The following is a 72089-nucleotide window of genomic DNA, read 5'->3' on the forward strand; positions in this document are numbered from 1 at the left end:
CAAGGTCCTGAGCGAGTTCCTGAAGAGACTCGCCGCGCCTCCTGTTGCGGGTTCTGAACCTAACCCTGAAGAGCTTGTTCTTGTGCTTGGTCCCATATCGTCGCTCCAGCGCCTGTGACAGCCCGCTGTAGCTGCCCTTTGTCGCATTGTCGAGCTGAACAAGAACTTCCTGCGCCGCCCCTTTCAGGCAAGTGGCCAGCTGAACCGCGCACTCTTGGTCATCCCATTAATTCCGAGCTGCCAACAGCTCAAACTGAGCGCGGTAAGCCTCCCAGGAGACCTTGCCATCAAACTCCTGAGACTTCTTTCTGACAGGCGACCCCAGTAGACTCATGGGGCTGGCGGAACTTCTCGCGGGGGTAAACTCAGGCGTAACGGGGCTCAAACTACCCCGGACTTGCGTAGGCGAAGCATCTTGGGTACAACTAGCCCCTGCAGGCACTGGCTGTCCGTTTCCAGTCAAGCAGTCTTCAAGGGCCTTCACTCTGTCACTTACTTCTAATATTTCTTTGTGTGTCGTCTTGTTGAAGATTTGTGTGTTCTTTCTCCACTTCCATCAGGCGTTGTCCCAAGTTCGTGGTCACATCAGTCATTTCTCTTCACACTGTTTCACTTTCATCTTGTACTGCTTTTAGCTGCAACTGTAATCCTGTGAAGCGATCTTCTAGCTGTTCTTTGAGTTCCTGGAGTGTTCCTTCTTGTTGTTGTTGTGCTCTTTCTTGTTGTTGCTGTGCTCTTTCTTGTTGTTCTTTGAGTTCTTGGTGTGCTCTTTCTTGTTTCTCCCCCTGTAGTCTCAAGGCTTCCAAAAGTTCAGTCAACATGTCGTCCCTCTGGGCAGCTTGGGAACGAGTCTTCATGGCGAAAAAAACAAATCCCTACACTCCTGACGCCAATTGTCATGCCGGACGTGTTACTTAGGTTCCGTGTCGCCGTCAGGAGACTCAGTGGGAGGGAGATATGTAAACACCTTGCACAGCTTCTGTAGATTAATATTCTTCCTTAGTACAATTCACTCTGACTCTTCACTGACTACTAGCTGATTATGACTTACTATGACTGGGACTAACTCCTCTCGCCCTCTTCTCATATATATATATATATATATATATATATATATATATATATATATATATATATATATATATATATATATATATATATATATATATATATATATATATATATATATATATATATATATATATATACATACCGAACAGTACAGTCTAGAACGTTACAGTATATTCGATCATACAAGAATGAACATGTAGCAAAAAATATGGGCGAATTGGCAACAATTCCTGCCTGGCGCCTGACCGCGGGCCCCGCGGGGCGTGGGCGGGGCAAGGCCCCGCCCGCGCTTCCCTGCTCGCTCCTCCCGGAGTCTTCCAGAGGCCCATCGACCCTGGGGGAGGCTTCCAGCACAACATCATCAACGGTGGTGTCCCACAGGAATTTGTTTTATCTTTCACTCCCTTTCTATTATTCATTGATGATCTTCCTTCAAAAACAGTGTCCTGTCGCCTCGTGCGCCAATGACTCTACTCTGCATTATTCAACGCCTTGCAGCAGAAGATCCTTCCAACAGGAATTACTAAACTTTAGGCTGAAGCTGCAGAGCGCTTAACCTTTGCCTTTGCTATCAATTATGAATGAGGTAGGAAAAATTTGGGGACCTTCAATGCATAAAAAAATAAATCTTCACCTGTTAACTTGACACAATCTTTATATGTATATTATTGTATATGATAATTATTCATTTAATATTTTATTATTATTATTATTATTATTATTATTATTATTATTATTATTATTATTATTATTATTATTATTATTAATCAAGTGATGGTTCTGTCAATAGTAACATGTAAAATAGTAGTGGTACTCGTAATTCAGTACCACGGATTTCGTGTTATGAGAACAATGGAAATAGTTTCGATCGTCTATAGGGTGTTGATGGTGTGACATTTTTAAAGTGGCGACATGGCATCTTTAACCTGGTGTGTTCAGTACCGCCATCGCTCTCTTGATCGACAGCTGCCATCAAGGTCACACTTCCATACGTGCGGTAACTCTTAAACTTATTCTCATTTACTGATAAATATATTTTCAAGGACAACGCCGAGTGCAAACGGATAAAATGCCTGGTCCAGTCCTCTAGCCACGCACAGCACTTGAAACCTGTCCGGATCCCGTCTACCACTTTGCTTGGACTTCAACAAAGATATCTCCGTTTCTCCAAAACTTCCTAAGTTCCGGAATTTTAAGTTATATTCACCATTAGAAATGGCCAGTTCTACTTGTCTTACCCTGAGGAATGAGCTAGGTACCTCAATAAGTGCTAGTTAATGCCCTTATATACACGTGGATTCCCTGCATATTTTCCAAATATTTTGGTGCCTTGAGTGAGAATCCGATGTTTCCATGCACCTAGCGGGAGGGCCCTTAAGTATGACCAAGACGATCATGCAGTAGTATCATGAGCTCACTTCTCTGTTTCCGGGAAGTAACGACATAGTGAAGAACACCCGACCGGGAAATTTAACAATTAAAATAAAATACATTGTGGATAAAATCACCTCCACGTGTGGCAGTGAGGTGGCAGTTACCCTTACTGAACCCAGGCTCATTAATCGTCACCTCTCTATGCCCGTGACCCAAGCAGGTTACAAGGCTCAGTCAACCGTGCCCTCAAATGAGAGTTTAAAGTAGATTTCATCCACTTCAACTCGGAAACCTTCAGGAAAACTAACGGAGAGACGGGGTGCAGTGGATCATACAGGCAGATAGCATGCAATGAGTAAGTTCAGGAATTACACTGAAAGAAAAAGGACAAACAGGGACTGTGTTCAAGTGTTAGGGTGCCCTATGAACCTAGAATAAATTCAAACATTACTCAGCATCCTCATCATCCCCAAATTAGCTTTAATAATCGTAATTTACTCAAACATTTGTATCATCGAACTTAATTTTGTGGTGCAAAAATTATAACTACTTTAAACTAAATATTGTTATTACATCCTCTGGGTACACATTAGTTAGCTACAAAGAGATAGGGTAAGAAAGCACGCTAAAATGTCGTTCAGCGCCGTGATAGGCCAAGCGACTACCTGACCCCTCACCTATCAAATATTACGGCTTTTATTACCCCAGGCCAATACAATGACTAGTATTATTAGCTAAGCAATACTATGACTGCCAACCTGAGTTAGGTGACTCGACGTTAATTGGCTTGCGAACACATTGCGAACAACGCCACTTGAAAAATAAATTTTAAAGACTAACATCAGATAAATATCAGGATACCTCTTCGCTTTTTTGGGAATAGCGTAATCGAATCTAAAAATACATCAGAATATAAAAGGCAAAGTGTTGAGTGCCAGTTTGAGCAAAGTAAATACTTAGAGAATATGAAGAAAAAAAATACAAGTTAGCGATATGCAACCCTCAGGCAGCCTAAACTAATTCTGAGGGTATCAAACCAAAACAATAATTATCCATTTCATTAGATCTCTTTTGGGGATAAATTTGATTTTTTCATTAACCAAAAGTAACCTAACAAATGTCGAAAAATCTAACATTCCTAATGTTTTATTTTTGCAAGGGTCAGCCTATGCCTTAGCATAACTACCTTTGAAGGGGGAATAACTACGAGGCAGCCCAGCAGATATTGAAGTATATTTATGATGATATAAATCAGATAATACGAAAACTCTTATAGAAATTAGCGGATTTACCATATCTTTAATAAATATATAAACCATAACATGATTTTAGAGTAACTAAATTGCACTTTAACCCGTCTACTTCTGCTAACGTGAGGCACTGAGAGGCTGAGAAACGGCTAAACATGGACTTAATATGAGGGTAGCAACAACATGGGTGTGCATTAGCGTTTCCTCTTATACCTATGCACCCACTCGTATTTTTCTCACTCAGAAATCATTGTTACCAAGTATTTTTGGTTGTCCTGACTCTCCTTCTGTCAGCTGACCAGGGGATTGCCGCCTATTTTCACATGTCACCGCGACCGTCAATTTACTGAAATTAAGGGTCGCATGCCTTGGATAATACTGGTCGCACCGATCCAGTGACATTAAACACGTATGAACAGAAACCGAAGCGCAAGCGTTAAAGGCATACACAAGCCATCACGCGATACTATCTTGGTCTTCAGTCATTTAGTACATTGAAAATTACCCAGTTAGTTATAAGACAAACTGTATATCACAAGCTTAGCAAAAATCCATTTAAATGTCAAGAAATAAAATACGGTTTAATGGATGCCTTTAAAAATCTGCAGAGGTCTAGCTCTAAACCCTCCAGAAGGAAATTAAAAACAATACTCGAAAGGGACAAGCCATGGTGAAGAACCGAAACCAAAGGGGGTCTACACTGAAAGTCCCAGGAAAGAGAACATAGGCACAAATACTGCCTCAGAATCATTCCATGATAAACCCACTAATTCAACTAGGATAATACAAGCTGATCCTCCACAAGATCCCATAATACAGTTGCAATGCCCCCTAGCAGAAAATATTGTGCCTCTTGCCAGGAGGATCATGCCTCCTCAAATTGTGAAATAAAAAATCCGTTCCTAAATACTAGATTAACCAAGGCTTTAGATACTAATTTGTGCCTCAAAAACCGATATCCTAATTGCTCAACATCAAGCTTTTCCCTAGTGCTTTAAATCTAAGCCCACAACAGTTCAGACAGAGAGTACTAGCCAGGCTAGTTCTTCAGCCGTGCAAGCTGTTGACTTATGACTAGCGACTGAGGAAAGGCTGTGTTTGTAAAGACCATGTTTGACGGTGGGGCAAAGATGTCATATATCAGCCCTGAGGTAATCTGCCAATTGGAGCTACTGTAGTGACCCTCTAAATCTCTCCGTTTTCTCTACCTTCATCTCTTTACTCTGCCCTTTAACTCACCACGTTCTCTTTCTCTTCCGCCTTCTATTACACACACACCTATCTCATCCTCCATATTTCATCAAGTCGTGGGTCACTACATCATACACATATATCAAATCATCACGTATATTATAATAAACTCACCGACATGCATAATAACACCAAATCACCAACCGTGTACATAATAGTGTATATCAACCTATGTAAATATTATTACCAGTTATAAAAACATTGATATGCCCATAAATAAATTTCCTCTCCAATGGAGTCACCACTGGTTATTAGTTGTGTCTTTTAACCTACAAGGCGGCTTTAACGGACCCAAACGGCGTTGTACCAGCTACAACGTATGCTGCCTCGAAAACACACAAACAGAAATGTTTGGTTTTCGCTGTAGCGGCCTAGGCTGCCGCTACACTACCCATAATATCAAAAGTAAACCTAGCCATATCAGTTTTATTTTCACTGTTAAAGAGCCTCAACCATTTCATGTAGTCAGACCCCTCGTCCAAGTGAGGAGATATATACGTACATCAAATGGGACTGTTAACAACATGAATATTAACATCACTGTTAGAGGGTTAGAGAAAACTGCTTTTTTGAAGGAAAAGGTTGTGGAGTTGGCTAGGAATAATTATAAAGATGTGGATGGGCCTTACCAATTTATAATCGGCATGAATTACCCTGGGCGCCTCCTCCACAGAATTATTAGAAATATGTCGTCTCTATGTTCACTAGTGCCTGAGGAAATGTGATCACAGATCCCATGCCGAACACCTACACACCCGACAATGAGCTGATCCCTTGCCATGCACAACCTCTTTTGATTGTACATATTGGAGCAGGACCAAATGCAACTCAAATAAACGATATAGTAAAAGAACAGAACTGTCCAGTCATAAGCGTAAGAGCCGGGGGGGCTAGGTGGGTGCAGTCCCCCAGATTTGGGCGGACAAAGATTTTTCGGGAAGCGTAACAGGACTAATGAACTGGCGACTCGTAAGCCAAGCCGGCCCTTGAGTGGTTTTTCATATATATATATATATATATATATATATATATATATATATATATATATATATATATATATATATATATATATATATATATAATTTTACTTTTAATTTCCCTTAAAAGTCTATAGACCAAAACTGCCCTTTTCTGTCTTTTCTTAAATATTTCCTAGTTATTTCAATTTATGAACTAATTATCACACAGTGCTGACAGGCTGAGATGAACATCCCATACTCATTACTAACTACATACTTTAGGCTTTACGTAATAGGGTGAGTTGGGGATGATCAATACGATTTTTTTTTCCAGAAATTGTAAAAAAAAGTCATAACTGAAAACTTTTTCATGCATGACAAAATATAACCTACTGTAATAGTGTGTATAAGACACAACTCTGGGAATAATTTGCAAGTAGGTGAAATATTGGCCTTTTTTTTCAAATTGTGTGGATCGTACACAGGCGTGGATGATCAGTACGGTTACGCGCCTATATTAGAAAATTGAGATTCATATAAAATTTAAATCAAGGCAAAGTTCCTTCCTTAATAGCAACACAATTCATTAACTGGACTTTAAGTATGATTTTAAGATAATTTTCATCAATAATGATTGTGCATCAGGTAAGATTGTGAATTTCAAAGAAAAAGGAAAACAATGAAATTTGATTTACCATTATATATGCCGGGGGGTTTTCATGAATAATTGATATAACATTTAGGATTTCTTTATCCTACACACTATATTATGTCATTGGAGTGATCCTGTACCTTTCCAGGAGGGAAACATAACTGAACAGTTATTTAATGCAAAAAATGTTAGTTTGTTATAACTAAACGAAGAATTCATTTAATTTGTTGTGAAAATTTAAAGTAGAGGAGCATTATCCATCAGGAAAAGATTAATTTACCTGGTGTTGTATGTTGTAGTGAATTTGAAAATTTGATGAAGCCCTTAAACCTCGGAGTTGGTGACGACACGGGAGGCAGTAAGACCCCTACCAATTAACTTTCATGTAAATATCTGTATATAACCATCTCTTTTTATCTATTATATATATATATATATATATATATATATATATATATATATATATATATATATATATATATATATATATATATATATATATTAAACAAATGAGACAGCTCAAGGGCACAAAAAAGGAAACAATTATAAAAAAAAAAGCCCTCTACTCGCTGTTCCTAAAAAGAATCCAAATAGGTGGCCGAAAGAGGGGTCAATTTCGGGAGAAGTGTCCTGATACCCTCCTCTTGAAAAAGTTCAAGTCGTAGGCAGGAGGAAATACAGATGAAAGAAGATTGTTCCAAAGTTTACCAGCGTGAGGGATGAAAGAGTGACGATACTGGTTAATTCGTGCGTAAGGGATTTGGACAGAAAAGGGATGAGCTTGAGTAGAAAGTCGTGTGCATCGTGGCCGCGGGAGGGGGGAAGTCATACAGTTAGTAAAGTCAGAAGAACAGTCAGCGTGAAAATAACGATAGAAGATAGAAAGAGAGGCAACATGGCGGCGGAATTTAAGAGGTAGAAGACTATCAGGAAGAGGAGGAGAGCTGATGAGACGAAGAGCCTTATGCTGGGATCACACATCCGCGATTTCGCTCTGCGACGGTTGACGATTTTGAAAATTTCCGAAATCGGTATATACGCTCGACATCGTAGCGACGTCCCTGCGATTAGTCGCAATAGTCGTGCGGTAAAGTTCGCACGACTTGCGGGTGCCGGCCCGTCGCGCGAACATTTTGAAATGTTCAAAAAGTTCGCAGAAAGTCTGCGATATTGGCCAAATCGCACGATTATTCGCACGGTTAAGCGAGAGACCATCGCAGTATGCGCTCGCATACCCTCGTCAAACGCAAGGGGTCGTGGTGTATGCGAGCGTATATGCGAACGACTTTGTACATCGTGCGTATGGCAGCGACGCTACTTAGGAAAGCGAGATGGTAGCCAACGAGCGGGAGGGTGTGAAAAACCGCTGGCGAGCGACCACTCGCTCCCACTCACACTGTCCTGTCACACGCCGCTACCCTGCCCGCCTGCAAAATAATAGCCTAATATTCATGAATTTATAATAATAGCATATTATTCCTAACTGCTAAATAATAGCTTAGTGTTCATGAATGGAAAATAATAGAATAGTATTCCTAAATGCAAAATAATACCCTAGTGTTCATAAATGCAAAATAATAAGATAGTATTCCTAACTGCTAAATAATAGCCTAAGCCTAGTATTCATGAATGCAAAATAATAGAATAGTATTCCTAAATGCAAAATAATAGCCTGGTTTAACAAGATGCAAAATGATAAGCTAGTGTACACAGTAAAATTATTAGCTTGAGTACACACTAAATTATAATGTTTTTTTTCTTGACTACTTCATTAGCTTGTTAGCAAGTTATTACAGATTGTAAAACTCTTTCAACTTACAATTTATTACAGAAGTTGTAGATACGGTATAACATACAGAAAACCTTACACCATACGAATAAAGTCCAATATTCCTCAAAACAACTTACTTTGTTCCCAGGAGATCACGACCCCCAGATTAAGAACTGCTGAATTAGAAGCAAGAAACAATAAAGCAATATCAGCGACAGCAAGGGAGGGTAGCACGGGCTACTACTTACTTGAAGCACTGGGTGTTCGTTACTAACCGGCTATCAAATTTGAGTCGACACAAGCAATCGGCGTTGCCAGATGGGGATTATTTTGTCATATTGAAAACCTACAAGGTTGATCAGCCGAAATAATAACCTTAGAGTTAGAGCGTCGGGATATGCAGGGTGCCAAGATTAATTTCTGGTTATTGTGTGTGTGTGTGTGTGTGTGTGTGTGTGTGTGTGTGTGTGTGTGTTGCCCGCCTATTATGGGTCGTACAGCGACGCACCCTCGACGTTTTCTCGACCATGCGTGCAACGTCGAGCGTCGTCGAGCGGCTAGACGAGGGGCGGTCGCGCATTGTCGCCACAGACCCTGCGTTCATCGCGAACCGTCGCAACGGGTTTTATTTTAAAAATTGGGCTCCTCTGCGTACAGTCGCGCGCATTCACGCACGATTCACCTCGACGTCCCCTCGCGTGTCACCCTCGTGTGCGTATAGGCGAGCGACCCTCCCTCGCCATGTTGCTGTGAGTTGAAACAGAGGCAAACTCGCAGAGACAATGGCGATGCTCCCACGATTTCGTGCATTTTCAAAATCGCCAACCGTCGCAGAGCGAAATCGCAGATGTGTGATCCCAGCATTAGACTCCACTCTGTCCATTAGAGCTGTGTGAGTGGAGCCTCCCAACACGTGAGAGGCATACTCCATACGAAGGCGGACAAAGCCCCTGTATATGGATAGCAACTGAGCGGGGGAGAAGAACGCCCAACCTCGAGGAAGATGATTTAGTAAGAGAGGAGATGTAAAGTTTTCAGCCAAGATTTTGATTTAAATATAGACTGAGGATGTTTAGTGTTGAAGATGGTTACAGCTGAGTGTTGTCGAAGAATAGGTGATAGTTGTTTGGAAGATTGTGTCGAGTTGATAGGTGGAGAAACTGGGGTTTTGAGGCATTGAAGGACACAAGGTTCCTTTTACCCCAGTCGGAAATGATAGAAAGGTCTGAGGTTAAGCGTTCTGCAGACTCCAGCCTGGAGTTTTGTAATTCCTGTTGAGAGGGTCTTCTGTTGAAAGAAGTTGAATAATGCAGAGTGGAGCCATCAGCGTATGAGTGGATAGGACAGTTTGTTATGGAAAGAAGATCATTGATGAATAATAGGAAGAGAGTGGGTGATAGGACAGAGCCCTGTGGAACACCACTGTTGATAGGTTTAGGGGAAGAACAGTGACCGTCTACCACAGCAGAACGGCTGGAAAGTAAACTAGATATAATGGAACAGAGAGAAGGATAGAATCCGAAAGAGGGCAGTTTAGAAAGCAAAGAATTGTGCCAGACTCTATCGAAGGCTTTCGATATGTCTGGCGCAACTGAGAAAGTCTAACCAAAACGGCTATGAGAGTATGACCAAGAATCAGTTAAGAGAGCAAGAAGATCGTCAGTAGAACGCCCCTTGCGGAACCCATACTGGCGATCAGATAGAAAGTTAGAAGTAGAACGGTGCTTTTGAATCTTCCGGTTAAGGATTGATTCAAAAGCTTGAGATAGACAGGAAAGTAATGCTATAGGGCTGTACGAAGGTATACTTCCAGCAGGAAGGAAAGGTAGATATTGATAGGCAGAGACGAAAGAGTTTGACCAGGCAGGGTGTCAGCACGGAAGCACAGGTTTTAAGAACAATAGGAGGCACTCCATCAGGTCCATAAGCCTTCTGAGAGTTGAGGCCAGAGAGGGCATATAAAACATCATTATGAAGAATCTTAATAACAGGCATATAGGAGTTAGAGGGGGTATGAGTAGGAGGAATATGCCCAGAATCGTCCAAGGTGGAGTTCTTACAGAAAGTTTGAGCGAAGAGTTCAGCCTTAGAGATAGATGAGACGGCAGTGCTGCCGTCTGGGTTAAGGAGAGGAGTGAAAGTGGAAGAAGTGAAATTGGTGGAGATGTTTTTGGTTAGGTGCCAGAAGTCACGGGAAGAATTAGTAAAAGCAAGGTGTTGACATTTTCTATTGATGAAAGAGGTTTTGGTAAGTCGGAGAATAGATTTGGCACGATTCCGGACTGAAATGTAAAGTTCATGGTTAGCAGGAATGCGAAGGCTCTGAAACCTTTAGTGAGCTGCCTCTCTATCTTTAATAGCACGATTGGCATGTTTAATCAAGTTTATCAAGTTTAATCAAGCATGATTAAACGAAGGCTTATTAGTATGAGGAGTAGAGAAAGAATGTGGAATGTATGCCTCCATTCCAGAGACAATTACCTCTGTGATGCGCTGGGCACACACAGAGGGGTCTCTCTCCTGGAAGCAGTAATCATTCCACGGGAAATCGGAAAAGTACATCCTCAGGTCGTCCCACCGAGCTGAAGCAAAATGCCAGAAGCATCGCCTCTTCGGTGGGTCCAGAGGATGAACAGGAGCGATAGGACAGGATACAGAAATAAGGTTGTGATCGGAGGAGCCCAACGGAGAGAACAGTTTGACAGAGTAAGCAGAAGGATTAGAAGTAAAGAAGAGGTCTAGAATGTTGGGCCCGTGTCCAAGATGGTCGGGAATACGTGTAGGGTGCTGAACCAATTGCTCTACATCGTTGAGGAGAGCAAAGTTGTAGGCTTGTTCTCCAGGCTGGTCAGTGAAAGAGGATGAAAGCCAAAGCTGGTGGTGAACATTGAAATCTCCCAAGATGGAGATTTCAACGAGTCAAGATGTGCTCCACTTTAGAGTTCAAATAGCCAAAGAATTTTACATAGTTAGTCGAGTTAGGTGAGAGATAAACAGCACAGATGTTTTTAGTAATAGAATGACAATGAAGTCTTAGCCAGATGGTGGAAAATTCAGAAGAGTCAAGGTCGTGGGCACGAGAGCAAGTGATGTCGTTGCGCACGTAGGCGCAACATCCAGCTTTGGATTGAAATTTAGGATAGAGATAGTAGGAGGGAACAGAGTATAGATTGCTGCCAGTAGCCTCAGAAACCTGTGTTTCGGTGAGGAAGAGAAGGTGAGGTTTAGAGGAGGAGAGATGGTGTTCCACAGAATGGAAAATTAGAACTGAGATCGCGAATGTTGCAGAAATTGATAAGGAGGAGGTTCGAGGAGTTATCAGGACACCTCTCAAGTCGGCAGCCAGAAGGGGAGTCCTCTCTAATGGAATTTATGGTCCCCCCCCCCCGCCCCCCAGGCGGGGACTCCGAGGCAGTGTTATTGTGCGCCATTTTGAATTTTGAATTTTAGGAAAAGGTGTGTATGTTGTGTGAATGTAGTGTAGTGTAGAAAGAGAGAGGAACGGTCTTTAGAGAGCATGCTGAACTACTCTCTGGTGCTGATGAGACAAAAGGGAAACGGTTAGTGAGGACATGGGAAGGGTCTTTGACGCGTAACCATGAACCCGCAAGTACCACCACCTCTATTACCAAGCCTTAGGATTACCTAAGGGTCCTTAGTTTCAATGCGCGTAGCCAAAGAAACAAGTTTGATAAACTGAGATGTCTTGCTGTGACAGAAAATTTTGATGTAATTGCTATAACTGAAACATTTATCGACACCACAAATATTGATTTAAGTACAGAATACAACATAAATGGCTACAGACTCTTCAACAAAGATCGTGTAAACCGTAGAGGTGGTGGTGTCGCCCTTCTTGTCAAAAGTTATTTGCAACCCACTGACAGAACACCAGGAGACAGTAACTTTGAACATTTGTGCGTGCGAGTGGACATTGCAAAGATCAATTTAAATATATCTGTCACCTACAAGCCTCCGGGGCAATCACTTGATGCCGATCTTGAAATGTACAGCGTCTTAAGGCAGTCACTTGATGACAGCGACTCACTGATATTACGAGACTTTAACTTCCCCCATATCGACTGGGCGACACTGTCAGATACAGAAGGCGAGTCACATAGAATGATCGAATTTTTAGAAGAAAATTATCTAAGCCAAATGGTTTCTGAACCAACTCGGCAAAATAACATACTAGACCTTGTTATAACGACTCAAGATAACCTAGTCAGTAATGTCACGGTAGGAGAACACCTCGGTTCTTGCGATCATAAATTAGTGCGCGTCGACATTAGAGCTCAAACATCGGTGACTAAAAATAAAGTAAAGGTGCCCAATTTCAAAAGAGCGAACTTCGTAGAAATCCGACGAAAACTAACAGAAATGCAACTATCAGATGACGGCAATGTAGAGGACGCCTGGCTCAGCTTTAAAAATCATTTACTCACTCAGCAGAACACATTCGTCCCTTTGTGTGAGAAGCGAAGTAACACTAATAAAAGCCCACCTTGGTTTAATAGCGAAATTAAACACTCAGTTAAGGAGATAAAATTGTTTTACAGGCTAAAAAAAGAGCAAAGCACGCCCGAAAACATTAGACTTTATCATGTAGCCAGGCGGCGAAAGAAAAGATTAGTATGTCAAGCAAAGCGTAGATATGAAGAAAATATTGCAGCCGACTGTAAAAATAATCCGAAATCCTTCTTCAGTTACATAAACAACAGAAAGGCGATCAGAAGTAGAACTGGACCTTTAACAAACAGTGACGGTGCACTAGTGACTGACAGCCAACAAGTTGCAAACCCCTTAAACAATTACTTTTCCTCGGTGTTTAATACTAACAGTCATCCCACCACTACCACCAACACCCGTATTAATGTAAATCTCGAGCATGCATTGCCTAATTTTGAAATAACAGCCGATGAAGTCCTTAAAGCCCTCCAATCACTTAAAACAAATAAAAGTCCTGGACCTGACAAAGTATATCCTACACTGCTTAAAGAAACAAAGAGCGAAATACTCTCCTCCCTCACTACCGTATTCAATATGTCCTTGCGACAAGGCATCGTCCCTTCGGATTGGAAAAATGCTAACGTGACACCGATTTTTAAGAAAGGAGACAAAAAATTACCAGGTAATTACAGGCCCATTAGTCTAACTTCAGTTGTAGGTAAGCTACATGAGAGCATAATTAGAGACAAAATTGTGAGTTATTTTGAAAGCCACTCATTAATTGGGGACTCACAACATGACTTCAGTAACAAAAGATCCTGCCTATCAAACCTAGTAACCTTTTATAACGACCTCTTCTCAGTTTATGACGTAACCAAATCACTGGACGTAGTCTATCTTGATTTCCAGAAAGCGTTTGATAAAGTCCCACATCATAAATTACTTTACAAATTAAAGCAAATAGGTACTGACGGTCAAGTACACCAATGGATCGCGAATTGGTTGAGCAACAGACAACAAAGAGTGGTGATTGACGGATTTAACTCAAAGTGGACGCCGGTCACTAGTGGCGTCCCTCAGGGCTCGGTTCTTGGCACAGAGCTCTTCATTATTTACGTCAACGATGTGGATGTTGGACTCAATAATCGCATTAGTAACTTTGCAGACGACACAAAGACTGGTAACTCGATTCACATTGACGAAGATAGGCACAGCCTCCAAGAGGATTTGCACAAAATTTCAACTTGGTCGGATAGACTATTAACGTAGACAAGTGCCAGGTCCTTCAAGTTGGAACAAGGAATAAGAAGTTCGATTACGAAATGCGCGGCGTTAAACTCAAAAGCGTTCAATGCGTTAAGGACTTTGGGGTCAAAATCGCGTCAAACCTCAAATTCTCACAGCAATGCATATATGCAGCAAATAAAGCGAACAGAATGTTGGGCTTCATTAAAAAAAAACTTTTATTTAAGAATAAAGATGTAATACTTCCACTCTACAATAGTTTAGTCAGACCCCACTTGGAATATGCGGTAAAGTTTCGGTGTCCCCACCATACAAAGGACATTGCTAAATTAGGTGCTCAGCGTCGGGCAACAAAAATGATCCCATCCTTGCGCAACAAATCTTACGAAGAAAGGCTTTCCACCCTTAGCATGTTCTCTCTAGAGAAACGTCGCCTCCGAGGAAAACTGATCGAATGTTTTAAAATACTTAATGTTTTCACGAATGTAGACAGATCAACATTGTTTATGATCGATGACACTTTGCGTACGAGGAACAATGGCGTAAAACTCAAATGTAGACAAGTAAATTCAGACTGCACCAAATTTCTCCTCACCAACGTTGTAGTGCGAGAATGGAATAAGCTCCCACCTTCAATGGTCCAGTGTAAAACGATTGACTCCTTTAAAAACAAGCTCGACCGTCACTTCCTTCAACTTAATATTAACTAGAGTTGAAATGCAGCGTTTTGGAGCATTCTGGTTAATGTAGAATCACTTAGGTGGACAGACCACCTAGTCTGGACCATGGGGTCTGTGTGGTTTGATTTTCTATGTAAATCTATGTAAATTACTTAATCCTAGGTAGGCCTACCATTTGCGACCAGCCCTTGAAGGAGGACGAACAGCTGGGTGGTCCGAGCACTGTTCAGGGATGGAATATAACCCAAGGTCGCGGATTCGTAGCTTATGGGCACGTCAACCACTGAACAGCAACTCGTCCGATAACAGTGAATTAATAGATAAATACATTTAGGAGGTACTATAGAAATCTTTGTGAAACTAAATGAAAACAAAAAAGCCCACAAATCACTGCTTCTTTAACAGGATGTACAGATCAGTGGTCAAAAAGAAAGTTTAATTTCGGGAGGAGAGGTGTCTTGATACTCCTCTCTTGAAGGAGATCAAGCCGTAGGTAGGAGAATATACTGACGAAGAAAGGCTTTCCTAGATTTTACCAGTGGGAGGGATTAAAAAGGAAGATGCTGGTTAACTCTTGGATTTGAACAGCATAGGGATGAGCTAGAGTCAAAAGCCGAGTGCAGTGGGGCCGCGGGAATAGGGGACACATGCAGCTAGTAAATAAGAAGAGCGGTCAGCATAAAAATACTGGTAGAAGACAAAGAGAGATGCAAAATTCCGGCGGATTTCAAGAGACAGAAGAATAACAGTAAGAGGAAGGTAGGTGATGACACGAAGGGCCTTTGACTCTACTCTGTCCAAGAGAGTTGTGTGTGTATGGGGCCACACCACACATGGGATGCAAATTCCATACATGGGCAGGGCAGGTCCTTGTATATGGATAACATTTGGGAGGGGAAAATAATTATAATTGGTGGAAACGATACAGAACGCCTAACCTGGAGGATTTAGTAAAATAGGATATACGTATAGGGTTTCCTGTTAAGATTTTGAGTTAAGGATACGCCGAGCGTGTTTAGTGTCGAAGAAAGTGACAGCTAATTGCTATCGAAGAATAGGAGATGAGTGTGGAAAATAAGCGGGGAATCCATGTGTGTCTAAGGGCATGAATTACCTGCTTAGTTCCCTAGCAGATATAAAGGTGTACACTTAATGGTAACAGTTGATCAAGAGAATGCAGGTACTGAACTCGCCATGTCAAAGATGCCACGTCATCAAAACCCTGAGTATAGACGACAAAAACACTTAACACTACGTGTATAACTCTAAATCTATGGTATTGAATTACCACAACCATATCCCTTCTTACTGTTAAGGAGCGACCCTCCTCCTGTTACTCGTGAACGTGAACTTTTTTCGGTTCCTCAAAACGGTTTTCTTATAAAAGTTGTTGTCATCATGTAATTTGAAAACTTTGAAGGTTTGATGAAATTTGGACGAATGGTTATCGAGGGAACATTTTTTCTTTCGGAAAAAAACTATGCAACACTCCTCCTTTATTTTCGGTATTCCACCTTTACTGCTGGTCCAAAATATATTTATACTTATCGCTACAATTTGTCCGTAAGACATTATGGCTATGTATCATCATTTTCATGAAAAAAAGTCATTACTATATGATACGTTTTTTATCGCCTCGATACAGAGAAAAAAAATTATGACTGAAAAAGATATCTAAAATGTGTTACGGACAAAGAATTGTCTTTTCTTTAGCTTCCATATAATACCATCACTATTACACAGTGTAGACTCTAAGGGAGGAGTGTTGCTTAAAGTACAAAAAAACTTACGTTTTGAAAACGGCCGTTTTCTCAGACACTATCCTAGGTGGGAGGAGCACACAAGCTAAGCGCTCTCGTCAAGGGGCGATGCCATATCAGGAGCAGTTATTTATTTTTACAGAAACATCACAGAAATGAAGGAAACAAAAGTCTATAGAGTGTGAAATGATATAAGCAATGCTGGAAAATAGAAAACTAGGGTATGCAGAGGGAGGTCTACTCAAAGATACCCATGATAACTTTTTTTCTTTCCTTTTTTTTGCCAGGGAAAATTTCGTCGTAGTCACCTGAAACTTTCAAAGAGTATGGAAGAATAATAGGGGAGTCCTCGGTAATTCTTTCTCAAAAAGTGATTATTTCGAATCTTTCGGATTTTGTAGGCGGAGGGTCCCCGTAATTGAACCATCACCAGATTATTACAATTGTATACAATAATTACAAATTGAATCTTTTTTTAGACTCCAGACTGACATAGACCTCAGAGCAAATAATCTCTGAGGCCTTTTCGCCCCCTCGTTTGTACCACATGACGCATGCGTGGGTTGATCCACTAGCTCTTCGAACACTTCCTGGGAGATAAGGTTATTGAGCAATCTAAAGCACCTTTGACCCCTAAAACACCTGTCACACCTACCCGAATAAGGTCGGGGAACGCGCAAAGACCTGATTCGTGGCTGTCATTCGGCTTGTTCGGCGGGTAAATTCTCCGACGCCTAGCTGAGTCTAGACGCATGCACTATAAATTCGTGACGCGGCCCGACTCGGTCAAGAATCACCTCACACACCGCACACAGTCGTCAACGACGGCGTGCAGTCGGCGGGCACTCGGTGGCGAGTCGGCGTGTGTTCGGGCGTATCGGCATGCATTAACCCGACAAAATAACTTTAAAATTCCTCGTCGTCCTGGTGAAATATGAATATGATATTAAACAATAGACGAAAACTTGACTTAATTATATATATATATATATATATATATATATATATATATATATATATATATATATATATATATATATATATATATATATATATATATATATATATAGTGGAGTAGGTAGGAAGACACCTACCGAACAGGCGTAAGCTACTCCCGGTGAGGATTATGGGAAGCGAGGAGGGCGGTCGGGGTGGAGGGAGGAGGCTGGGAGCGGTTTTTTGATCGGATATCACGTACTGTGTCGTTGAGGAGCCTTCCGAATCTGGCTGCCCTGATGAGGGACAGGTGTATTCCGTCCCTGTGGAAGAGTTTATTCTGGCCGTAGAAATTGTCCCAGGCGTTAAAGAACTCAACGTCAAGCTCTCTGCAAAGAGTCTGTAAGCGGTTGTTGAGGCTGAAGGCCATGCTGAAGAAGTCGCTCTCATCCCACGTCCGTGGTAGAATTCCTGAAATCAGAATGTTAGGGGATTTAGACTTATACTGCTGGATGAGCCTACGGTACTTGTCCAGCAGTTCCTCAGACCGGGTCGTGGTGACGTCGTTCGTTGAAGCTATAATGTGGGTCAATGGCCAAATATTGAGAAATGAGAGTTGACGTAACATGAAGCTGAGCGTATGCTCCAAATTCTACCTTTTACTGTCCAGACCGCACAAAAATAACAATAAAATCAAAACCATCATTGAAACACGCACAAAAGCGTCTTTCGGCTACATGGAGGCCCCTGGCAAACAAGGGTTCTAGAGGCCCCAAAACGCCGCGTCTCGTATCATCTTTATTGTTCACGAACAGCTTCTTTTGCAAGGTAATAGTCGCCAGTGCTCTTCATAGGTTTCCTTTATCTATTCCACGCAGTCAAATATAGTCTACGCTTTACGTGTCCGCATGCTTTTTTCGTTTACTTCACCTCTACCGATTTTTCACACCATTAATTTTTGTCCTCTTTTTTTTCTGTGTGGCCAAACCACCCCGTCACACTTCCCTACATTTGTTTTTGTGACTCATGCTTTCCACACCTTTCCCGCATGTGCTCATTAATTCCTCACCCGGCATTGGTGCGTGTTTCCATTCCTCAAACGCCTGATCATTCTCAGACGTGCCAAAAAATATTTTGCTTCCGTACAGACTTATCTGCACCAAAATACGGAATTTCTTTCTCAGTACTCTACCAAGACATCATGTTACTTAGAAATGCACATCTTCAGAATATCGTTCCACCTTACATATTAGACTTACAGATTCCTAAACTACTGTATCTCTCCTACGATTTCCCAGTTTATGTCAACATACTGAATATATCTCTGTCCTTTACCATCACCTTCTCCATTCATGTTACTATAAAAATTACAACATACTCTTGATGTCTCTCTTTCGATTTTACAGAAGCATGCGGCAAATCATCGGCTTGGTTAGAGTTTTACAGATGAGGGGCCCATGTTAGCCGTCGAGGATCACTGTTCCCATATAGAAGTATCAAATTTGCCTAATCATATAACATTGTCCGCTTGGGTTCCAATCTCCAGCTGGGAATTCGGCGCGCAGCCCACCCAGCTGTTCATTTTCCCTTTCGGACAGCTCGTTAAGTGGGTTACTAGGGAAACCTGGGGAAGGTAAACTGTGATAACCTTAATATCTACTTGGCCCTGCATTCCGGGGTACTGAAATCTTACCCGTCACAGGTTCAAGGTTCTATGAGATAGAGAAGAACATCGGGACTACAAGTAGCTAAAGGGCATGCCCCAGCTTTACTTTCCACAAATTTCAGCCGACCCTCATCGGCTTTGGTTATTGGCGTTCATGTTAAACTCCAACTGTTCAAAATACTAATTTATTTTTTCTCTATACCTGACCAGAGCGATCAAGGAAAACAGACATAGTGCATCAGCGCAGACGTCTCAAACGACAGAATCCTGCCTTGCTGAGTGGCTGCTGTCTGGCTGGTTAGCCAACGCATCAGGAGAGCTTACGAGGTCTCTCTGAACTCTACGTGGAGCTGCGTGCACGGCGGCGACTTTCTGCTTTCTAGGGAGACGAAGACACGATCCCCGAAATGAGCAAAGACGTAGTGAAGCACAGAGGTGGCAATGGAAAAGGATACGGTGTGATGAAGTGGCAGATCGGCGACGGAGGCGCCATGAAGATGGATATGCGACAGACTCATATAAACGATCACAATGTAAAACAAAGAGTTCATGTGGAAATGAAATACGATCCCGCAAAAGGAGAGATACGTCAACGTATACATGAGTCCGAAGAGAAGAAGAGTAAGAACAGGGAGATGAAGCGAGGTGTCGTGAAGGAATATAAAACAGACAAGGACGGGAATAACGTACGCAAAACCCAACAATACAAGATTCAAAAAGATGTCGGCAACAACAACGCAAGAATGCTCAAGTATTAGAAGCAGACAATTATTGTATGCAAAGAAAAAGGAGTGACTCGAAGGCGGAGCAGACTAAATTTCATGTAAATATGCAAATGTCTATTTCAGACTTACTATTGCTGTAATAGTCAAAAGGTCTTATACCGTATGCCGTATGGATAAGGTTGGCCAAATCTGGAAAAAAATGCTGTAGTATACTGTAAAACATCCGAAAAGAACAAAAAATAATCTTCTTCTTGGAAAAGCAATAATAAAAGGCAATTCCATTTTTCAAGTGCGAAAGCACCTTTATTTAATTTTATCAATAGAAACAGCATGAATAGGTAAGTTTAGGGGAGGCGGTGGCTGAGTCGTCAAAGTAACGGCCTCGTGTTCAGGAGGACGCGAGTTCAATCCCCGCCCGGTGCCACCAAGCTGGGATTTTTCAGCCGCCGCCGAGTGGCTTAAAACTACCCACATGCTGTCCAGAATACCACCTATCAACCCGGACTCTAGATTCTAGGATCAAAGATGAGCTCTGGGAGGGCAGCATGAGCCAATGCAAGATGGCGCCACTATAAACACTCGCCTGCGCCAGAACGGGCTGGGCCGACCATCAGGACCTACCGGAAAGAAGCCTTGGACCGACCATCAGGATCCACCGGGAAGAGGCCTACCGGCGCAATAGGCTGCAATGTAAAAAAAAAAAAAAAAAAAAAAAAAAAAAAAAAGTTTATTATACTGTGGAAAATTCTCTCCTCAAGGCGTGTGAGCAGAGTTGGGTTGGCCTTGCTAAACTTCGGTAATAGTAATAGACTTTCAGGGTGTATAAAGTAATAGTAACATAAAATAAAAGTCCACTGTAATGATAATGGTAAAAATAAATAAACCAATGAAAAATACCACATTATTTTCCTATTAGAGACTTTTGAGTTACTTGGCAACTATTTTTCCTACTACCAGTGAATTGCATATTACTTTATTATTATTATTATTATTATTATTATTATTATTATTATTATTATTATTATTATTATTATTATTATTTATTATTATTATTATTTTTATTATTATTATTATTATTATTATTATTATTATTATTGTTATTATTATTATTATATTTGTACTTTGATACAAATAAGGTTTTGTATTCAATCCCGACGTATGCATGCTTGAGGCGGAGAAACAAATAGAGCTAAAGAGGCATAGACACAGACAGCGAGCTAACGCGAGAGAGAGAGAGAGAGAGAGAGAGAGAGAGAGAGAGAGAGAGAGAGAGAGAGAGAGAGAGAGAGAGAGAGAGAGAGGGGGGGGGGGGGTGCGCCATCCAGAGACGGGCACTGCGACTGGTGGATGCGGCAGACCCCCCAACCGGGCAGGAGACTCTCAGCTCCGTCGACTACTTGGAGCACCGCAGGGACGTAGCTGCTCATGTGGTGTTTCACAAGACACAAGTGCAGGGAGTGCCACATCTGGCGGGCCTACGCCAACCTCCGAGAGTTACCACGCGGGACACGAGAACGGTGCTATCCCGTGGTGACGCTGTGGATGTGCCGCGCTCCCGTACCAGCCAGCACCAACGCACCTTTTGGGGAAAAGTCTGCCGGATGTGGAACATGTTCACGGCCTGTGTACCAAACATCCGGGAGATGAACACCCAAAAAATAAAACTGTCGGCCCACCTCTGGAGGGGCTCACTCCCCACTCCACTGACACTCGCGGTGGAGCAGTGACAGGAGTGCAGTGCGTACACAAATATATTATGTGTTGTATGTTATTTTTGTATATATATTTTTTTATAGTTTATGTAGTTATTTTTATATAGATCTTATTGTGCCCTTTGAATAGGCAGCACACGACAGTGCACCTTTGGGTTTTGTAAATAGTATATATGTATCTATGTTTAAAAGAGAGAGAGAGAGAGAGAGAGAGAGAGAGAGAGAGAGAGAGAGAGAGAGAGAGAGAGAGAGAGAGAGAGAGAGAGAGAGAGAGAGAAACGGTGCTGTGGAAGTCACATGTTAATTATATACATAATAAATGTTCTAAGTCTATAGGAATAATTTATAAAATAAGAGATAACTGGAGAGGCTTGCATGATTATATATTATAGTTTAGTATGTCCTTATCTACAATACTGTAAACTTGCTTTGGGCTCTGCGATGAAAACCATTATTCAACCATTGGTGTTATTACAAAAAAAAAAAGTTGTTAGATTAATTTCATGGGCAGGATATAGGGATCATCCAGACCCTTTACTTTCGGAACTACTGATACTTAAATTGTTTGAAATTCATAAATTAGAGCTACTAAAATTTCTGTTGTACATAATCAACTACAGACTCCCATTGTTATTACATTTGATCTAGTTTCCATAATCAGAATCTAAGAAATCAAAACCTACCAAGACTTCCACAACCTCGGTCAGAAACTAAAAGATTTGTCACATACGCAGGATGTAGAGCATGGAACAGTTTGCCAGAAAACATAATATCTATTGAGAACAATGTAACATTTAAATTCAAATTAAAGAAATATGTACTTAACATTCATAGAGAATAACATTTTGAAGGTTATGTAGCTATATGAAAAATCTAATTTCGTATATTTTGTTGCATTTTTGTACTGAATATGTTGGCGGTCATGGTTGCAAACAATGCTTCGTATCATCAAACAAGCAAGCTCAACTTTAAACGCCGTACTGAAAGGAATAACAATACAAAAGTGCAAAGTGCAGAAAAGCGAACCCTCATGACAGAAGAAGAGATCCATGATGTACCAGATGCATGCAAACGCACAAGATTTAATTCAAGATCATCCAGTACTCTGATGGCCCAAAAAGCACAGTGTTTCTTCTGCAGACAACCTACAGGAACCGATGGTCTTCACTGTATATATATATATATATATATATATATATATATATATATATATATATATATATATATATATATATATATATATATATATATATTTTTTTTTTTTTTTTTTTTTACAGCTACGGAGACAGTTCTAGGGCGTAATGAAAAAAAAAAATTAAAAAGGCCCGCTACTTACTGCTCCAGAACAGAGGTTAAAGTAGTGTTCAAAATCAGAGGTCATTTTCGGGAGGAGAGGTGTCCTGATACCCTCCTCTTGAAAGAGTTCAAGTCATAGACAGGAGGAAATACAGATGAAGGAAGATTGTTCCAGAGTTTACCAGCGTGAGGGATGAAAGAGTGAAGATGCTGGTTAACTCTTGCATAAGGGGTTTGGACAGTATAGGGATGAGCATGAGTAGAAAGTCTTGTGCAGCGGGGCCGCGGGAGGAGGGGAGGCATGCAGTTTGCAAGTTCAGAAGAGCAGTCAGCGTGGAAATATCGATAGAAGATAGAAAGAGAGGCAGCATGGCGGCGGAATTTGAGAGGTAGAAGACTATCAGTATGAGGAGGAGAGCTGATGAGACGAAGAACCTTTGATTCCACTCTGTCAAGGAGAGCTGTTTGAATGGACCCCCCAACCCCCCCACACATGAGATGCATACTCCATACGAGGGCGGATAAGGCCCCTGTAAATGGACAGCAACTGTGCGGGGGAGAAGAACTGGCGGAGACGGTACAGAACGCCCAGCCTCGAGGAAGCTGATTTAGTAAGAGATGAGATATGAAGTTTCCAGTTGAGATTTTGAGTTAAGGATAGACCGAGGATGTTTAGTGTTGAAGAAGGTGATAGCTGGGTGTTGTCAAAGAATAGGGGATAGTTGTTTGGAAGATTGTGTCGAGTGGATAGGTGGAGAAACTGTGTTTTTGAGGCGTTGAAGGACACCAAGTTCCTCTTGCCCCAATCGGAAATAATAGTAAGGTCTGAGGCTAAGCGTTCTGCAGTCTCCAGCCTTGAGTCGTTAAGTTCCTGTAGGGTGGGTCTTCTAATAAAAGAAGTTGAGTAATGCAGAGTGGAATCATCGGCGCAGGAATGGATAGGACAGTTCGTTTTGGAAAGAAGATCATCAATGAACAACAGAAAGAGAGTGGGAGATAGGACAGAACCCTGTGGGACACCACTGTTAATAGGTTCAGGGGAAGAACAGTGACCGTCTACCACAGCAGAAATAGAACGGTCAGAAAGGAAACTGGAGATAAAGGTACAGAGCGAAGGATAGAAACCGTAGCAGAATAGTTTGGAAAGCAAAGATTTGTGCCAGACCCTATCAAAAGCTTTTGATATGTCCAGCGCAATAGCAAAGGTTTCACCGAAACGGCTAAGAGAGGATGACCAAGAGTCAGTTAAGAAGGCTAGGAGATCACCAGAGGCACGGAGGCACAGTTTTTAAGGACAATAGGAGGCACTCCATCAGGTCCATAAGCCTTCTAAGGATTGAGGCCAGAGAGGGACACACACACACACACACACACACACACACACACACACACACACATACATACATACATACATGCATATATACACACACGTGGGTGTGGATGTGGGCGGATGTAGATAGATAGATTGTTATTGGTAATAATATCAACATCATCTTATTAAGCGATTACGAAAACATCATACCTATTAAAATGTTCTCTCTCTCTCTCTCTCTCTCTCTCTCTCTCTCTCTCTCTCTCTCTCTCTCTCTCTCTCTCTCTCTCTCTCTCTCTCTGAAAAATAAACAAAACACAATAAAAAATCATAAAAAAAGATGGGCACGGCTGCCGCGCCCAAAACAATCGTCCTGCGTTTTTTTTATCTCAGACTCGACAAACGTGCTGTTTTTTGCCTTTACGGTGTTTACGATTAATTTAATATTCCCGTCTGGAGTTGTTCTGTAATTGTCTGGAGTACCGGCCCTCCTTGCCTCGGCGTAGCTGGGGAGCGGCAGCGAGCCCAAGCTCTCGCTGTCGAGCGTCGCAGGACTCAGGTTCCCGGCAGGGCGTCCCGTCTCTCTCGAGGCGCCCATGGCGGTGCCGTAGATCCCGTAGGTCCACGGGGCAAGGTGGGGGGGGGTGCATTTGGTGCTGCATGTGTGGAATGGTTGAGTCTTTTCAGGGGTGAAGGAGATTTATTTGTACCGGCAAGCAGCACCAAGGACAGGTGATTAAAGAACAGCTCCAGGAGAGGGAAATTAAATATATGAAAGAAACACAAGGAAAAGAAAGATTGAATAACAACACCTAGGGATAATGAAGCCGCTTTTTGGTGACGTCTCTTGGTGTGGACCAGTCTCTCCACTGTGGCAAACGACACCATTTGCAGGTCAGGAGACAGCCAGGTACACGTAACACACCACACCACGAAACGGAAACGTAGCTACCTAGAGTGAAATAACAACGCAGAAAGGACAAAACAGTAAAAAAGGGTTAACAGAAAGGAAGATTAGATTAAAAGACATCATCATGAAAAGGAAAACAAGGACAGAAAAGCAACAATTTGTAGTAATAATTTTAACCGTTTTTCGGTGACCTCTGTTGGTACGGGCCAGTCCCTTCAGGGGTGAGGGGGACTTGTTCGTTGTGACGGACGGCACCATTTTCAGCTCAGGCGACGGCCAAGTATACGTACCACACCACACCACAAAACAGAAACACTCGTAGATTAAATTAACAACTTAGAAAGGATGATGCAGTAAAAAAGGATTACCGGAAAGAATAATCAATCAATCAAGAAAGAAAGATAAGAGTAAAATGCATCATCATGAAAAGGAAAACAAGGACAGAAAAACAACAACTTGTAATAATTAAGCCGTTTTTTGGTGACCTCTGTTGGTATGGGCCAGTCTCTTCAGGGGTGAGGGGGACTTGTTCGTTGTGACAGACAGCACTATTTTCAGCTCAGGCGACGGCTAGGTATACGTACCACACCACACCACACCACACCACGAAACGGAAACACACGTAGACTAAACTAACAACTTAGAAAGGATGATGCAGTAAAAAGGATTACCGTAAAGAAAGATTAGAGTAAAAAACATCCTCATGACAAGGAAAACAATTACAGAAAACAACAACTTGTGGTAATTAAGCTGTTTTTTGGTGACCTTTGTTGGTATGGGCCAGTCTCCTCAGGGGTGAGGGGGACTTGTTCGTTGTGACGGACGGCACCATTTGCAGCTCAGGCGACGGCTAGGTATATGTACCACACCACACCACGAAACGGAAAGATACGTAGAGTATAATAAAAACGGAGAGAGGATAATACCCAGACCAAAGGACATAAAAAGTATGATAAAAATCAGACCATCAAGAAAGTCATACATTAATAGAGAGGAAAGAGAAGAAAAGAAATCATTAAAGGAGAAAAGAAAGAAAAGGAATGAAGCAAGTAAAAGAAAGGAAAGAATAAAATAAAATAAACTATCTAACTAACAAACTAACCAATTAACTATTTAAATAACTATATAATCATACAACTAGCTATTGAACCATCTCCTTAACTGATTTACTATTTGCCTAACTCAAGAGAAGCTGTTAGAAGAAGTCCTGCGTTTAGACTACAATAAAAGTGTGTTTGAAATATTCCTTCCATTGCAATATTTACCAACAGGAGCTAGATTTTTTTTACATCAAGGAACACGGCTCAAGGGCAACAAAAAGAGTACAAAACAAAAGCCCGCTACTCGCCGATCCCATAATAGATAACAGTAATGAGTAGCCAAAAGAGAGATCAATTTCGGGAGGAGAGGTGTCTTGATACACTTATTGAAAAGGTCAAGTCATAGGCAAGAGGAAATACAGATGAAGGAAGGCTGTTCCAGAGTTTACCAGTGAAGGGCAGTGGCGGATCCAGCTTCAGGTAAAGGGGGGGGGCGGACTGATATACAAGATGGGCGCCATACCATACCATACCATACCATATTATATATATATATATATATATATATATATATATATATATATATATATATATATATATATATATATATATATATATTTTCTTTTTTTTTTTTTTTACAACAAAGGAGGCAGCTCAAGGGCACAAAAAAATAATAATATAAAAAAGCCCGCTAATCGCTGCTCCCATAAAAGAATCAGAAGAGGTGGCCGAAAGCAAGGTCAAATTCGGGAGGAGAGGTGTCCTGATACCCTCCTTTTGAAAGAGTTCAAGTCGTAGGCAGGAGGAAATACAGATGAAGGAAGATTGTTCCAGAGTTTACCAGCGTGAGGGATGAAAGAGTGAAGATGCTGGTTAACTCTTGCATAAGGGGTTTCGACAGTATAGGGATGAGCATGAGTAGAAAGTCGTGTGCAGCGGGGCCGCGGAAGGGGGGGAGGCATGCAGTTAGCAAGTTCAGAAGAGCAGTCAGCGTGGAAATATCGATAGAAGATAGAAAGAGTCATCATCGCGGCGGAATTTAAGAGGTAGAAGACTATCACTAGGAGGAGGAGAGCTGATGAGGCGAAGAGCCTTAGCCTCCGCTCTGTCCAGAAAAGCTGTGCGGGTGGAGCCCCCCCACACGTGAGATGCATACTCCATACGAGGGCGGACAAGGCCCCTGTATATGGATAGCAACTGCGCGGGGGAGAAGAACTGGAGGAGACGATACAGAACGCCCAACCTCGAGAAAGCTGATTTAGCGAGAGAGGAGATATGAAGTTTCCAGTTGAGATTTTGAGTTAAGGATAGACCGAGGATGTTTAGTGTTGAAGAAGGTGACAGCTGAGTGTTGTCGAAGAATAGGGGATATGTGTTTGGAAGATTGTGTCGAGATGATAGGTGGAGAAATTGAGTTTTTGAGGCATTGAAGGACACAAGGTTCCCTCTGCCCCAATCGGAAATGATAGGAAGGTCTGAGGTTAAGCGTTCTGCAGCCTCCAGTCTGGAGTTGTGTACTTCCTGTTTTGATGGTCTTCTATTGAAAGAAGTTGAATAATGCAGAGTGGAGTCGTCGGCGTACGAGTGGACAGGACAGTTTGTTGTGGAAAGAAGATCATTGATGAATAACAGGAAGAGAGTGGGTGATAGGACAGAGCCCTGTGGAACGCCACTCTTGATAGGTTTAGGGGAAGAGCAGTGACCGTCTACCACCGCAGAGATAGAACGGCCGGAAAAGAAACTGGAGATAAAGGAACAGAGAGAGGGATAGAATCCGAAAGAGGGCAGTTTAGAAAGCAAAGACTGGTGCCAGACTCTATCGAAGGCTTTCGATATGTCTAGCGCAACAGAGAAAGTTTCACCGAAACTGCTAAGAGAGGATGACCAAGAGTCACTTAAGAGAGCAAGAAGATCGCCAGTAGAACGCCCCTTGCGGAATCCATACTGGCGATCAGATAGAAGATTAGAAGTGGAAAGGTGCTTTTGAACCTTCCGGTTAAGGATTGATTCAAAAGCTTTAGATAGACATGAAAGTAAAGCTATTGGGCGGTAGTTTGAGGGATTGGAGCGGTCACCCTTCTTAGGCACAGGCTATACAAAGGCATACTTCCAGCAGGAAGGAAAGATAAATGCTGATAGGCAGAGACGAAAGAGTTTGACCAGGCAGGGTGTCAGCACAGAAGCACAGTTTTTAAGGACAATAGGAGGCACTCCATCAGGTCCATAAGCCTTCTGAGAGTTGGAAGAAGTGAAATTGGAGGAGATATTTTTGGCTAGATGCCAGAAGTCACGGGAAGAATTAGAAGAAGCAAGGTGTTGATATTTTCTATTTATAAAAGAAGTTTTGGTAATTCGGAGAATAGATTTGGCACGATTCCGGGCTGAATTGTAAAGGTCATAGTTAGCAGGAGTTCGAAGGCTCTGGAACCTTTTGTGAGCTGCTTCTCTATCTTTCATAGCACGAGAACAAGCGTGATTAAAGGAAGGCTTTTTAGCATGAAGAGTAGAGAAAGTACGTGGAATGTATGCCTCCATTCCAGAGACAATCATCTCTGTGATGCGCAGAGCACACACAGAGGGGTCTCTCTCCTGGAAGCAGTAATCATTCCACGGGAAATCGGAAAAGTACATCCTCAGGTCGTCCCACCGAGCTGAAGCAAAATGCCAGAAGCATCGCCTCCTCGGTAGGTCCAGAGGATGTACAGGAGCGATAGGACAGAATACAGAAATAAGGTTATGATCGGAGGAGCCCAACGGAGAGAACAGTTTGACAGATTAAGCAGAAGGATTAGAGGTAAGGAAGAGATCTAGAATGTTGGGACTGTCTCCAAGACGGTCGGGAATACGAGTAGGGTGCTGAACCAACTGCTCTAGGTCGTTGAGGAGAGCAAAGTTGTAGGCTTGTTCACCAGGCTGGTCAGTGAAAGAGGATGAAAGCCAAAGCTGGTGGTGAACATTGAAATCTCCCAAGATGGAGATTTCGGCGAAGGGAGAGGGGGTCAAGATGCGCTCCACTTTAGAGTTCAAATAGTCAAAGAGTTTTACATAGTTAGTAGAGTTAGGTGAGAGATAAACAGCAATAGTAATAGAATGACAATGAAGTCTTAGCCAGATGGTGGAAAATTCAGAAGAGTCAAGGTCGTGGGCACGAGAGCAAGTGATGTCGTTGCGCACGTAGGCGCAACATCCAGCTTTGGATTGAAATTTAGGATAGAGATAGTAGGAGGGAACAGAGTAGAGGTCGCTGTCAGTAGCATATATATATATATATATATATATATATATATATATATATATATATATATATATATATATATATATATATAAATATATATATATATATATATATATATATATATATATTCTCTTTTAAGCATACGAGGTTGAATGAAACTGCTGTTTCTGCATTATTCAGCTTCTGCTGCGTTTTTTCTATTAGTCTTATCAACTCTCTTTTTATGGTGTCTAAGGCCCGAAGGAGCTGTCCAAAAGTTGGGTTGTTGGTTGCAACGTTTCGTTCCTGCCTTGGGAACATCTTCAGGCTGAATGGAGCTGGGTCGTCTGGGTTGCTCCTTTAATATGCGCGTTCTGGCTTGTGATTGGCCGGTGTGGCGTGTACAAGTAGCGCGGTAAATGCTGCGCGGCGTCCCTCGCTGCGCAGGTGCCTAGGTGTTGTTTTTTCTGCTACTTCTCTTCTGCGTTGGTAAGATTTGCAGATCTTGGGCTTGAGTGTTCATCGTTGGCCCTAGATCTTCAATGTAGAGGGCTTCCAGGAACAACAGTCGGCGTGGGTCAGTTTCCTTGTCAAGTATTTTCGTTGAATCTTCTAGGTGGCTGCGTGCTAAGGTTTCCTTGTGCTTGACTGTGTAATGGTTCTTGATAGCACCATTTTGTAGGTGGCATGTTAAGCGCCTAGTCAGTTTTGTCCGTGTCATCCCGATGTATGTATGAGGCCCACAGTCCTCAATAGCGCAGATGTGTTCGTAGATGACATGGTCTTCCTGAAGAGGTGCCGGTGGTGGTGTTTGGCGGTTCTTGATTAGTAGGTTGGCTGTTTTGGAGGTCTTGTAGTAGATGATGAGTGATATGGTTTGGTCTGCGTTTGTTGGTTTCACATTCTTGTGGATTTCACATTCTTGTTTTTAAAGATATCATCCACAAGAATGTGAAACCAACAAACGCAGACCAAACCATATCACTCATCATCTACTACAAGACCTCCAAAACAGCCAACCTACTAATCAAGAACCGCCATAAATAAATAATCTAGTGTTTTAATGTTGATGATCTAAGTATGAAATCTCTTCCCCGAAGATATTTCATACCCCGGAACGGGCCCTTGTCCGAAATGGCCCGTTAAGAGGGTAAAAATACTCCCTCCCTGCGCGGGGGAGCACGGGCTTAACCTATTCGATAGAGTCTGGCACAAGTCTTTGCTTTCTAAACTGCCCTCTTTCGGATTCTATCCTTCTCTCAGTTCCTTTATCTCAAGTTTCCTTTCCGGCCGCTCTATCTCTGCTGTGGTAGACGGTCACTGTTCTTCCCCTAAACCTATCAACAGTTGTGTTTCACAGGGCTCTGTCCTATCACCCACTCTCTTTCTGTTATTCATCAATGATCTTCTTTCCATAACAAACTGTCCTATTCACTCATACGCTGATGACTCCACTCTGCATTATTCAACTTCTTTCAACAGAAGACCCTCTCAACAGGAAATACATGACTCAAGGCTGGAGGCTGCAGAACGCTTAATCTCAGACCTTACTATCATTTCCGATTGGGGTAAAAGGAAAAAGTTAGAAAGTTTGGTTTAGTCGGCGCAACATCTGTGGTCATATGCCGGAGAGAGACAGAAGGGGAAGGAATTATAGGAGAAGGGAACAGATCCCAAGAGACGGGACACAACCCCCGATTAATACCTGGTACCCATTCACTGCTGGGTGGACAGGGGCGTAGGGTATCGGAAAAGCCGCCCAAATTTTTCCACTCCGCCCGGGAATCGAGCTCGGGCTCTCTCGGTTGTGAGCCGAGTGTGTTAACCACTGCACCAAAAAGTCCCCTGGGGCAAAAGAAATCTTTTGTCCTTCAATGCCTCAGAAACCCAATTTCTCTACCTATCAACTCGACACTATCTTCCAAACACCCATCCCCTATTCTTCACAAAGGAAGAACAAACAACAGCAGACCTGCTGGTCCTTACGAGGTTGTTTGTGACAAGCTACACTAACTATCTAATCAAAGGTGGAAGATGAAGGACAGCAAAGGCGAAGGCTCCTCCCCACCCCCCATCCTTCCAGCCAAAGCTGGCAGGAAAGGAAAAAGAACCATGCAGCATGGAAAAACTGCATGGAATTTATGTAGGATTTTATGTAGGACAACACTCGACAACACTCAGCTGTCACCATCTTCAACACTAAACATCCTCGGTCTATCCTTAGCTTGAAATCTTAACTGGAAACTTCACATCTCTTCTCACTAAAGCAGCTTCCTCGAGGCTGGTTGTTCTGTATCGTCTCCGCCAGTTCTTCTCCCCCGCACAGTTGCTATCCATATACAGGGGGCTTGTCCGCCCTCGTATGGAGTATGCATCTCATGTGTGTGGGGGCTCCACTCACACAGCTCTCTTGGACAGAGTGGAGTCTAAGGCTTTTCGTCTCATCAGCTCTCTTCCTTTTACTGATAGTCTTCTACCTCTTAATTTCTGCTGCCATGTTGTCTCTCTTTCTATCTTCTATTGATATTTTCATGCTGACTGCTCTTCTGAACTTGCTAACTGCATGCCTACACCCCTCCCGCCGCCCTGCTGCACGCAACTTTCTACTCATGCTCATCCCTATACTGTCCAAACCCTTTATGCAAGAGTTAACCAGCATCTTCACTCTTTCATCCTTCACGCTGGTAAACTCTGGAACAATCTTCCTTCATCTGTATTTCCTCCTGCCTACGACTTGAACTCTTTCAGAAGGAGGATATCTGAACACCTCTCCTCCCGAAGTTGACCTCTCTTTCGGCCACCTCTTTGGATTCTGTTTGGGAGTGGTGAGTGGCGGGCTTTTTTTGTTATTGTTTCCTTTTTGTGTGCCCTTGAGCGGTCTCCTTTGTTGTAAAAAAAAAAAACTCAAATGCCCCCAAACTCATATAACTTAGAATTCCAACACTTTTTTTTGAGAAAAATTTGCCCCAGGACTTGAATTTTTCTAGGAACTCGAACGCAGCTAACGGCACGAGTTTCTTATCATTAAAATTTATGTAAAAATAACATTTCCATTGCACTTGTAACATTATTAAAATACCATTTATTTAGACACTTGAGTGTTGCACTACTGTTCAAATTCAAAGAACCCTGAACATGTTCACATGATATCTGTTCGGGAACGCAGTGTGCGTCGCTTTGCTTACTATTCAGTTTATTTTGTGCTCCCATTCATGAGCCATCCCCATGTGACTTACTGTGTTCTTGCTATTGTTTTTGTTGTTTATGTTTCAGTAACATCCCTGCATTTATCATAGGCTAATAAGCCTAAGATTTCCTTATTGCATTAATATCTGCTTGTTTTTACGTTTACCTATTGGTATTATTTTTTGTTGTTTTATGCAGTAATTACATTTACTTATTTTCTTGGCTTAGATAATCAGTTTTGGGGAAATGACATGGGTATATTTGGGTTTGTGGGAAAGGATTAATTCACTTTCCATTATTTCCTATGATCAAAAATGGCATAATATTGGATTTCTCTACATTCACCAACCCTCTAAACACTTGTACTGGGTATATTTCCCCTAATTGACAGTGGGAACGGTTGAAAATCTTTGTGAGATCACTTTTTAGGCAGGACTGAGTGGTACACATGTAAAAAGGGGTAAAGTAAAAATAATTTAAATAATGATAACAATAACTGTATAACATTTTATTCTTGTACCTTGAAGCATGAGTATACTCATGGGCAAAGGTACTAAATTTCATTCATGGTCAGAAAGTAGCTTTAAGGCACAGTCAACACAAGCTAGTTTCTCTTTTGAGTTTTCTGCTGAAATTTTCTCCCGTGAATTTATTCTCGTTTGGTCACATGGAGGACTGTTGCATTCTGGGAAATGTCAGCTGAAAAGAAGCAAAACAATGGATCAAGATGTTGTAGCTATTCCTTTGTGGGGTTTGCTAAAGAAAAGAAAGAAATGAAAAGAGAAAAGCCCATGAACTTGTGAATGGTTGGCTCGTAGGCAAAGGGAGAGTGTTACAGGTTGCTACGAGAGCTTAGCAATGAGGACCCAGACACGATGAGGCAGTGGGTGTGCTTAGACAAGCCTCAGTTCCAAGAACTACTCAACCTGGTTACTCCATATATACAGAAGCAGAGCACACAAATGGGATTGTCTATGACACTCTTCTTCTTGTGACCACAACTTGCTGACCTTGGGGGGAAAAAAAAAAAAAAAAAAAGGACTTGCTGGTGGCCAAGATTTTGACTAAAATTTTGCCAACTTTGAATCTCGGCAGAAAACCCCAGAGAAACTAGCTTGTGTGACCATGCCTTTAGCTACACAGAGACCTTCAAAATACAATGTGATGATGTTTCAAGTTGAAAATGAAATTATACTTAGAATTTCTTTGGCAAACTTTTAATGCATTTTTCTAGGAGCTTGCTTCCTGTCACGTTTTTTCCTCCTCACACGCGGTGCTTCATTTCCTTCACCACTGTGTGTAAGGGTGTGTCTGTTGAGTGCACACTCCTCAGTAAATCTTTTGCCACAAATCTCACATTTATGAATTATTTCATCAGTGTGTGTAAGAATGTGCATGTTGAGGTGACTCTCCTGACTTAATTGTTTCCCACAAATTTCACATTCATAAATTCTTCCATACTTTCTTTCCCTAGTGTGAGTAATGCTATGTCTGGTGAGACTTCCCTTCTCAAGAAATCTTTTCCCACAAACTTCACATTCATGATTTTTTTCACCAGTGTGTGTAAGGGTGTGCTGCTTCAGGTTATTCTTGCGACTGAATCTTTTCAAACAAACTTCACATTCATAATTTTTTTCACCGTTGTGTGTGACACTGTGTCTGTTGAGGGTGTCTTTCTTAGTAAAGCTTTTTCCACAAATTTCACATTCATAATTTCTTTCATCAGTGTGTGTACGGGTGTGTCTGTTGAGGTTATTCTTTTTACTGAATTGTTTTCCACAAACTGCACATTCATGATTTCCTTCATCAGTGTGCGTAAGGGTGTGTTTCTTGAGATGACCCTCCCCGTTGAATTTTTTTCCACAAACTTCACATTCATGATTATTTTCACCAGTGTGAATAAGCATGTGCTTGTTAAGATGAGCCTTCTCAATAAATGTTTTAGCACAAATTTCACATTTGTACTTTCTTTCACCAGTGTGTGTAAGGGTGTGTCTGTTGAGGTGAACCTTTAACGTAAATTTTTTTCCACAAAGTTTACATTCATGATTTTTTTCACCGGTGTGAATAAGAACATGTCTGTTGAGGGAGCTTTTATCAACAAATCTTTCTCCACAAACTTCACATTCATGATTTTTTTCACCTTTGTGAAGAAGGATGTGTCTGTTGAGGGAAGCCTTCAGCCTGAATCTTTGGCAGCAAATTTCACATTCATGATTTTTTTCACCAGTGTGTATAAGTGTGTGTTTGTTAAGGTTACTTTTCTCATTAAATTTTTTTCCACAAAATCCACATTCATGAATTTTGGGCTTCCTTATACCAGTGTGAATAAAGATGTGTCTGTTGAGAGAACTACTGTCAAGATATCTTTTACCACAAGTTTCACATTCGTAATTTCTTTCACCAGTGTGTGTAAGGGTGTGTCTGTTGAGGTGAACCTTCATCCTAAATCTTTTCCCACAAAGTTCACATTCATGATTTTTTTCACCAGTGTGAATAGAAATATGTCTGGTGAGGGTGCCTTTCTCAATGAAGCTTTTTCCACAAACTTCACATTCATGATTTCTTTCACCAGTGTGTGTAAGGGTGTGTCTGTTGAGGGTATCCTTCATAGTAAAACGTTTTCCACAAACTTCACACTCATGATTTCTTTCTCCGGAGTGTGTAATAATGTGCTTATTGAGATTACTTTTATTACTAAACTTTTTGCCACACTCATAACATTCATGACTCATTTCATCAGAAAGTGTGGGTGAATTTGTTGAGGTCATCCTTCCCAGAGTGTCTTTTCCCCCACTCTCAGCACTCATGATTTCTTTCACCAAGGTGTGCAAGGCTGTGTCAAGTGACATTGCTCTCAGTCTCAAATCTTCTGACACTCTAACTTTCTCTTTCCTTTATGGCCGCAGATGACAGTAACAACGTGGTGATAGAGGTGGTGCTTCTGATCACCCTTGAGCTCCACACCAGTAACAGTCTGCTCCTGGTGGTCTTGGCCACTCAGGATGCTGACTGGCCTTCCAGGAACCTCAGGGAAGCTGGGGTGATCAGCAAGGTTCCCCTAATGCCACCTTCAAAGAACAAGCGAGCAGGCGAGGTGAGGGATGCATCAAAGAGTCCTAGAGTCAATGGCAGCAAGGCTGGAGCGAGCGCTCAGTACAGCATCCACATCAGACCCTCATTTTAGAGCCAGCATTGGTGGTGGTTGTCCCAATTATTCTGGTGCTGTGGTCTTCAGTGTGGCTGACTTCACTTTCTGGTAGGGAAGAAATAAGGAGTTAATGAGATGTTTCTGCATTCTCTGCCTAAATCCTTAGAAGACTCATGGTCCTGATGGAGTTTCTACTTTTGCCTCCAAACCTATGCTTCTGTGCTGACACCCTGCCTGGTCAAACTCTTTCACATCTGCCTTTCACCATCTATCTTTCCTTACTGCTGACAGCAAACTTACAACTAACCTGTGGCAAAGGGTATCTGTGTTAACTGGGGTTGGCATTAACATCTCCATGCTTTGTTGTTATCCTGATTTTCCGTTGGGCGCCAACATGACCCGGCCACCATTTGCATATTGTTTTGTATAACTAAGGAGCACTGTTGCCAATTCAAGCAGTACAAGCTACATAAAAAATCATATTGGAAAAAAAATATCCATGTGTTCATTATAAATTATTAATATTAGTGAGAATAATGGGGTAAATATGATATCAGAAACTGTACATCATGAGTCTTTTACAAGGAGTTATTTCGCGCAACACCAGCCCGGCCGCCATTTCCATTGTTTGAAAACCACACAACCACACTCATACAACAAACAGCTGCATGCCGCATGTCACCAGAACCGGGTGAATTGTGTCTTGCCTAGTTGTCTGTCATAACCTACAAGTGATGGTGGGAATAATATGCTAATTATGATATCAGAAGCTGTGCATCATCAGTATGTATGGGGATGTATTTTTCACACCAGCCCAGCCGCCATTTTCATTGCTTTACTCAAGGACACTTGTCAATTCAAGCAGTACAGGTTACACCAAAAATTTATAAACTTCAGGAAACTGTACATTGTCAGTGTTCTTTAACAGTACATATTTCTGAGCATTTTAAGAACTATTTTTTTTTCAAAATTTTTGTCTTAAAGTTTGGGGTGCGCGTTATATGCCGGTGCGTGTTGTACACCGTGAAATATGGTATATGATATTAAAATACTAAAACCAATTAAAATCTCTAAAAGAACCCGGATGGTTTTCTTTTAACCCGGTAGGAGCGACGGGCCAATGCCAAAATGCAGAGAGCGTTAGTAACCTTGCTAACCAATTATCAACATTTTTAAGTGCAATAGCAATGTTTTCGGCATTCAGAGACCCAAACGGTGATGTCACGACATTGCTAAAATACATAACAACTGCCTCGGGGCATATCAACATAAAACTTTGGTATGACATACGCAAACACGAGTAAATAACAAGAGTTGGGGCAGTTTAATTAATTAATTTCTTGCCTTCTGGCAGTCATGCCAAGGAAGGAGGCAGCGGCAGCCCAACATTGCCAGATTGTCATACTCAGCCTCCTATGTTTGCCAATTTCCAACCCAAAAACGGCCTCCTCGACCCCATTAACTGCCTTCATATATAGTTATCGTTAACATGGTTAATTATTGGTGCATTTTTGGTAATAGTTATAGACATGGCTCATAAACTGGTAAATACGAGGCTCTTGAGTACAGGTAACTCTCAATTTATGCAAATTTGTATTACGCGTTTTTTAAATAACGAGGGGTCCAAAATCCAAAGAAATGTTTAATTTACACGTTTTTTTCACTTATATGCGATATTTAATGGAGTGGCCACCAGATGTCTCACGCAACTGGACTCACACAGCACCACGGCCACACAGCTGAGCTCAGTTCTTCCCGTGCGCCACTTGAACAACAATACAGTACCCACGCTGCCATGCTACTTAAGGTAGATAAAGTGACATATGATTCTGCAAGTGTCTATACATAGGGAATTTTAATGTTGCATGTATATAAATAACATGGGTAGCCTAATATTCGAAATAGCCTAGCATCACACTCAACAGTTGTCATTTATTATTTCATGGGGTTGTTTTCCATTATTAATCGTTATTTACATGCAGTAAATCATTAAGATACCCTTTATTTGCACTTACAGAGCCAGATGTCTGAACTGAAATGAAAGAATTTGAAAAAACATAGATCATTCGAGAATGTGAGCCATGAAGGTTCCCACCTGGCTGGTTTCTCTGAGCTTTGAAGGCGCGTGCTGTTGTTGTAAACAAGACAAACATATTCACTGCAACTATAATATACGACTTTCCAATTAGAGAAAATATTTTCTTGGGTTGTTATAACTCAACCACAACTATTTGCCATGCCAAATTTGGAAAATAAACATAATTTTCCTCTGAGGTAAAAGGGAAGATGCAGGGTAGACCTTGCCTTCCCTTCGTCTCTCCCGCAAACCTTCGTTCCTTGAATGCTAGTGACTCTAGGTACGCATCGTCCTTCCCTTTGATCTTCGTCGCTAAACTTTCACGACACTTGGTACGAGCCAGTTTCTCCACTATTAACTCGACACAATCTTCCAAACACCTATCCCCTATTCTTCGACAACACCCAGCTGTTAACTTCTTCAACACTAAATATCCTCAGTTTTTCCTTAGCTCAAAATCTCAACTAGAAACTTCACATCTCCTCTATTACTAAATAAGCTTCCTCAGGGTTGGGCGTTCTGTATCATCTCCGCCAGTTCTTCTCCCCCACACAGATGCTTTCCATATATAGGGGCCTTGTCCGCCTCCCGTGTGTGTGGGGTGGGGGGCTCCACTCACACTGCTCTTCTGGACAGAGTGGATTCTAAGGCTCTTCATCTCATCAGCTCTCCTCCACTTACTGACAGCCTTCTACCTCTTAAATTCCACTGCCATGTTGCTTCTCTTTCTATCTTCCATCGATATTTTCATGCTGACTGCTCTTCTGAACTTGCTAACTGCATGCCTCCCCCCACCCCGCGGCCCCGCTGCACATGACTTTCTACTCATGCTCATCCCTATACTGTCCAAACCCCTGTTGCAAGAGTTAACCAGTATCTCCATTCTATCATCCCCTTCGCCAGTAAACTCTGGAACAGTCTTCCTTCGTCTGTATTTCCTCCTTGACCTGGCTTGACTTCTTTCAAGAAAAGTGTATCAAGGCACCTCGAAATTGACCTCTCTTTTGTCTACTCTTTACTTTTTACTTTTGTGGGAGCGGCGAGTAGCGGGCCTTTTTTTTTTTTTTTTTTGTACTACTCTTTTTGTTGCCCTTGAGCCGCATCCTTTGATGTATAATAAAATAAAAAATAAAAAAGGGTCAGTTGACAGTGGGAGCATCAGTGCTGGATGACAGCTGTCACAAATCGTTTTTATTTTGTACCCCAAAGTACTCAGTAACAATGATCTAGCATGAACTTACCAGAAGTGGATGGGTTAACCGGAAGTATTGTACAGGTAACTCTCGATTTACGTGAGTATTGTGTCCTTGAAGAGGTCGCGTAAATCAAAAACAATGTAAATCAAACAAGAGGTAGTTTTCTATCGAAAAATAAATATTCACTTCATTCAGTGGAGAGAGAGAGAGAGTATCCATATCACTAAGATATCCACTCAGGCACTCAGCCTCACTCGTGTGAGGAAGAAATGAGGGACACCATGAGCGACTGGCTGGTATTGGTACCGGTACCGAGCAGTCTGGTACTGGTACCGTACCGTATAGCTGGTACCGTTACTACCGGTACTGGTACTGGCACCTGCCCACCCCTATTGTTGAGTAGCGGGGCAGTGTGGGTACTGTATTGTTGTTCATGTGGCGCACGGGAAGAACTGAGCTCAGCTGTGTGGCCACAGCGCCATGTGAGTCCAGTTGCGTGAGACATCTGGTGGCCACTCCATAAAATATCACGTATAAGTGAAAAAACGTGTTAATTAAACATTTATTTGGATTCTGGACCCCGAGTTATTTAAAAAACGCGTAAACCAAACTCGCATAAATCGAGTTACCTGTACCATATGCAATTATGAAACTTGACATTTCCCTAAAGTTGCTCTACTTCTAGGGTCTTTTTCCCTGGGAGGTTAAAATGCAGGGGGGAAGGGTCAAAGGGGGCATAGCCCCCCTAAGTTAGGAGGAGGCTGAGGGGGGCGAAGCCCCCTCGTTAGAGGTTAGGTTACGTAAAGTTTGGTTGGGGTAGTTTAACCCCTAAAGGGCGGGTGACAGGTTTTTAGTCTGCCTTTTTCTGCTGTAATTTTGAGGTTTGCATGGGAATTTATGGGTCAGCATGACTCCTAGGCTGCCACACAACTCCTCTGTGCCATTCTCTGTATTTCTGTGACAAGCAATGGCAGGAGGAGAGTTTTTAGTATCTTCCTTGACTGATTTCACGCACGGTGTCCCCAGCCAGCGACCTCGACTCTCATAAGCCTCCTCTAGCTACACCGCACCAGCCACAACCTGTGCAGCGCTGTGAGCACAGGATTGCTGAGAACTTAAAGTTACTACACTTCATCACATCACCATGGAAACACATGACATAAAGATTACGGGTTTGAGGCAGATTGAAGAGGAAGGATGAATAAAGCGAATGCTCACAAATTTGAAGCTACTGGCTTAGGGAGAGCCGTGAAATCAATAATGAAAACTAAGCAATTTGGGGGAAAACATAAGAACATTGTTGTACAGGGAGAACTGTTTTCACAATACACCCCTGCCCTTTAGGGGTTAAACATATTCAACATGAGGTGTGGGCTGTCGAAAATTACGCAGCGCGAGACGGATTTGTGCAGCGGTGGTGGGGAGGTTCCACTACACTGACTGTCCAATGACAAGCCCAACACTTGTCAGCAGACCGGCTGCAGTGGCTGTTATGTTATGTTATAATAGATTACAAGAGTATACATTAGGGAGTTTCCTTACTTTCAAAGCTATGGAATTTTCCCTATTTTAAGGAAATTTTGGAAGCCCATTTTTAAGCGATTTTGCCTTCCCCCCCAAAGAAAAGTTCCCCACAGGTCCCCAGGCTTGTGTTGGGGGGTAGGGGGGGGGTTGGAGTGGTGGAGGGGAAGTAGTTGTTCTGTAGTTTTACCGGGGTTAGTATGGGCAAACACCTGAATGATACCGCAATAAACCAAGTCAACACTTACTAACAGGGTACCAAAACAATCCAGGAACAACCAGCCTGAACTCAGAACAGACCAAAACAAATCCCAAAAACAAGAAAAGGTTAAGATTAGTTTTAGTACCATGCCAGTATCTCATTACCTACCTTATGAAACATCAGTAGCTCTTCATATATCTTTTCTACAAACCTGCAACAGTCATGGAAACACTTTCAAAATCCAATTCAAGGACTTATTTTTACTCTTGAAACCAGGGGATAATGTTTACGAAAGCGCGTCGCCTCCTCTGGTGCTGGCTGCGGTGACGGTGATGCCGCCGCAGCCGCAAAATAGCTCGCAGAGGGTTTTGTTAGATTAGGTAAAGTTAGGTTAGGTTATATTCATGCTCAATGATAAAAAATTGCGGTATTTGCATAAAAATAACAGGTTTGCTCTGGCGACGGCCGCGGCGGCGATGCAGCTGTTGTTGCAAGAAATACCTCCTCGCAGAAATAAGTTGCATATACATGTGGTGGGGGGCCCAGGGGGTGGGCTCCCTGGTTAGATGGGGGCGTTGAGGGGGGTGAAGCCCCCCCCGTTAGCAGGTTGTAAAGTTCGGTTGGAGTAGTTTAAATATGCTCCCCCACCCTAAACCCTCTGTGAGCTATTTTGCGGCTGCGGCGGCACCATCGCCGTGGCCGCTGCCAGAGGAGGCGACGCGGTTTCATTAACATTATCCCCTAGTTTTAAAGAGTAAAAAAAAAAGTCCTTGAATTAGATTTTGAAAGCGTTTCCATGACTGTTGAAGGTTTGGGTAATACTTTATAAAAAGTCCACCTCCCCCTTCGCCACTCCAGCCCCCCCTACCCCCCAAGAAAAGCCTGGGGAACTGTGGGGAACCGGGGCTTGGGGGGGAAGCCAAAATCACTGAAAAATGGGCTTCCAAAAATTTCCCTAGAAAAATCCCTAAATGAAGGAAAATTCCCAAGTCTCGAAAGTAAGGAAAGTACTAACTTTATAACCTAACAGCCCCCCTACTAACCAAGGGATGCGCCCCCCTCTGGATCCCCCCACATGTATGATGCGCCAGTAAATTTTTTTTTTTTTTTTTTTTTGGTGATGAGCATATTTAAATTACTCCAACCGAACTTTACGACCTGCTAACAAGGGGGCTTCGCCCCCCTTGACCCCCTTCCTAGTCAAGGGGGGCTGCGCTCCCCCTGGACCCCCCCCGCTTCCAAAATTTCCCTGGAAAAATCCCTAAATTAAGGTAAATTCCCTACTTGGGGGGGCCAGGGGGGGGCACAGCCCCCCTTGGTTAGGAGGGGGGTCGAGAGGGGCAAAGCCCCCTCGTTAGCAGGTCATAAAGTTCGGTTGGAGTATAAATATGCTCCCCACCAAAAAAAAAAAAAGATTTACCGGCGCATCATACATGTGGGGGGAGTCCAGAGGGGGGCGCAGCCCCCCTTGGTTAGCAGGGGGGCGAGGGGAGCTGTTAGGTTATAAAGTTAGTACTTTCCTTACTTTCGAGACTAAGGAATTTTCCTTCATTTAGGGATTTTTCTAAGGAAATTTTGGAAGCCCATTTTTCAGTGATTTTGGCTTCCCCCCCAAACCCCGGTTCCCCAGGCTTCTCTTGGGGGTAGGGGGGGCTGGAGTGGCGAAGGGGGAGGCGGACTTCTTGTAAAGTATTACCAAGGTTTGTAGAAAAGATATATGATGAGACAGTGATGTTTCAGAGTAGATATTGAGATACTGGCACGGTACTAAATCGAATCTTTACCCAAGAAAAGCTACTAAAACACAGCAACACACCCAGGAACCTACAACTAGACCAAAAAGACAAAGACTAACACTAATAAAATACAAATAAGAAACCGGGATATACCACCTAGTACTCGGTGGACAGCAGCGCGGAAGAAGCACACAGGAACACACGTCTGACGCCTGCCAACAGCCAACCATTGGAGCTTTACCAAAATGGCCTGCCTTGAAAACACCACGCCAACTTCTGTTTACCAATGACACTAATCGAGTGAGGAAAGGCATGGCTGAGGAGGCAGGATTGGAGACTGATGCCAGACGAGAACTCATCCATCATGGTCTTGCCCTAATACCCTGCCTCCCGAGTATGTAGTTTCCCCGACCCGTGACTTACCCCGTGCACGAGGGTCCACTGAGCAGGCGTTGAGGAGCAGGAGAGACTGGACAGACGGTGTGTCAGGCCTTGATGATAGCGGAGGGAGAACGGAAGAGGTGATGCTGGCTCGTGCTCACCCTTGCCAGATTATCGTACCCAGGAGCACAGTATTTACCGGTTTCTGAGGTATAACTATTGGCAAGAAACATCAGGAATTAACTATATTAACGATAACTATGAATGAATCTCGTTATTGGGGCCCAGGAGACAATTTTGGGGTCAGAAATCGGTGAAAATAAGGGGCTGAGTACGACAATATGGTAGCGTTGCGAGTCGTGCTCTCCTTCCCAGCTGGTGCATGCAGTGTTGCCAGATAGCCCTAAGGAGAACCTTCTTCTTTTGACCTGTGACGCTTTGTATCGCTTCTTAGGTCATCCTCCTTTCGTTCCTTTTTTCTTCTTTTTCACTTATTCACACTTTTCTTTTCTGTATTACATCACTTTCTTAAGCCCTTCATTCTGAACTTAAGTTTTCTGTCCTTTTCTTTCCCTGGTTTGCTTGACTATGTGCCTTGCTATTTTCCACTATTACACTTTTCACTCCACTTTCACTGCATCTTTTTTCCCAGCAACATGTTAAGATTTTTTTTGTGTGAGGTATTAATTTCACTGCTTCCTCCTTACTGCCATATAGTCCTAACATGGTACTTATTCCTCCGTCTTTCTCCTCCACTCTGCTATGCCACTCGATCCTCTTCCCCAATAATTTCCACCACAGATGCCAATAGCCTTTGGCTCTCCTCTTCATACCTGTCACAGGCCACTATCAGGTGCTCTATTGTTTCCTTTTCCCCTATAGAGGTTTTGCAGTGACGTCACGAAATAGCGTCGTCTGCACCTTGTGCGTTGTCTGCAAACCCGTTGGTGGTCACCTCCCCGGCAGAGTGAGCAGACGCACCACGTGTGCCCCATCCCTAAGTCACTACCCGCGGGCAAATGGCAGGACCTTCAGCATCATTTGTGTTAAGTGATTACGCGAGACCGCTTGAGAATGCTGCGAAGCTAAATACGTTGAAAAAAAACAGTGCTTTTGGAGGAGGAGACTGGTGGGTTGACTAGTTGCCAGGTGGGTTGATTGGCTGGATGATTGGTAAAGTGACTGTCTGTCTAACTGACCGACTGGATGGCTGGCTGGTTGACTGGGTGGTTGGCTGACTGTCTGGCTGGTCGGTTGACTGGCTGTCCCTCTGCCTGGCCGATCTGTTGCTGACCAGTGATGCCCAGGTAGGCCCAGGTAGGCAAACAGGTGAGGGCAAGTGATGACAGGTGAGGGCAGGTGACGGCAAGTCACCTTACACTACGCACTCTTGGCCACTTCCCTGCGTACATTTATATACTCCACCCAGCACTGAGCTCTGTCCCTCTGTGCACTTTGCCTCCACTGAATTTCCTTTCCTATTTTCCTCCCCTGCTTGAGCGCCGCCATACGTGTTTACCTCCGCCAGCTCATGTAAATCCCGTTCCGGAGTAATCCCCCGCCACAAAATAAGCAAGGGGACCCGGGGCAATGGAGAGCCGGTATGATTCGGACACTTTTTAGAAAAATATTTTTAGAAAAAGAAGTTTAAGAAGTAGTGTAATTATGTTGATCTCAAAATGTTCCTCCATCATTTGGCTCTTTAGGCTGCTAATATGACACTCGTAGCTATTTCCAGTTTTCAGATGTAGGTGATGAAAGACAAGTTTCTAAATCGTCCGAACCATCCCCACCCGTGGTGATGGTTCGGCCAGGGAGGAGGGATGATACGGACACTCATAATACTCGCCATAATATTAATATAACTTAGGTTTGATTGGCTAACAAACAAGATTATATATACTACAAGACATTTGTTTAAGGACAAAAGTATCCTCTCAATATTTAGAGGGGAAAAAATAAAAGAAGAACTACAAGAAATAATTCAAAAATTTTGGTATTATGGCTTCCTTCTCTTCTCACAAGCATATAATATCTGAATATAAATCAACCAAATTAACCTTTTTATAACCGTTGCAACACCTATAATGTTTAAATTGATATAAATTTAATAAAAATCATGAAAAAATCAACCGTCCGAATCATCACGACTCTACAAAAAGCAAATGTGTGGTCACACTCCTTTACCAGCACGAGAGCTGGGTGATCGTGTTACACGGCAATACCTTCGCCGTGCATCGTTGCGTCACCGAAATAATTTACATCTCGCTAATTGGCACGTTTTTGAAGTGAGAGCTTACGATACACCCTGAAAATATTACATACGAGATGTAAAAAAAACATATAATAGGACTTGCATCGAAAATAACAGCTCTGAGGGCGTGGTTGTCCCTTTGTGGGCCAAGGCAACAAAGTTTTGCACATTCACACAAAATCTCGAGGCACTCAGTCCCATACACTTTACAATAAGTCCAATGGCCGGACCATCCCACTGTCCGAATCATCACCGCTCTCCCCTACCTTAATGAATGTTACCTCATATAATAATCTGGATCAGTCTTGCCTGTAATATTTACCTCTGACAAAATGAGCACTGCAGAGTCGAGATGAAGCAGACGGCCGCCAGTTTTCCCTCCTCACAGCTGCTATCCACTTCCCCCGCTCTTCTGGATTTGCTGGAAATCTATAAAATGACACAGCATCTCTCCCGTGTCAGTTAGAACATCCAACCGCACAGCATACGTATCCCATGACGAACACACAGAGCACTTGTTTAGCCGCCACCAAGGTTTGCTTTGATAAGTGACTACCACCACTGACCACCTAGATGGCCGTGCAGGCCCGCGCTGCCCCCGCACCCCCACTGATGACGTCAGCTGCAAAACCTCTATACACAAGCTGCAGTTTTGGTCCTGCTCGTCTCTGCTTCTCCCCTTTACTTCTAGAGTTCCAGACCTTGCCTTGAACAGCAGCTTACTCCCCCAGTCTCCCCGGTACCAATTTTCTCTTTCAGGCTTTTGTTTTCTCTTGTATCATTTTAACGTCGACTTTTCTGCTGCTCCTGCTTGCCATTTTTTCAGGCCATTGTTGGCAATGTATTTCTTGATGTCCATTTTAACCAATTCAGTGTGTGCGGCACCGCGTTTTTCCATGAGGATGTTGTTCTGTCCTCTGTTTCACCTCTTTTACCCATCTTTCCTCAATTAGTCCTTCAATTTTCTTCATGAATCCCATCTTGCCCTTTATAATTCTCTCCGTAAATGTACTCCATCCCATTTCTCCCCTTAAGGCCTCTACAGCGCTGTGCATCTAGGAGCCCCCAGTCCCCATCTGCCCATGGTGCTCTGCACCTTTTCTAGTCTTGCCAGGTCTCCTTCCCTGTACTCTATTATATCTGACCCGTACAGGCAGTATGGCACCGCTATCCCCTTCCACATAGCTACTCCTGCCTACCTCGTATTTATTAATAGTCCTGCTGCCTGCGTTCATGATCATGCCCACCATCCTCCTGGCTTTTCCTTCGTTTATTTTCCTTTGTTTCTCTCCTCCTGCTCCTTCTTTGCTGACCTCCAATCCCAAGTATGTGTACTTCTCCACGTCCTCTATTATGATGTTTCCTAAGACCCACTGGCTATTGGCATTGTTGTTAAATTCTATGGCCTTACATTTCCTGGCACTGAATTTCATTTTCCACTCCCTCCCATACTCGTTGGTAATCCTCAGTAGCTCCTCCATATCTGCCTTGTCTTCTGCCATGAGTACAATGTCATCTGTGTAAGCTAAGCACCCAAGTTTTCTGTCTCCTATTCCTACTCCTTTTTCTGATTTTCTGATTTTCACTAGGAGTTCTTCTAAGTAAAAGTTAAACAATGTTGGTGACATCACACATCCCTGTCTCACTCCTACATTGTTCTCCATCCAGTCCGTGGTGGTGTCTCCCAATGAGAATTTTACCATATTTTCATTATACATCTCCTTTATCACCTCTGCCACTTTACTATCTATTCCAATGTGTTTTAACAATTTCATTAGCTTGCTTCTGTCCACTGTGTCATATGCCTTTTCAATGTCTATAAATATCATGTACAGCTCTTTTCCTTGATTCTTATTTGTTTATTAATTCCTTAAGAATCAACACATTTTCCAGCCTTCCTCTTCCTTCTCTGAATCCACTTTGTTCTTCTCCCCACGCTTTGGATTCCTCTGCCCACATTTTCAGCTTTTCATTCAAGATTTTTCCAAATATCTTTGCCATGATGTTCATGACTGAAACGGGCCTATAGTTTTCTATTTCCTCCTTAGGTTTCCCTCCTCCTTTGTGAATCAGTGTTACTCTACTTCTTTTCCAGTCTTGCGGGATCTCACCCTCCTCAAGTATTATTTGGAACATTTCATGCAGGATATGTTTGAGTCTTTCTCCTCCATATTTTATAAATTCACCGAGTACTCCATCCGCTCCACCTGCTTTTCCATTCCTTATACCTTTTAGTGCTTTTTCCACATCCTTCAGTTCTATTGTAACACCTCCCATTTCTTTTTTGTCACTGTATATTGTTGGATCTCCCGCTTGGTCTTCTTCAGTGTTGGTCTGCACTATGCTCCTCCAGGCTACTAGTAGCGCTAAAACTGGCTAGAAATCGGGTAAGCTTCCATGTAAATGGCTAAGAAAACGGCTATTTTTTTCGCGGATCCATATATATATATATATATATATATATATATATATATATATATATATATATATATATATATATATATATATATATATATATATATATATTCTAAATGATTGTTTCGGAAAGAGAAGATCTTATTCAGTAAAATTTATACGATGTACTGTTTTCTTACATTTTAGTTACATATCTTGAAAGATGACGTTGAGCACTTCTGTATTGCCTTCAGCTCTGTGTTTAATATATTACTATCAAGTGTAGCTTCATAGTTGTTATGGTTGTTAGGGTGACGCAACACAAGGTTAAATTATGAGGTTTATTCACATTATGTTGGTATATAATGGTAGCGAGCTTACTGAAGTTAAGCAACAATATTATTTACAATTCATTATTCTGTTGGTAATGGTAGCGAACTGACTGAAGTTAATTAACTGTTAGTTACAATTCATTATTTAGTTGGTCATGGTAGCGAGCTTACTGAAGTTAAGTATCAATCCTAATTAATAGTTATCAATCATCACTCCTATTCACCTTTAAGGGCTCACTCATCTCTTCAGACTATTACAACTACATGAAGGATGTGGTACACTGGCCATAGCCTAAACACTTAACCGTTGCTAAATAACAGCTACCCTAATCAGGGTTCAATGATACATGATTATTACTGAAAAATGTTTCCTACCACCGATATGTGTTCACAGGGATGATCATGGAAGCAAGGTAGTCATGGGGGTTCAGGACACCAAGGAGGTGGTCATGAGTCCCCACAAGCATTGGATTAAACAAATGACACTAACAAGAAAAATTATCCTTTTCTATTACTGAGTTAATCATTGGATGAGGCATTCGTGCTCCTAGGATACCAGAGGGTGGGCATGGAAGCCCAACAATAGGGAATTTTACATACTGTTGTGCTGGAAGCTTCCCCCGGTGTCCATGGACCTCTAGAAGGCTCCGGGAGGAGCGAGCAGTGGGGCGGGGAACAAGGCGAGCCGTCCGCGCCCCGCGGAGCGCGGCCAGACGCCAGGCGGGAAGTGTTGCCAACTCGCATATATTTTTGCTACATGTTCTTGTATGATCTTAAATATACTGTAAGTAGTAACAAATGTACGGAAGTGGGGAAGGGGTTGGGGGTTGGAAGGGGGGTCAGGGGGGGGGGGAGGGTTATCTGGAGAACCCCCCCCCCCCCCCCCCCACACCATCTCTTTTTTTCCCCCCTCACCCCCCTCCACCCCTCTCACCCTAGACGACGGAAGAGAGGAGAGTGGGGAGGGGGGCAGTGCAAGGGGGGGAGGGGGGGGTGAGGGGAGAAGGGGGGAAGAAGGGTTAAGATAGATCTTTTGACCTCGAATGACCACCAGATTATAATCACGGAAAAGGTTCCAGGCTGAAATATGAATTTACTCTCTAATGCAAGTCCGAAAATAAAATAAAAATCGCCATTGAACGTAAGACTCGATAAATTATTTAAGTTTTGCTGGATGTATTGTATCATTATCTTCTTATTTCTCATTTCTCAACTTGTTTCTTCTTATTTCTTTCCTCAACTTATATATATCTGATTTTGCATTAATTAATGTCTTATATCTCATTTCTCAACTTGCATTTCTTTATATTTTCTGCCTGCTCTTCGATGTCATATGACCTTAGCCAGGAATTTACCTTTCCCGTGAAAAGGGATCATGTGTGTGTGTGTGTGTGTGTGTGTGTGTGTGTGTGTGTGTGTGTGTTCATTCCCCTCGATTCTTGAGAAATCTGGATTATATGCTCCGCGGAATTTTAGCGGAATTCTTATGGTATCTATATCTCATTTCTTAACTTATTTCTTCTTATTTCTTTCTCAACTTGCATTTCTTTATATTTATCTTTCGTGAAAATCGTGTGTGTGTGTGTGTGTGTGTGTGTGTGTGTGTGTGTTCCATTCCCTCTGATTCTTGAGAAATCTGTGCTTGCTCAAAATTTTGTGGGCCAACTTTTTATATGTTCAGAAGCGGAATTTAGTGGGGGTTCTTATGGTATCTTCAAATTCCTCATACGTCGCTCCTCATCTACGTCTTAGAAAAGATTGCCATATGTTACTACTTAATTTTTAATAATTTTTTATTTACTTTTATGGCGGGTTCAGCTAATGTAAGTTCGTTCTATATTCAAAACAGTGTGAGTTCAGCTAATGTAAGTTCGTTCTATATGCAAAACAGTGTGAGTTCAGCTAATGTAAGGCCGTTCTATATATACAAAACAGTGTGAGTTCAGCTAATGTAAGTTCGTTCTATATACAAAACAGTGTGAGTTCAGCTAATGTAAGTTCGTTCTATATACAAAACAGTGTGAGTTCAGCTAATGTAAGTTCGTTCTATATACAAAACGGTGTGAGTTCAGCTAATATAAGTTCGTTCTATATACAAAACAGTGTGAGTTCAGCTAGTTTCAGCTAATGTAAGTACTGTTTCTCCGTTTCTATTCACTATAATGTAAGCAGTGATGTCTCTTTACACCCATTTGAAGAGAATGCTAAATAAGATGGCTCATATGTTTAGCATGATTAATAAATTAATCTTAGTCTTGTGATCATCATTGGGTGCTCAGCAAGCGTTGTCCTGTTCTCACAGGCACACAAATTTCCATGCAGTTTTTCCATGCTGCATGGTTCTTAAGAATATATTTTGGATTTGTTGTTAACTAATAGGACATAATATATAACATTGAGGTTGGGGTTTAATCATTAGGTAACAATCAAGGAAAGGAAATTAAAATTATTAAATGGGAGGATAGAGTCAGCAGAAACAACAACATAATACCGACTTCAGAGGAGACGACTGATGGTTTAAAAAAAAAGTAGGAGAGCTTAAACCATAGGGGCTCTCCAACAATGTTTGAGCGAAACTGTAGGATTTCTTGACTTATTTAACCTCTCGCGCGCGATGACATTTCATGTCATCAAGGGTAAAAGGTTCTGGCGGACGATGACGAAACGCATTAAAATTAAGAAAGTGCGTCAATCAAATTTTCAGTGGGATGATTTAATAATATAATATAACATATCTTTCTTCTTAAACGTAGATGATGAGGGCTGTGTTTGTGATTTTTATTGATGGGATACTTGACGAAGAGATAACATTCAGTTTTTCTCGTGTAACTCCGGGAACTAATAGACGTTCGCTCTCCTTCCCTCCACTGACTCACTGTATATTCTGGGTTGCCTTCAATGAGATATAAGACATTAATTAATGCAAAAAAAAGAAAAAAAAAAAAAGTGCGTCAAATTTGCAGTTGTTGATAAGTTTAAAGTTTCTTAATAGTAACACAATCTTTCTAGAATGTAGAGATGAGGCTTTGAGTGATTTTTATTTGTTAGGCTACTCTTTAAATTCCGCTTCGGAACATATGAGCAAGCAGCAAGAATCAGAGGGAAATGGAACACACACACACACACACACACACACACACACAAATTTTTTTTTTTTATTTGTACTCTGCTACTCTGAAAAAAAAAATCAGTTTTTGTGGTGTAACAGGAACTAATAGACGTATGAGGAACTGTAACATTCTAGACTGTACTGTTCTGGATATATATTGGAGAAGAGGGCGAGAGAGTGCCAGTCCCAGTCATAGTAAGCTAGTGGTAAGTGAAGAGTCAGAGTGAAGTGTACTACTAAGGAAGAACATTAAACTACAGAAGCTGTGCAAAGTGTTTACATATCTCCCTCCCACGGAGTCTCCTGACGGCGACACGGAACCCAAGTAACACGTCCGGCATAACATTGGCGTCAGGAGTGTAGCCATTTGTTTTTCGCCATGGAGACTCGTTCCCAAGCTGCCCAGAGGGACGACGTGTTGACTGAATTTTTGGAAGCCTTGAGACTACAGGGGGAGAAACAAGAAAGAGCACACCAAGAACTCAAAGAACAACAAGAAAAAGCACGCCAAGAACTCAAAGAACAACAAGAAAGAGCACAGCATCAACAAGAAGGAACACTCCAAGAACTCAAAGAACAACAAGAAAAAGCACACCAAGAACTCAAAGAACAACAAGAAAGAGCACAGCATCAACAAGAAGGAACACTCCAAGAACTCAAAGAACAACAAGAAACAGCACAGCATCAACAAGAAGGAACACTCCAAGAACTCAAAGAACAACAAGAAAGAGCACAGCAACAACAAGAAAGAACACTCCAAGAACTCAAAGAACAACAAGAAAGAGCACAGCAACAACAAGAAGGAACACTCCAAGAACTCAAAGAACAGCTAGAAGATCGCTTCACAGGATTACAGCTACAGCTAAAAGCAGTACAAGATGGAAGTGAATCAGTGCGAAGAGAAATGACTGATGTGACCACGAACTTGGGACAACGCCTGATAGAAGTGGAGAAAGAACACACAAATCTTCAACAAGAGATGGAGGTGGTACGGGAGACGACACACAAAGAAATATTAGAAGTAAGTGACAAAGTGAAGGCCTTTGAAGACTGCTTGGCTGGAAACGGACAGCCAGTGCCTGCAGGGGCTAGTTGTACCCAAGATGCTTCTCCTACGCAAGTCCGGGGTAGTTTGAGCCCTGTTTCGCCTGAGTTTATCCCCGCAAGAAGTTCCGCCAGCCCCATGAGTCTGCTGGGTTCGCCTGTTAGAAAGAAGCCTCAGGAGTTTGATGGCAAGGTCTCCTGGGAGGCTTACCGCTCGCAGTTTAAGCTGTTGGCAGCTCGGAACGGATGGGATGACCAAGAGTGCGCGGTACAGCTGGCCACTAGCCTGAAAGGGGCGGCGCTGGATTTCCTAGCTCAGCCCGAAGAAATGCTGTCTGTTCCAAAAGGAGGTCCAATACTTGGGACACATCGTGAGCGAGGCTGGAGTACGCACTGATCCTGAGAAGGTGGCTGCGGTAAGGGACTGGCTGACACCCACCAACGTGAAGGAGCTGCGGAGCTTCCTCGGGTTGTGCTCATACTACCGCAGGTTTGTGAAAGGCTTCGCTACGATTGTTGCACCACTGCACCTCCTGACGAAGAAGGGGCGCAAGTTTGAGTGGACAGCGGAAACTCAGGTTGCCTTTGAGAAACTCAAGGAGGCCCTCATCAGCTCGCCCGTACTCACCTACCCAGACCCCTCTAAGCCTTTTATACTGGATTGTGATGCCAGTGATGAGGGGATTGGTGGAGTGCTGTCCCAGGCATGTGCCGACATGGAACGGGTTGTGGCCTACTTCAGCAAGAAGCTCACCCCAGCCGAGAAAAACTATTGCGTGACCCGGAAAGAACTCCTGGCAGTAGTCAAGAGCCTTGACTTTTTCCATGCTTACCTGTACGGTGCAACTTTCACCATCCGCACGGATCACGCCGCATTGCGGTGTTTGAAGTCACTTAAAAACCCTGAGGGCCAGCTTGCTCGCTGGATAGGTAAACTAGAGCAGCATCACTACACTATTGTGCACCGATCTGGGCTAACGGAGACAGCTTGAGCCGGCGCCCCTGCCTACCTGAGTGTCAACATTGCCTCCAGAGGGAAAGCGTCCAGAATATGTGCCGCCGCACTACAGTGGAACAGACAGCGGAGGTGCCATGGGAAGACTTGGGAAAACTGCAGCGGGAGGACCGAGATCTGCAACCAGTTATGGAGTGGCTGAGTCAGTCGTCAACGCGACCTGGGTGGGAAGTAATCTCGAGAGAAAGCCCTACCACCAAGAATTACTGGACTCAGTGGGACACTCTTCGGATGGACGACGGGGTGTTGCAGCGACGCTGGGTCTCTCATGATGGTCTTGACCACTACTGGTCCACGGTGCTACCTGTGAAGTCCCGGGAAGGCGTCTTGAAAGAAATGCACGACAGCATCACCAGCGGACACCTTGGGGTAAAGAAGACACTGAGTCGCCTGCGCCAAAGGTTCTACTGGGTTGGCATGAGGAAGGACGTGGAAGAATGGTGTCACGCGTGTGAGGTGTGCTGTGCAAAGAAGGGCCCCAAGAAGCGTCACCGTGCCCCATTGCAGCTATACCAGGTTGGAGCCCCCATGCAACGGGTGGCAGTGGATATAGCAGGACTCTTGCCTCTGACGACGAACGGAAATAGGTACATCTGCGTTATAATGGATTACTTCACCAAGTGGCCGGAAGCCTACGCCATCCCTGACCAGGAAACCACTACCATCGCTAAGGTATTGGTGGAGGAGTTCTGTCGCTTCGGTGTGCCTAACGAGCTCCATTCCGACCAGGGAAGTAATTTTGAGTCAACAGTCCTTGCTGAGTGCTGCAAGCTCCTGGGTATCAAGAAGACCCGGACCACCCCTCTGCACCCACAGTCAGATGGAATGGTGGAGAGGTTTAATTGGACGTTGGGCCAGGAGTTGGCCACGCAGTGCAACAATGATCAGTCTTCATGGGATCAGAAGCTGCCTGCGTTTCTCATGGCCTACAGGTCTGCCTCCCACGAGACTACGGGGTATTCACCGGCAAAGCTGATGTTTGGACGTGAGCTGCGATTGCCGGTGGACCTACTGACAGGAAGGCCTCCTGGGGAAAGCCTTCCAAGGGACGCCTCCAGTTTTGCTCGTCAGCTAGAGGAACGGCTGGAAGAGGTGCACCATCAAGTCCGAGGTGCCTTGAAGTTCTCCGGGGAGGCCATGAATCGCGGTTACAATATGAGGGCAAGCCACGTTGACTTCAAGGAAGGGGACCAAATCTGGCCTTACAACCCGCAGAGGAAGAAAGGACAGTCTCCGAAGTTACAGAGCCCCTGGGAAGGCCCTTATACTGTGCTAGAACGCCTCTCCGACGTGACTTACCGAATCCGGAGAACGGAAAGTACCAAGCCGAAAGTTGTCCACGTCAACCGCCTATGGAGGTACCACGGTCCGGGAAACTACACCTGGAACAACTACAGACAACCAGCAGCCGACGAAAACGCAAGGGACGTCCAAGACCGAGAGGAGATCGACGACGATATAGGTCTTCTGGACCTTTCAGCCGAGGGAGATAACCTCCCGGCTTCGGCAGATGTTCCAGGGACACCCCAAGAAGCGGACGACGACGAGGCGCACCAGGAGACAGACGCGCAAGAGGCACCGAGCAGAAGACAGAGACAACGCAGACGTCCACAGCGATACGACGATTATTATGTTTTTGATTAATTCTCTTATGTTTGTACATAGTTAAGTGTGTGATCGGGACGATCACAATTAAGAGGGGGGGATAATGTTGTGCTGGAAGCTTCCCCCGGCGACCATAGGCCTCTAGAAGGCTCCGGGAGAAGCGAGCAGGGGGGCGGGGAGCAAGGCGAGCCGTTCGCGCCCCGTGGGGCCCGGCCAGACGCCAGGCGGGAAGTGTTGCCAACTCGCACATATTTTTGCTACATGTTCTCGTATGATCTAAAATATACTGTAACATTCTAGACTGTACTGTTCTGGATATATATAGGAGAAGAGGGCGAGAGAGTCCAGCCCCAGTCATAGTAAGCTAGTGGTAAGTGAAGAGTCAGAGTGAAGTGTACTACTAAGGAAGAATATTAAACTACAGAAGCTGTGCAAAATGTTTACATATCTCCCTCCCACGGAGTCTCCTGACGGCGACACGGAACCCAAGTAACACGTCCGGCATAACAATACGCTCATCTGCCTCTGGTCCATTGTCATAGTGGAGGTGCTGGGATTTCCAACTTTTGAAGAGACTGTGGATCCTTAATTGGGACGGTGTGCAGCTCGGAGCCCCGAATGCCAAAATGTCCTACATTCATCCTCGTCTTCCCCTCCCCTTGTCTAAAGTGCCATATTACCTATGTTGTCCTGGCACATTTACATACGTCATAAACATGACAATACATTACACTACCTGTCATGGTATGGAAAACGGTGGTATGATTTTTTTGAGTGAGGGGGTGAAATGGCCAATTAAGGGGGAGGAAATATATCCTAGCTAGCTGTGTCTGTAATTAATTCCCCCCAGGGAAAAGCAGCCCAGACCAATTTTCCCGGGGCGGGGGGGAAATTTAACCTAGGCTACTTTTCCCGAGGGGAACTACAGTCAAGGGGGATTTTTTTTTTCTTGCTACACCGGAGCAACATTTTTTCAAGAAATGTTGACCGGAAGTTGACCGCCAAAACGGTTTGAAGCAACACGGGAGCAACTTGTGACGTATTCGTGATGTCACTTCAACAAATGTTGACGGCGAAAACGCGGCTCAATAGAACTGCAACAGCCGTACCAGGAAGCAGAAGAGGAAGTAATTGGAAAATTTATATTGGAAGACGTAAGACTGAAGAAGAAAAAAGAGATACTACATCAGATGTGGAAGGCAAGAGAGAAAAGATTAGAAGAATTGCAAGACCAAGACGAATAGAAAACAGGAGGTGCCGTTGTAAAGGCAACACCTCCGACACCACATCACATCACTATCAGCTGAAATGTTATGCTAAGTAGGTGGGTGAAAGATAGGCAGAATGTGTTTGAATGGAGAATAACAAACATAAATGGAAAGGGGTTTGAATGGGATGTAAGAAAGTGGAAGAATATGATAGATATGGCAGTTAAAGATGAGGGATTGAGCAAGTGGAAGAATGAGATGGAAAGAAAGGAAACCCTAGACTGATACGGAGAAAGAGGCCCCAAAGTGTGAGGTGTGGTATGAGGGAAACCTGGGAGGTGATCTTTTCCGTGCTAGAGCGCAGTGTCTGGATGTAAATGCAAGGAACTATAGATGGTCTGAGTCCCGCAGCAAAGTGTGCCAGATGTGTGACAGGGGTGTGGACGAGACTGTGCAGCATGTAGTGCTGGAATGTAAGAAGTATGACAGGGAGAGAACGAAGATGATACATGTGTTCCTGAGTGAGATCGGACGTGGAGTGAATGGGAGGACTGGAAGGGAGTGGATGGTGAGCTTTCCAGTCACTCCGGCCCCTAGTAACTCCGACCCTGGTCACTCCGGCCTCCAACCTTGGTCACTCCGGCCCCCACCTTGGTCACTCCGGCCTTGAAACGGATACCATAATGTGAACGAATCCTTGGTGTTTTAATCTGAGGCAAGGTTTTTTTTTTTTTTTTTTTTTTTTTTACAGCTAAGGAGACAGTTCAAGGTCGTAAAGAAAAAAGTAAAAAAAAAAAAAAAAAAAAAAACAGCTACTCACTGCTCCCGAGCAGAGGTCAAAGGAGTGTCCAAAAAGAGAGGTCAATTTCGGGAGGAGAGGTGTCCTGATACCCTCCTCTTGAAAGAGTTCAAGTCGTAGGCAGGAGGAAATACAGATGAAGGAAGATTGTTCCAGAGTTTACCAGCGTGAGGGATGAAAGAGTGAAGGTGCTGGTTGACTCTTGTATAAGGGATTTGGACAGTATAGGGATGAGCATGAGTAGAAAGTCGTGTGCAGCGGGTTCAGAAGAGCAGTTAGCATGAAAATATCGATAGAAGATAGAAAGAGAGGCAACCTGGCGGTGGAATTTGAGAGGTAGAAGACTATCAGTATGAGGAGGAGGCCTGATGAGACGAAGAGCCTTGACTCCACTCTATCAAGGAGAGCTGTGTGAGTGGAGCCCCCCCACACATGAGATGCATACTCCATACGAGGGCGGACAAGGCCCCTGTATATGGACAGCAACTGTGCAGGGGAGAAGTACTGGCGGAGACGGTACAGAACGCCCAGCCTATAGAGGAAGCTGATTTAGTAAGAGATGAGATATGAAGTTTCCAGTTGAGATTTTGAGTTAAGGATAGACCGAGGATGTTTAGTGTTGAGGAAGGTGATAGCTGAGTGTTGTCAAAGAATAGGGGATAGTTGTTTGGAAGATTGTGTCGAGTGGATAGGTGGAGAAACTGTGTTTTTGAGGCGTTGAAGGACACCAGGTTTCTCTTGCCCCAATCGGAAATAATAGTAAGGTCTGAGGCTAAGCGTTCTGTTGCCTCCAGCCTTGAATCGGTAAGTTCCTGTAGGGTGGGTCTTTTATTAAAAGAAGTTGAGTAATGCAGAGTGGAGTCATCGGCGTAAGAATGGATAGGGCAGCTCGTTTTGGAAAGAAAATCATCAATGAGCAACAGAAAGAGAGTGGGAGATAGGACAGAACCCTGTAGGACACCACTGTTAATAGGTTTAGGGGAAGAACAGTGACCGTCTACCACAGCAAAAACAGAACGGTCAGAAAGGAAACTGGAGATAAAGGTACAGAGAGAAGGATAGAAACCGTAGGAGGGTAGTTTGGAAAGCAAAGATTTGTTCCAGACCCTATCAAAAGCTTTTGATATGTCCAGCGCAATAGCAAAGGTTTCACCCAAAACGGCTAAGAGAGGATGACCAAGAGTCAGTTAGGAAGGCAAGGAGATCACCAGTAGAACGCCCCTTGCGGAACCCATACTGGCGATCAGATAGAAGGTCAGAAGTGGAAAGGTGCTTTTGAATCTTCCGGTTAAGGATTGATTCAAAAGCTTTAGATAGACAAGAAAGTAAAGCTATAGGACGGTATTTTGAGGGATTGGAGCGGTCAGTGTTTATCCATCACTTCTTATTGAATCAAGAGTTGAACTTAAGGTGGTCGAACCAATATTTAAAATCAGTGAGTTTGGTGCCGAAACTATGCCCGCGCCCAAAATGAGATCGTATGAGTAGAGCTTTGGTGATTCACAGTTACTGTTTAAAGGTAGGGTGACCAGATTTCTGAGACAAAATCCGGGGACATTTTCGGTTCAGAGGCGTAAAAACCTCCAAAACATGAAGTGTTTTTGTCATTGAAAAACTAAAACGGGGACACTGCCCTTACCATTCATAAAGCAGCATTCAAAAGTTTCTCTCACCCTATTTATCCTAAAATGCAAAGAAATTGAATAAAAATTCAATTGATTAACAATTTGTATGTTCTTGGAAGGCAGTCTCGCAAATTATGCCGTGTAAAGCTGTTTATCATTTCCTTAGTTATATACACTGTACAGTGTGAGTAGTACGGTGCGCAGCTATACGTATAGTTTGGTCAACATTTTCTTTTTTCTTTTTTCATTTTTTCCTTTATTCAAATTTCGGATCTTTCAATCACAGTGAAAACCGGGGACATTTCCGGGGACAGCAGTAGCCGGGACAGGTCACTGAAAACGGGGACTGTCCCCGGAAAGCGGGGACGTCTGGTCACCCTAGTTAAAGGTTATTTCCTGCTTGGTACATTTCATAATGGCATACATTAATACTGTACCGGGAAGTGTTCATAAATACCACTAAAATATTGATGGTAATGGACAACAGACGGATTTTTCTTTGTTTGTACACAGATATTAATTATGTTCGTATTCCCTGCTGTGGCTTGAGAATAAAGTACCATCAATAGAAACAGTTCAGTATGTAAAACCGTGTGGTATTCCGACGCGAAGAAATACACGGCCATCACAATCACCATTACTGCCATAAAATCTCTTGCTGTACTATCCAATCACTGACACTCGAGCTCCTAACCCAAGATTCCCTCCCTCCCTCCACAATCACGGCTCCCACAATCATCACCATTACTGCCATAACCACAATTCCTTGCTATATACAACCACCGCCATCCCTAACCCAAGATTCCCTCCCTTCCTCCTACGCAATGTCCACCGTCACGTCGCCACCCCACACACACACACATATCTGTCATCATTAAACGTGAATCTTCCCAAAATGACCACGATCTTTCCTTTGGCAGTTAGCACAGTACTATAGAGCCTTACAGACAGCATGCACGTTTAAACACATCAATGAAAAAGCTCTTATGTCCATACCTTCTGCGCGTGCACCTCGATCCATGGAGTCCGCCGAGGAAGTGAGGCTGTGAGGGTTGCCCGGTTTCGCACGATTCATGAGGAGATTCGACTCTTTGGCTGCAGGGGGGTTGCCACACACTGATTTTGGAGATACCACTCGGAGATCGACTTAAGTGTAGCTTGAACTTTAATGTATATCTAGTTAACAGTCGTAGTTATGAATGAAGCTTGAATTGTAATGTGGACGATAGACATGATGACACACAGATTTGGGCGCAGTAAAAAAAAGAAAAAGTTCGAGATCGGGGTATATCAGTCATCCTGCTTCCACAGTAATAGGCCTAAGCACTTGTCAATGCGCCTATACAGGTCTGCATTATCAAACTCTTCGAAGGCTCATTCCATCCATTTCGAAAGGCTCTCGGAAAAGTTGTCGGGGTTTCCATGGGTGGGTTGTTTCCTGAGCCCGGTGGTAGTTTTATAAGGCCTCTGCGCTGTGAACGGGAAACCCACTCATGATAATCCAACGTAGCTCCATATTAATAACCCTTCGAAGGCTTAGTAGATCAATTTCGAAATGCTCGCAGTAGCCGGGGTTTCCATGTGTGGTTTCCTGAGCCCGGTGGTAGTTTTGTAAGGCCTCCGCGCTACATGTGAATGGAAAACACACTCGATCGTGACAACTCGACGGAGCTCCTCTCTGACCTTAAAAAAATAGTCGTAACAAGAACCTGAAGCGTTTGATAATACGATTCTCAGTCATTTTGCTACCACGCTAATACGGGAATACCTCTAAGCACTCGTCAACGCGCTCATATAAACCTGAGAACAATGACCTTGATGAGAACAAAATCTACGAACAGACGGTATTTTGCAATGCACATATGTGATTCAAGTTATTTTTTTCTATGACAGATGTCAAGGTATATGGCACTACTTAAACTTCGCTTTCCACGCTGTGACGCATGAAAACTTTGTTCACTAGGGCAAAATATTCTGTTTTCCATGCCTCGCTGAATCCGATATGTTCTGAGCGAAGCAGCGGCCAAAGCAGGGAATAGACAGGCGAACTTGTAGCGCTCCTGGAAAGGTTAACTTCTGTTTTGTTGATTTGGTTGTTAGTTAAAATAAACTTGTGAAGATAAACATTGATAACCCGCACGTCACACTGGCCCTGTGTCCCGGGGTAATGGTTCTTCCCCGCTGCAGGCGCTGAGGCCAGCGAGATCGTGATGAGCGCGGCTATAACGCGTCCCCATTGTACCTTTATCTTACAAGGCTGAGGGTGAGGGAGTGTCGACTAATTACCAAACACTCATTTGTAAAGGTTGACTCTGTGGACAATATATAAAGATTCTTCTTGGTGATCTGTAACACCTTCATTCCCGAAGAAATCTAACTCTACAACTAAATCATTACCTTTTATTGATATATTTTGAGGAAAGATAGCGATACGATGAGGCAAGAATTAGATAGGTAACGATGGATAATTAGGATGGAGGATAGATAAAGAAAATCAAACAAATAAACAAACAGCAGTATGTAGCCTATATAGGGAGATTCAAGGGGGGGGGGGGGGGAGTGCCCATACAATATTACCCATTTTGCTTTAGATAAATAGACTGAGTTAATTGCTATCCCTCAGAACGTGATATAAATAGGCAAATCTCTTCTTTAATTAAGGTGGCCTGGCCGGGCTCCTCATAGTTGCAACATTGAACAAAAATGGCAGCCTGTGTGTTTACCTGTGTGTGACCTAGACGTCCTGTTATCGTCGAGAGGATATCCTGTTCCATGGTCAACACGTAGGCTCCCTTCACACACAAAGATTCAGTCGCCATGGTGCAGACCGGTGTGCTTGTTGCTGCCTTGCTCGCTCTGGGTGCTGGGGGCGCCCTCAACCCCGCCTCGGCCCTGCAGTTCTGTGGCGCCCCTGATAAAGAAGTCGGATACTCAGAAGACGAAGTGATGTTTTCCAATGCAGAAAAAAGCAATCTGTGGGCCGAAGGGTACGTGCAGCCGGGGAGATATTTTGCAGGGATCAGCGTCAAAGTAAATCAAGGGAATGTTCAACACGTAGCTTGGTTCCCTGCTGCCCCTTGCTTCCCTGACACAGGAGAGAAGTGGGATTGGGTGAAGGTGAAGGTAACAAAGGACCTACAGGGAACGCCTCCGACTCCAAATAATCATTGCTACATTCGCTTTGATCTTGTTACCACTTATTGCAAAAAGAACTGTAATCGTCATGGTATTATCTCATGTCGGTCCCTTGGAGGTCTGAGTGTTGTGGCTCGTGGGCCCTCAAACTGGAAAAGTGACCATCCAGAAATAAATTGTCTTGTAAAAATGGAGTCGAGGCCACCGCCCCCTCCTGTGTACATCTGCAGGAACCCTCCATTCAGGCCACCTCCAAACACTACGGAAACGACATCAACAACCACAGCCACAGATCTCTCCCCGTCTTCTGCGTCATCTGCGTCCTCGTCTCCGTCGGTGGTGCTGCTGATAGTGGTGCCGGTGGTGGCGGTGGTGATATTCCTGGTGATAGTGGTGGTGGTGGTGGTGGTGGTGGTCTGCCGCAGGCGACGAAGACGCAGATCAGCGGCATCACGTTAGTATTGTGTCTTTTCCTTGTTGTGATTTTACGTAAGGTCACAGGTCGGTATTCCCAGACGCTTCCGCCGCTCACATCAACTATTTCCAAGGCCGAAAAAGGACATCAATCGGGTTATAGTGAGTGTTTTTTAGGTTTATGGTATAGAAGAAGGGTCAAACTACCAGAAGGGTCATAAACTACCCCTGCAAGTCCCCGAGGCTTCTTACGAAAACCTTGTCAAATGTGTGTGCTTGGGTTCGGCGTCCAAACACACGTAATTGACAAAGCTTTCGTATACAGTGTTTAGGGCATTTCCACGAGTAGTTTTACGGGCTGGCGGTAGCGTGACCCTTCTTCTGTACCATGAAACTAAAGAGAACCATACAAACCCGAGTGATCTCCTTTTCGACCATTGGAAATATAGCTGACGCGAGAGGCGAAAACGTCTGAGAAAACCAACCCTTTTACCAAGCACACGTATTTGACAAGGGTTTCGAGGGAGTTTTGGGCATTTCCAGGGGAAGTTATATGACTCAGGTTGTAGTATGACCTTTCTTCTGTGCCATGAACCTAAAAAAGAACGCATTAGAACCCCTGCTGACCTCCTTTATGGCCTTTGGAAATAGTTGATATGGGAACCGGGAGCGTCTGAGAACAAAGACCGTAGCACAGCCGGAAATGCGCTGCTCTCGTGGGGCTTCGAGTCTCAGCTGTCATATGTAGCTTTGTAGTTATTTATTTATTTTTATTTGACGATCTCTTTGCCGAGGCTGTTTGACCTTTCAAAGCTTCGATGTGGAAAACTGTATTCCATCCTTCGTCTGCCTTTCTCAAACCTTTCCATGTCCCTTTGTTAATCTCTCTCTCTCTCTCTCTCTCTCTCTCTCTCTCTCTCTCTCTCTCTCTCTCTCTCTCTCTCTCTCTCTCTCTCTCTCTCTCTCTCTCTCTCTCTCTCTCTCTCTCTCTCTCTCTCTCTCTCTCTCTCTCTCTCTCTCTCTCTCTCTCTCTCTCTCTCTCTCTCTCTCTCTCTCTTTCTCTCTCTCTCTCAGAATAGCAGCCACATCCTTTTCCTATGTAACTAACTACTTGTATTCTCTCCATCTTCATTACACTTCTCGTTCTTCTGCTTTGTATATTCAAGTCTAAGGCGCAAAAGAGCCATCATGTTTTTTCTTTCCTCTCTTCGCAAAAATTCACTCAAGTCTGTCTACAGCTTAAAGGCCTCGCGGATGACCTGGTTATTGTGTCTTATGGGTGACAGATCAGGCTGAATCACCCCCCCCCCCCCCACACCCATTCAGCTCCCACACTCCCCTCTCGTTCTTGTAATCCGTCAGTTTCCCAATGAATATTTCAGTGAGGTGTCTTACCACTGTCGGCCAATAATTTGCTTTTATTGCCCGGAATTTCGTTTCCCAAGACTGGTTCCATTCGTGAGTCCCGTCTGGATCATCCCGGAGTATTTTGAAGTCCTTCTCAGTTTCCACTTTCCTCATGGTCTTCATTTGTCCACCATATAATTTACGTAAGCCAGGAACATAATATGTGCATCAGTGTGTGTGTGTGTGTGTGTGTGTGTGTGTGTGTGTGTGTGTAATTCACCACGGCCTGATCACGAGTTGGACTCGCTTTCGCCAGCGGTACCCTCCCGACACGAGCAAGTGCTCATTATCGTCGATCTCTGGGTACTGCCAGGACCTCACACACCACACACCCCATCCCCCTTGCTCAAGGGGGGACAGTAACCACTCCTAGTCATCGGAAAGAATCCGGCCAGAGCGGGGCTCGAACCGCCGCCTGTTTGGCCGTGTAGCCTTGCAGCACGGCGCTCTAACCATTGAGCTACCGGAGCGGTATAAGCTAGCGGAGCGGATGTGTGTGTGTGTGTGTGTGTGTGATACTAGAAATGACAATACGTATATAGAATTATTAAAAACTGATTATACTACTACTACCACTACTACTAATACTCGTTTGTCCCTTACTACTACTACTGCTATCACTACTACTACTGCTGCTACTACTACTACTACTACTACTGCTACTACTACTACTACTACTGCTACTACTACTACTACTACTACTACTACTACTACTACTAGTACTATTACTTTTACTTATTAATATTATAACAACTGATCAACAGGCATGGGGGTCCAGTATCATCACCAGCCTGACCCACCCACACCCACACAAGACTATGTCATCGAGAACAACCTGTATGAACCACTCGGAGGCCTCGCAAACCCCACCAGAGCCAGGGATGACCAGCAACAAGTATACGTCGTGGAGAACAACCTGTATGAACCTCTCCCTGGGCCTGTAAACCCCACCAGAGCCAGGGATGACCAGCAACAAGTATACGTCGTGGAGAACAACCTGTATGAACCTCTCCCTGGACCTGTAAACCCCACCAGAGCCAGGGATGACCAGCAACAAGTATACGTCGTGGAGAACAACCTGTATGATCCTCTCCCTGGGCCTGTAAACCCCACCAGTGCCAGGGATGACCAGCAACAAGTATACGTCGTGGAGAACAACCTGTATGAACCTCTCCCTGGACCTGCCAACCCTGCTGCTACATGTGAACGGCAAGGGACGGTAGTAGTGGAGAACGATCTCTATGAACCACTCGGTGTCCCTCGTACCAGCACCACCAGAGGACACACCCATAGATGAAGACACTGACTTGTATAATAAGGATTCCTATAATATAACGACAAGGGACAGCAGTCGTGGAAAATGGTCTCTATGAACCACTCAGTGTCTCTCGTACCAGCACCACCAGAGGACATACTTTAATAAAAAAAAAGTAATGTGTATGATAAAGATTCCTATAATTTAACTCGACCATGCTGATTATGAAGCTTAGATACTGTCATGAACCAACTGAATGCGCGTCCTGTTATTAAGTAAGGCTTAAGTAAGTTTAAGTAAGGTTCCTGAATTCCTGTACTTTTTATAGGAGGGGACAGTGCCGATAAGAAAACTACCACTAGGAGTCTTTTGGTTTGCCGCATAATCTGTTTCTTGTCCAAAGGCACACAGACGGTCACAAACAGCATCATTACAGCTGATAACACTTGGACAGCAGCACAAACTCTTTCCTGGACGCTGGGCAACAAGCACACACCGTTCCTTGCCCCACTGCCTTAGGGTCATGTTCGTAAACTTTCAGCGCCAAGCACACACATTTAACAAGGCTTTCAGGGGATTTGTGGGCATTTCCAGTGGTAGTAGTTTTATGACCCTGGTGGTAGTCTGGCAAAGTTCCTGCACCATGAAGGTAAAGAAACACTCAAGATGACGCGTTTAACCTCTTCCTTGGCCTTTAGAAATGACTGAGGTAAGAGAAGGATGTGTTTGAGAATAGTGACCTTAGAGCACCGGACTGTTACTTAGCCTTGTGTTACAGCGTGTTGCCTGTGTTAAGTTAAGTCACGGTGTGTTGGTGGCCGTGTTTCTGATTAAGGCAATATATAAAGATTCTAATTGATGGCAACATAAAACTGTCATTCATGAGCGCTGTAATTACAAACCACTATCTTTTATTAACATATTTTAAGGAAGGATTGTATTTCAACCCAATAGATAAGGAAAACACGAAACACAAACAGGAGCTATACAGTCTGTATGTGGGGTACGCGCTGAGGGTTAGGGGAAGTAACTCGTGAGGGAACCCGTAGTGCCCACACATTAGGTGTTATCCGTTTTGCTTTACATAGAGTGAGTTATTATTTGGAACAATGTGGTATAAGTTGGAAAATCTTTAATTAAGGTGGCCTGAGCTCCTCATAGTTGCAACAGTGAACAAAGATGACAGCGTGTGTGTGCGAGACGTCGCCGAGAGGATATCCTGTCCCATGGTCAACACGTAGGCTCGCTTATCCACACACAGAGATACACTCGCCATGGTGCAGACCGGTGTGCTTGTCGCTGCCTTGCTCGCTCTGAGTGCTGGGGGCGCCCTCAACCCCGCCTCGGCCTGGCAGTGGTGTTGCGGCCCTGATAAAAAAAGTCGGATACTCGGAAGAAAACGAAGTGATGTCTTTCAATGCAGTAGGAAACAATCTGTGGGCCGAGGGGTTCGTGCAGCCGGGGAGAGATTTTGCAGGGATCAGCGTCAAAGTAAATCATCGGAATGCTCAACACGTTGCTTGGTTCCCTGCTGCCCCTTGCTTCCCTGACACAGGAGAGAAGTGGACGAGGATGAAAGTGAATGTAACAAAGCACGAAGGCGGGGATCGTGGTATAAAATATTGCTTCATTTTCTTTGATCTGGTTACTGATTATTGCCGAGGGAAATGCACTCGTCATGAGCGTGGCGAATGTCGGTCCCTTGGAGGTCTGAGTGTTGTGGCTCGTGGGTCCTCAAACTGGAAAAGTGGCCATCCAGGAACATATTGTCTTGTAAATGTGGGGTCGAGTCCATCGCTCCCTCCTGAGTACATCTGTGAGAACCCTCCATTCAGGCCACCTTCACGCACTATCCCACCTACAACCATCACCACAACCACAAATACGACAACCACAACCACGACTACAACAACCACAACTACAACCACCCAAACAACTACATCTGCGTCTTCGTCTCCGTCGGTGGTGCTGCTGATAGTGGTGCCGGTGGTGGCGGTGGTGGCGGTGGTGATATTCCTGGTGATAGTGGTGGTGGTGGTGGTGGTGGTGGTGGTCTGCCGCAGGCGACGAAGACGCAGATCAGCGGCATCACGTTAGTATTGTGTCTTTTCCTTGTTGTGATTTTACGTAAGGTCACAGGTCGGTATTCCCAGACGCTTCCGCCGCTCACATCAACTATTGCCAAGGCCGAAAAAGGACATCAATCGGGTTATAGTGAGTGTTTTTTAGGTTCATGCTACAGAAGAAGACTGACTACCAGAAGGGTCATAAACTACCCCTGGAAGTGCCCGAAGCTCCTACGAAAGCCTTGTCAAATGTTTAAAAATATGACCTCGATAAACCATATTAATTTCGGCGCCCAAGCACTTGATAAAGCTTTCGATGGAGTTTCGGGCAATTCCAGGGGAAGTTTTATGATTCAGGTTGTAGTTTGACCTTTCTTCTGTGCCGTAAACCTAAAAAAGAACGCATTAGAACCCCTGCTGACCTCCTTTATGGCCTTTGGAAATAGTTGATATGGGAGCCGGGACCGTCTGAGAACAAAGACCGTAGCACAGCCGGAAATGCGCTGCTCGTGGGGCTTCGAGTCTCAGCTGTCATATGTAGCTTTGTGGTTATTTATTTATTTATATTTGACGATCTCTTTGCCGAGGCTGTTTGACCTTTCAAAGCTTCGATGTGGAAAACTGTATTCCATCCTTCGTCTGCCTTTCTCAATCCTTTCCATGTTCCTCTGTTAAGCTATCCCACCCATTCTCTCTCTCTCTCTCTCTCTCTCTCCCCCCAGCATGACGGTCGTCGTCGTCGTCGTAATGGCCACACTCTTCCCGCAGTGCCCTGCGTGCCGACGCGGCGCGGACTGGCCGCCTCCTGGCGCGTCGGCGGCGAGGTACAGGTCGACGACAACCATGTGGACGTGGCGCCGCCCACGGGCCCCACCGTGCTCCCGCGCGTGGCGCCGCGGCAGCAGGAGCCCGACTACCTGTACTTCGGCGACGACGAGGAGCACATCTACGACGAGTTCCCGGAGCCTCCAATCTACGAGGAGATCCCCGAGCCTCCAACTTACGAAAATGTCGCCGAGCATTCACAATGCCACGTAGACGAAGATTCAGACTCCGATGACGGAAATTACCTGACCCCGAGGCGCGCCCCTCCGGGCACGCCCTCAGGGGTCACAGAGGGGTGAGGCGAGGCTGCATGACCCTGCTCCCGACGCACGGGGCCCGGCTGCTGCCACACCCAGGCTAGCACACCACGCAGGGGTGAGCACTGCAGGATGAGGGCAACCTGCAGGGGGCAGCACCGTGCCCGCCAGACAAGCAGGGGGCAGCACCGTGCCCGCCAGACAAGCAGGGGGCAGCACCGTGCCCTCCAGACAAGCAGGGGCAGCACCGTGCCCTCCAGACAAGCAGGGGCAGCAGCGTGCCCTCCAGACCAGCAGGGGGCAGCACAGGTCCCTCCAGCCCAGCAGGGGGCATCACCGTGCCCGCCAGACAAGCAGGGGGCAACACCGTGCCCGCCAGACAAGCAGGGGGCAGCACCGTGCCTTCCAGACAAGCAGGGGGCAGCACCGTGCCCTCCAGACAAGCAGGGGGCAGCACCGTGCCCTCCAGACAAGCAGGGGGCAGCACCGTGCCCGCCAGACAAGCAGGGGGCAGCACCGTGCCCGCCAGACAAGCAGGGGGCAGCACCGTGCCCGCCAGACAAGCAGGGGGCAGCACCGTGCCCGCCAGACAAGCAGGGGGCAGCACCGTGCCCTCCAGACAAGCAGGGGGCAGCACCGTGCCCGCCAGACAAGCAGGGGGCAGCACCGTGCCCACCAGACAAGCAGGGGGCAGCACCGTGCCCTCCAGACAAGCAGGGGCAGCACCGTGCCCTCCAGACAAGCAGGGGGCAACACCGTGCCCGCCAGACAAGAAGGGGCCGCACCGGGCCCTCCAGACAAGCAGGGGCAGCACCGTGCCCTCCAGACATGCATGGTGCATCACCGTGCCCTCCAGACAAGCAGGGGGCAGCACCGTGCCCTCCAGACAAGCAGGGGCAGCCCCGGGCCCTCCAGCCAAGCAGGGGGCCGCCCCGTGCCCTCCAGACACGCCGGGGCAGCACCGTGCCCTCCAGACAAGCAGGGGGCAGCACCGTGCCCGCCAGACAAGCAGGGGGCAGCACCGTGCCCGCCAGACAAGCAGGGGGCAGCACCGTGCCCTCCAGACAAGCAGGGGGCAGCACCGTGCCCTCCAGACAAGCAGGGGCAGCACCGTGCCCTCCAGACAAGCAGAGGCAGCACCGTGCCTCCAGACAAGCAGGGCAGCACCGTGCCCTCCAGACAAGCAGGGGCAGCACCGTGCCTCCAGACAAGCAGGGCAGCACCGTGCCCTCCAGACAAGCAGGGCAGCACCGGCCCGTCCAGACAAGCTGGGGCATCACCGTGCCCTCCAGACCAGCAGGGGGCAGCACCGTGCCCTCCAGACAAGCAGGGGGCAGCACCGTGCCCTCCAGACAAGCAGGGGCAGCACCGTGCCCTCCAGACAAGCAGGGGCAGCACTGTGCCTCCAGACAAGCAGGGGCAGCACCGTGCCCGCCAGACAAGCAGGGCAGCACCGTGCCCTCCAGACAAGCAGAGGGCAGCACCGTGCCCTCCAGACAAGCAGGCGGCAGCACCCTGCCCTCCAGACAAGCAGAGGGCAGCACCGTGCCCTCCAGACAAGCAGAGGGCAGCACCGTGCCCTCCAGACAAGCAGGGGGCAGCACCGTGCCCTCCAGACAAGCAGGGGGCAGCACAGTACCCTCCAGACAAACAGGGGCAGCACCATGCCCGCCAGACAAGCAAGGGGACGCACCGTGCCCTCCAGACAAGCAGGGGCAGCACCGTGCCATCCAGACAAGCAGGGGGCAGCAACGTGCCCTCCAGACAAGCAGGGGGCAGCACCGTGCCCTCCAGACAAGCAGGGGGCAGCACCATGCCCGCCAGACAAGCAGGGGGCAGCACCGTGCCCTCCAGACAAGCAGGGGGCAGCACCGTGCCCTCCAGACAAGCAGGGGGCAGCACCGTGCCCTCCAGACAAGCAGGGGGCAGCACCGTGCCCTCCAGACAAGCAGGGGGCAGCACCGTGCCCTCCAGACAAGCAGGGGGCAGCACCGTGCCCTCCAGACAAGCAGGGGGCAGCACCGTGCCCTCCAGACAAGCAGGGGGCAGCACCGTGCCCTCCAGACAAGCAGGGGGCAGCACCGTGCCCTCCAGACAAGCAGGGGGCAGCACCGTGCCCTCCAGACAAGCTGGGGCAGCACCGTGACCTCCCGACAATGAGGGTGCAGCACCGTGCCCTCCAGACAAGCAGGGGGCAGCACCGTGCCCTCCAGACAAGCAGGGGCAGAACCGTTCCCTCCAGACAAGCAGGGGTCAGCACCGTGCCGCCAGACAAGCAGGGGCACCGTGCCCTCCAGACAAGCAGGGGGCAGCACCGTGCCCTCCAGACAAGCAGGGGCAGCACCGTGCCCGCCAGACAAGCAGGGGGGATCACCGTGCCCTCCAGACAAGCAGGGGGCAGCACCGTGCCCTCCAGCCAAGCAGAGGGCAGCACCGTGCCCGCCATACACTCAGTTGGCAGCTCCGTGCCCTCCAGATACTCAGGGGGCAGCACCGTGCCCTCCAGACAAGCAGGGGGCAGCACCGTGCCGCCAGGACAGCAAGGGGCAGCACCGTGCCCTCCAGACAAGCAGGGCAGCACCGTGCCCTCCAGACAAGCAGGGGCAGCACCGTGCCCTCCAGACAAGCAGGGGCAGCACCGTGCCCTCCAGACAAGCAGGGGCAGCACCGTGCCCTCCAGACAAGCAGGGGCAGCACCGTGCCCTCCAGACAAGCAGGGGCAGCACCGTGCCCTCCAGACAAGCAGAGGGCAGCACCGTGCCCTCCAGACAAGCAGGGGGCAGCACCGTGCCCTCCAGACAAGCAGAGATCAGCACCGAGCCCTCCAGACAAACAGGGGCAGCACCGTGCCCTCCAGACAAGCAGGGGGCACCGTGCCCGCCAGACAAGCAGGGGCAGCACCGTGCCCGCCAGACAAGCAGTGGGCAGCACCGGGCCCGCCAGACAAGCAGGGGCAGCACCGTGCCCGCCAGACAAGCAGGGGCAGCACCGTGCCCGCCAGACAAGCAGGGGCAGCACCGTGCCCGCCAGACAAGCAGGGGCAGCACCGTGCCCTCCAGACAAGCAGGGGCAGCACGGTGCCCGCCAGACAAGCAGGGGGCAGCACCGTGCCCTCCAGACAAGCAGGGGGCAGCACCGTGCCCGCCAGACAAGCAGGGGCAGCACTGTGCCCGCCAGACAAGCAGGGGCAGCACCGTGCCCTCCAGACAAGCAGGGGCAGCACCGTGCCCTCCAGACAAGCAGGGGCAGCACCGTGCCCTCCAGACAAGCAGGGGCAGCACCGTGCCCTCCAGACAAGCAGGGGGCAGCACCGTGCCTCCAGACAAGCAGGGGCAGCACCGTGCCCGCCAGACAAGCAGGGGCAGCACCGTGCCCTCCAGACAAGCAGGGGCAGCACCGTGCCCTCCAGACAAGCAGGGGCAGCACCGTGCCCTCCAGACAAGCAGGGGCAGCACCGTGCCCTCCAGACAAGCAGGGGCAGCACCGTGCCCTCCAGACAAGCAGGGGCAGCACCGTGCCCTCCAGACAAGCAGGGGCAGCACCGTGCCCTCCAGACAAGCAGGGGCAGCACCGTGCCCTCCAGACAAGCAGGGGCAGCACCGTGCCCTCCAGACAAGCAGGGGCAGCACCGTGCCCTCCAGACAAGCAGGGGCAGCACCGTGCCCTCCAGACAAGCAGGGGGCAGCACCGTGCCCGCCAGACAAGCAGGGGGCAGCACCGTGACCTCCAGACAAGCAGGGGCAGCACCGTGCCCACCAGACCAGCAGGGGGCAGCACCGTGCCCGCCACACCAGCAGGGGGCAGCACCGTGCCCTCCAGCCAAGCAGGGGGCCGCACCGGTCCCGCCAGACCAGCAGGGGCAGCACCGTGTCCTCCAGACAAGCAAGGGGCAGCACCGTGCCCTCCAGACAAGCAGGGGGCAGCACCGTGCCCTCCAGACAAGCAGGGGCAGCACCGTGCCCTCCAGACAAGCAGGGGCCGCACCGTGCCCTCCAGACAAGCAGGGGCAGCACCGTTCCCTCCAGACAAGCAGGGGGCAGCACCGTGCCCTCCAGACAAGCAGGGGCAGCACCGTGCCCTCCAGACAAGCAAGGGACAGCACCGTGCCCTCCAGACAAGCAGGGGGCAGCACCGTGCCCTCCAGACAAGCAGGGGGCAGCACCGTGCCCTCCAGACACGCAGGGGCAGCACCGTGCCCTCCAGACAAGCAGGGGCAGCACCGTGCCCTCCAGACAAGCAGGGGCAGCACCGTGCCCTCCAGACAAGCAGGGGCAGCACCGTGCCCTCCAGACAAGCAGGGGCAGCACCGTGCCCTCCAGACAAGCAGGGGCAGCACCGTGCCCTCCAGACAAGCAGGGGCAGCACCGTGCCCTCCAGACATGCAGGGGAAGCACCGTGCCCTCCAGACAAGCAGGGGGCAGCACCGTGCCCTCCAGACAAGCAGGGGCAGCACCGTGCCCTCCAGACAAGCAGGGGGCAGCACCGTGCCCTCCAGACAAGCAGGGGCCGCAACCGGCCCGCCAGACAAGCAGGGGGCAGCACCGTGCCCTCCAGACAAGCAGGGGGCAGCACCGTGCCCTCCAGACAAGCAGGGGCAGCACCGTGCCCGCCAGACAAGCAGG

The 72089-nt window shown here is 45.3% G+C and overlaps 3 protein-coding genes across 4 annotated transcripts in view; 2 read left to right on the forward strand and 1 right to left on the reverse strand.

The window, feature by feature from the left end:
- Positions 1-32946: 32946 nt before the first annotated feature.
- Positions 32947-43144, reverse strand: LOC127001129 (zinc finger protein OZF-like). Its single transcript, XM_050865316.1, has 2 exons — positions 42766-43144; positions 32947-35715 (listed from the first exon to the last, which is right to left on the reverse strand). The coding sequence occupies exon 2, from the start codon at positions 35309-35311 to the stop codon at positions 33677-33679; it is 1635 nt and encodes a 544-aa protein (XP_050721273.1). The 5' UTR covers positions 35312-35715; positions 42766-43144; the 3' UTR covers positions 32947-33676.
- A 17725-nt stretch (positions 43145-60869) lies between these two features.
- Positions 60870-67701, forward strand: LOC127001130 (uncharacterized). 2 transcript variants are annotated; one of them, XM_050865317.1, is made up of 2 exons: positions 60870-61697; positions 67154-67701. In XM_050865317.1, exons 1-2 carry the CDS (start codon positions 60926-60928, stop codon positions 67507-67509), a joined length of 1128 nt encoding a protein of 375 aa, XP_050721274.1. In that variant the 5' UTR covers positions 60870-60925; the 3' UTR covers positions 67510-67701. The 2 variants fall into 2 exon arrangements, with proteins under 2 accessions (XP_050721274.1, XP_050721275.1); XM_050865318.1 differs by lacking the exon at positions 60870-61697 and adding an exon at positions 64280-66411.
- A 4145-nt stretch (positions 67702-71846) lies between these two features.
- Positions 71847-72089, forward strand: part of LOC127001050 (uncharacterized) — a 5024-nt gene continuing 4781 nt past the window's right edge. The window contains exon 1 of the mRNA XM_050865219.1: positions 71847-71862. Coding sequence (XP_050721176.1) covers positions 71847-71862 — 16 coding nt within the window. The remainder of the gene's footprint in view (positions 71863-72089) is intronic.

The sequence above is a fragment of the Eriocheir sinensis genome, chromosome 20 (genome assembly GCF_024679095.1).
Source record: "Eriocheir sinensis breed Jianghai 21 chromosome 20, ASM2467909v1, whole genome shotgun sequence".
Classification (NCBI taxonomy): Eukaryota; Metazoa; Arthropoda; class Malacostraca; order Decapoda; family Varunidae; genus Eriocheir; species Eriocheir sinensis.

Excerpts from the sequence above, each read along its gene's own strand:
- LOC127001129 (XM_050865316.1), bottom strand. The coding sequence starts at position 35,311 with ATGTCACTTGACACAGCCTTGCACACCTTGGTGAAAGAAATCATGAGT.
- LOC127001130 (XM_050865317.1), top strand. The coding sequence starts at position 60,926 with ATGGTGCAGACCGGTGTGCTTGTTGCTGCCTTGCTCGCTCTGGGTGCT. Across the intron at positions 61,698-67,153 it reads ACGCAGATCAGCGGCATCAC|TGCCCTGCGTGCCGACGCGG; the intron begins GTTAGTATTGTG and ends CTCTTCCCGCAG.